The sequence below is a fragment of the Nilaparvata lugens genome, chromosome 4 (genome assembly GCF_014356525.2).
Source record: "Nilaparvata lugens isolate BPH chromosome 4, ASM1435652v1, whole genome shotgun sequence".
NCBI classification, from domain to species: Eukaryota; Metazoa; Arthropoda; class Insecta; order Hemiptera; family Delphacidae; genus Nilaparvata; species Nilaparvata lugens.
Window position 1 is genome coordinate 37499214 of NC_052507.1, and position 72089 is coordinate 37571302.

General features: G+C 34.6%; 1 protein-coding gene across 1 annotated transcript; it reads left to right on the plus strand.

The window, feature by feature from the left end:
* Nucleotides 1-1683: 1683 nt before the first annotated feature.
* Nucleotides 1684-49700, plus strand: LOC120351162. The gene is made up of 4 exons (XM_039427427.1): nt 1684-1812; nt 2363-2518; nt 29009-29167; nt 49417-49700. The coding sequence occupies exons 1-4, from the start codon at nt 1735-1737 to the stop codon at nt 49633-49635; spliced, it is 612 nt and encodes a 203-aa protein (XP_039283361.1). The 5' UTR covers nt 1684-1734; the 3' UTR covers nt 49636-49700.
* The last annotated feature ends 22389 nt before the right edge of the window (nt 49701-72089 follow it).

The window sequence follows — 72089 nt, forward strand, 5'->3', positions numbered from 1 at the left end:
AATGTTTGAATGTTTAAATGTTTGAATGTTTAAAGGTTTAAATGTTTAAATGTTTAATGTTTAAATGTTTAAATGTTTAATGTTTAATGTTTAATGTTTAATGTTTAATGTTTAATGTTTAAATGTTTAAATGTTTAAATGTTTAAATGTTTAAATGTTTAAATGTTCAAATGTTTTAAATGTTTAAATGTTTAAATGTTTAAATGTTTAAATGTTTAAATGTTTAAATGTTAAATGTTTAAATGTTTAAATGTTTAAATGTTTAAATGTTTAAATGTTTAAATGTTCAAATGTTTTAAATGTTTAAATGTTTAAATGTTAAATGTTTAAATATTTGTATTTCTCATTTTTGAATTAAGTGGTATTTTCGTTGTTCGTATTAGGTATTAATTATTGCATAATTTCGTATTATTTTTATCATTTTTTTCTCTTCTTTCATTTGTATCTGTACAATTTTCATTGTTAAGGATACATATCTAGGGAAACCCGTTGTCTCCATTGTGAATAAATAAATAAATAAAATAATGAACTATTTATTGCGGGCAATAACACGCATGCTAATTGATAATTAAAATAACATAGTATTGTGCTAATTAATGCTAATTAATAATCAAAATAACATAGTATTGTCTCTCGAACTTTCTCTGCTTTGAACTTGAGCTGTCCTGTTTCCGGTATGTCTTGAAGGAGATTTTGATGTTAGCATTTTTTATATACCAACCCCAACAGCCATTAGCCGTTTTTACACTGATATCTCGCCGACACGACATACAGACAAGATTTACTCTGATGGACGGTATAAGAGGAGGCTGCGGTTTATAATTGCGCGAGGTCTACTGTTCACAGAACTACTAGTAGATGGGATCAATTGTGGGGCTTTGATGGATTCATGGATTTATAGTTAACTACTCCATTCATTTACTGTATGGTTTCATTCATGGATTATTTCCTCATCATAATATTCGGTATTTTATCGATCCTATCTATATGGAGTTCAATTAAGCTTCTTATGGAGTATTTTAAGCTTTTTACGATTTGCCTGTCTCACTAGATTTGTAACAGACTCTGTATGCCCTTGAATATGACATTGAATTTGTATCATAATGAGGAATGAGGAATGTTTCTCAGCATGAGCTCCAGTTAATTGTGCCAGATCAGTCAAAACAGGAGCTTCAATTCATCCCTGATATCTTTATTAGCCAATTGGATTTTGCTATCAAGTGGATATCATCTTTGCTACAAAAAATCAACGGCAGTGTGTAAACCCAGTGTTAAACTGGCTAGACGGATATAGTGAGCGAAGCGAGCCTTACGGCTAGTCAATATCATAAAAGTCTATAAGATCCACTGAATGATAGAATGATATTTTCCTATAAAATCAGAATTGCATTGTGACGGATGGATTGGGAAGAGAGGGGTGAGGTGACAGTTATTTTATCATTCTATTCACGCTTCACTTCCGTTTATTATCAAGTATCAATTTGGATGTTTCCTGAATTTAATTACTTCGCCAGAATCAAACGTGAATTGTTTTTAAATCAAAATTCCACAAAATATTATCAATTACACATCAATAGGAAATGTCTATTGTGTTAGCCTACTGGACGGTTCCATGCTGAACATGATCTATCCTTGCATTTTTGAGTGATTATTATAATTTGATGAGTCGTAAGGCTAACTAGATCTGCATTGATTCCAATTTCAACACTGGAGCAATCGATTTTGATTCACAAAATGGCAAAGCCAATAAACTACACATTCTATCTGTGCCTTCTGGTCATTGGAGTCTCTGCTCTGTGGGAAGAGATAGCGGTGAGTCAACAAATCAAAATGGTTTAAATAGATAAGAAAAAATCGCCCAAATAATTATTCATTCCAGTGGATTCTCGGATAGGCTGCTTAAGTTGGGAAGTCAGTTCAATCCTATTTCGTAACATGGATCATATAAATGTATAGTTTGACATTCTTGGAATAGTATTGTACCAAAAGATTGAATTTCATCAAGAACTTAACAATTACATGTTCAGAATCGGCCAAAATAACATATACCGTACATGATACTCGATATACGAGACAACTGAAATTAGAACACACAATACAATATTCCTTGAAACACAGTACTAAAAACAACAAAGCAGATACATTATTACAATACAATGTGATTAGATTGATTATCATAATAAAGCACATAATAACTATGTATCCAGCCTTCTGTATCTCCTCAATAATAATGATTTACTACTATTACTAATGGCCAATAATGCTATCTATTTGAACTTTACTCTGATATTCGTTATTCTCTATTCTAATGAGATGTCAGCAGTTTTGAACATTGTTTTTCTAACAATTTTCTCACTTTCAGGGGCCTTATGATGTCTCCTTGAGCCATATGACTCATTGTGATAAGAGAGGACCAGTTAGTTTTCTGGAGCCCTTGAAAGCAAGGAAATTAAATAGAACACATTTAGTTTGCAGTGGTATTTTTACAGTAGCAGTGGATCTAGATAAGAATGTTAAAGTGAGTGAGGAAACCTTTTTAATTTCTTTATCGTGTCAAAAAGCAAGAAAAGTTTATTACAATATTTTTTTCAACAATATTTTTGGCGTTGCTAGAATAGGAGAAGACTCGCGCTTTAGTCACAAGTTCTGTGAATTTGCATAAGAGAAAAATATTGCAAATTTGTACAAAGGATACAAACTTAATTGAAAAAAAAAACAATTTGAGGAAAGAATTTTAACAAACAATTTGAATACAGATATATTACAAAACCATACGAGTTGTGACTAGAAAAAACCGAACTGATGCTATAAAAAAATGTATTTTGCAATATTTACAATAAATTATAATGTAAATAATGATCTCCTTCAATGTACTTTCCTCTTTGGTATATACACCGCTCCATACGAATTTTCCACTGTTCATAACAATGCTGCAGATTATTTTCGGTAAGTCCAAACATTATTTTCCGTCGCTTTTTTTTCTACTGCTCCATACGAATTTTCCACTGTTCATAACAATGCTGCAGATTATTTTCGGTAAGTCCAAACATTATTTTCTGTCGCTTTTTCTTCTACTGCTCCAAAACTCTCAAATCTAGTTCCTTTCAAAGCTGACTTGACTTTAGGGAAAAAAATCACAGGGGGCCAAATCAGGTGAGTAGGGTGAATGGTATACGATGAGAATATTGTGATTGGCTAGAAACGTCTTCACTGACAACGCATTGTGAGCTGGGGCATTCATTGTCTTGGTGTAGGATCCTGGATCCATGCCGAACCATATTTTCACACACTTTGTTCATGCTGAAACTTTCATGGAGAATCTGCCTAAAACTTTCCTTGTCAATTCCTGTCAACTCAGACATTGCTCTGATTGTCAAACGGCGATATACTCGAACAAGCTTACCGATTCTTCCAATGTTCGCATTAGTTTTTGCTGACAATGGTCTGCCAGTGCGAGCGTCATCATTTGTGTCTTCGCGGCCATCTTTTAATCGTTTAAGCCACTCAAACACTTGTGTTCGCGATGAAAAATCATCGCAGTACACTTGTTGCAACATTACAAACGATCCACTTGCAGATTTTCCATGTTTGAAAAGAAATTTTATGTTGACAAGCTGTTTTTTCTGTACACTCAATCTTTTTCTAACGCACAGACAAAACGTCAACTACTTAGAACAGACGCCACGGGCAGACTGAGAGCAGGAGGCGAATGAAACTCGAGCAGTAGGTTGAGAAAGAGTCATTTAAAAGGCCAGGCCACTTTCAGCCTAATTGCATTCATTTTATTTTTCCACCTGTGCTAGTTCGGTTTTTTCTAGCCTCACCTCATATATTCAGACATATTTAGATATTTATAGACAGTTCTGAATGATCACATTTTATTCAGAATTTTATATAATCTGAAAAAAGGCGAGAGCAGCTTTTTCTGTCCAATTACTTGATTTGGCGGAAATATAGGTGAAAACTGCAAAATGAACGAAAGTACGAGGTTTTTGGGCCATTCTGTATCTAGCACAAGGAAATTTGGCATGAAGAAATTGGTTCTGGACTTATCTCGTGGTAATAATGTTAGAATGATATTCTTATCTATTGAATTGTGGAGTAGTAATTTTTTATTTATATTTTTACTTGTCTGTAAGTGTCTAGATGTTGTAGGATGATTCGGTAGACTATTAAGAATGCATGGTACAGCTTTTCCTATTTCAGTGAAGTATTCTGGTGTTCTATATTGTGTGTTTCTGGTGTTGTATCTGTTTTCATTGGTACGTAGATAAGCATTTTCAAAATAGTATTTCAGTAGTATTATTGACCGAGCGAAGTGAGGTCTAAGACTAAAGTCGACAGTTTGGCATTTCTTTTGATGTTTAAATGTTTGAATGTTTAAATATTCATATGTTGCGCATTTACGGCGAAAAATAGATTTTCATGAAATTTGACAGGTATGTTCCTTTTCAAATTGCCCGTCGATGTAGCCTATATACAAGGTTTTTGAAAATTTTGCATTTCAAGGATAATATAAAAGGAAAAAGGAGACTCCTTCATACACCAATATTAGAGTGAAAATCAGAATATAGAATTTATTATCCATCATAAATCAGCTGTCTAGTGGACTATAATACTACCCGTTCAAAAACATTGAACATCTTGAAAATGTATCTTCCCATCAACGTTAGGTGGACAGTTGACTATTATAATACAACCCGTTCAAAAACATAGAACATCTTGAAAATGTATCTTTCCATCAACGTTAGATAGATTTAAATGAATTCAGATTAGGTTTTTTAAAAAATGATTTTTATTGAATAACATGATGTTATAACACCACGAGAGCTGAGCACCGACTGACAGTTCGGGCGCTCCAAGTGGATCATGACAATAAAGACAATGCAAATTTAAAAGTGATTACTAATGACTAATTACACTATTGATCTACATAACTCCTCCCTCCTACTAGTAGTTCTGTGAACAGTAGACCTCACGCAGTATTCTCATCCACAAGTACCTGATTGAAACTATAGACCTTATGGAAATACAACAATAGACTGACTTCTCCACACATCTGTGTAATTACTTGTCAGCTGATTTATGATGAATAATTCTATACTCTGATTTTTACTCTAATATTGGCGTATGAAGGAGGCTCCTTTTTCCTTCTATATTATCCTTGAAATGCAAAATTTCTAAAAACCTTGTATATACGTCGACGCGCAATTAAAAAAAGAACATATCTGTCGAATATCATGAAAATCTATTACCGCGTTTCGCCGTAAATGCGCAACAAATAAACATATAGGCATTTCAACATTCAAACATTTAAACAATAAGAGAAAAGCCAAACCGTCGACTTGAATCTTAGACATCACTTCGCTCGGTCAAAAATTCAAGTTCGCCCACGTACTTCCAAAAATGACTAAAAGCTATGAATATATTACCAAAAATCTCAATTAATTAAGATAGAGCTGGAGGAGCGTATACTACAGTTGAAGGCATATGAATAATCTTTGAATTATCAACATTACTACAAAAACAATTTATTCTTCAATTTAGGATAGAGAACAATAACAATAACAATAATCATCAATAGACCAGATAAACTGATAACATGTGGGTGGATGACCCAAGGATAATACAAGTCCTCTTCTTCTCTATCAACATTTGATAAATGAATGCTTTCTATTTTTTCTAAATTTCTCATGTCAAACTTTCGTTCATGTGTAATGTCAGGAATGAATGACAATTTTTGACCAAAAGTAGTGATTGAAGAGAAAGGTAATCTTATACCTGAATCACAGAACATAGCGCTAATGAACATTTCAAGGAGCTTATAATGTTACATGAAATAAATAGAGCTCAAATCGAGAACGAAAAACATACTAGAACAGAAAAGCTGAACAAAAATCGTGAAAAAGTACCGGAATATGAAGAAAATGGAAGGTTCGTTAGAAATATCCAAAATAAAAAGCATTTGCCAAAATATTTCCTAGCTACTCGAATTGGACCAAATAAATATCAAAGTAAGAGAGGAGTTCTGAAACTTCACCCTAATAGACTTAAGAGACCAAGAATAGTTAAAACCAAAAATTTTGTTTCAGATGCGGATAAAAATAATGATAGGACTAGTCCTTTGCCTTCCGGCTCTGGTGTTGACGTACCACTTGACAGACTTGACTGACTCAGCGGGACTAATTATTCCGATTAAGACTGGACAATCGACGATAATCATCCACTTATAAAATCATCCACTATTCTAATATAACTAATTTACAGACTGAACTTATTTCTCTTCTCTATTCGATAGGAAGACTTGGAAATTCTTCTATCTCATATGACATTGTATCCTCTTTGCAAAAATTAGCCAAAAAAATTGTATTTAAAATTAGAATCAATCTCTCATAAAGACATGTCACACAGTGAACGGATTAATAGAGGCTTATTCAATGGATTGGGAAACGCAATCTCTTGGATAACCGATCTGATGACTGCTGATGATAAAGCTCATTTTAATGATATTATCAAGAAAATTGAAAATAATGAATTGCACCTAGTGAAAAATGAAGAAGCAAACATTGCCTTGAACGAAAATATAATAAAAAAGTACAATTATAATATCAAGAGAATTAATTCTATTAACAAGATTTTGAAAAAATTACAAACGAAACTTTGGATTCAATTGAAAAACTTCAAATTGTAAATTTTATTTCTGTAACTTTAGAGCTTTTGGATGATGAAATTAACGACATAATTGATTCAATTTTGTATTGTGAAAATGGAAAGATTCACCCTTCCATATTATCACAAAAAGATTTGTACTTAATTGTAAATAATAAGAATCATTCTTCAGCCAGTAATGATATGAAAGTTTTGTTGGGGATAAGCAAAGCTACATGCATATTGTCGAAAAATCTATTAACTTATATAATTCATATTCCTAAGCTTGTTTATTTCTGGCATCATATCCAATCTCTCGTAAATTTGGTTCAGTATAGTCTTGAATTCAGTGTTTTCCATTGATGATGCGGAGTCGTTTCGTGATTTGGGTTTTCCACGGCAATCAGTGCAACGCCAATCAGTTTTTTCTGACCGGACATCCCTCTATAAGTTGTTTCTCGAAGTCCGGAGCATTAAAAATGCATTCGTTGTTCGCATCCGTTGCATTTGACCGATTCTCCATCATTGGGGAGTTCATCATCGCATTTAGTACAATTTCTCATTTCCCAGTTTGGTAGTTAATAACTGTATTTCAATAATGCCTATGACTCTCATGATTCTTTGGATTTAATATTTGATATTACCTGTCTCATCAACAACACACACTAGCCCACGTAATAGTTTAATTGTTCATGTTCATGTTTCTCTTGGAATGGGTGATCGAAGTTTCAATCTTTGCCATTTCTTCAACATTGGGATCGGTGAGCTGAAATTTTTACATTTCAACTTTTGTTTTGTTCATTAGCTGTTCTGAAACAAAAAATATTTCTCATTGTTTATTCAGTAAATGTAGGTTCGTCTGCAGGTTGTTGATTGCTTAATATATTTTGTGCCAGTTCAGATCCAATATTTTTGAAGAATTCGTTGCAAACTTTCGCATTATCTTCATTATTCTCTCCCAATTCAATTCTCTCACTTGTATATCCAGTTGTTCGATTTGTGTTCTTGCTCTCTGAACTTCAGTTATTTCACATATCACCTTCCATGTCTGTTTTGCTTCTCTTAAGTTTCCAAACATGTGAGAAAAATGTTGTTTTTTTTTCTTCTTGTATAACTCAAGTTGATAGGTTTCTGAATTTTCTGTAATATTGGTGTAGTTGCATATTTGATGCATTATTTCTACATTGTTTGTAAAGTTTATCTCTTGGAATGGGTGATCGAAGTTTCAATCTTTGCCATTTCTTCAACATTGGGATCGGTGAGCTGAAATTTTTACATTTCAACTTTTGTTTTGCTCGTTAGCTGTTCTGAAACAAAAAATATTTTTCATTGTTTATTCAGAGAGAGAGAGAGGAGAGAGAGAGAGAGAGAGAGAGAGAGAGAGAGTGCGAGAGATTGATTATTTATGTAGATTACAATATATACTGGCTTATACACTCATACAATAGCTTATAAAACAGCAAATTTTTAGATGAATTTACATAGCATAAACTAAGAAAATAATCATTGAACTGTACAATGATATAAGAAAGAAAATCAATTTGGAATAACTATACAAGATAATATTGTAATGCATCTATATAAATTGGCGGAGCTTTGGACATGTTAATGTCCATTCTTTGGAAAGAATATTAAAAACGTCCTTCCCAGTAACTCTCTACCAAGAACGGTATATTTGATATTACCTGTCTCATCAACAGCACACACTAGCCCACGTAATAGTTTAATTGTTCATGTTCATGATCTATGTGAATAATACGGTAATCCTTTTCTATTCGTATTTGATAAATAGTGATATTTGTTCGTAAAGTTCAAATTTTCAATATATTCATACTCCTACCTTATTCTCTTACAGTCAGTGCCAATTAACTAACTTTGAGTTTATAATTGTAGAACTTTACACTTCGGGTTGAATTTTGTAATATATCCACAACTGGTTAATTTCTAACTATTTTGCACTTTTTCCATCCCATCATATTTCTATCAAAACACTTTTCATGTACTTTAGTTGATTATTGAACTTATTTCGAAACTTCTTTAACAGACTATTGCAAGTTTTGATTGAAACGCATCCAGCCCCACCCTAATAATAATAATAATACTGATAGATTCTATTTCCATCAATATACAAATAAGCAATCTGATCAATAAAATGTACACAATATTCAAAATTACAATATATGAAATTTACTAAAAATATAAATAAATTGCTTTTTTCAAAAATTAACCTACTCAACTAAGGGAAACCCATGTTCCAGAGCAGGTGTGGTAGTAATACAGTAGTAGTAATTTATAGTGGGGGGCAAATACATTGGGTAAGTGAGCTCTCATATTGTTCGAAATTATGTTTTCTATATTATGTCTCCCAGTTGTTTTGATCCAGTTTTTAACCGCGCATTTATATTCCCTTGAGTTTTCTATTATCTTGATGTGTACAGGAAGTTAACTGTGGAGTTTTGATACTAGATGGTTGTAGTATCGTTGGTATGTTGCCTTCCTAGCCACATTCGTGATAAGAAGGCTTCTATTTCTTGTGTTATGACAGTGGTTTCTCTTTTGAAAGCTTTCTTGGTTTTTTGTGTAGTTTGTGAATAATTTCTAGGGAATAGAGTTGTCTTGCGTCCATAACACCAAACTCATTGTAGAGCTGGTCTGACGGATAACGAGGTGGCTCCTGCTTAATGATTTGAATTATTAGTTTTTGTACTTTCATAAGGGGTCTAGGTGAATGTAGTCTGGTCCTCCCCATCATACAATTCCATAGGCAAGCAAAGACTGAACTAAGAAATAATAGATCATCCTCATGCAGTTCTCGTCTATGAATATGTTCTCAGCATGTTGAACTTGAATATTATTTTTCTTAGCTTCTTGCAGAGGTGATCTATAATGATGGACCCAGCGTGGAAAAGAATGTGGTATAATACCGCAGTATTCTATTGTTGGTTTTCTGTGGATAGTGAATGCCGTGGTGTTGGAAAAGTTGACTGTTGGAAGGTTTTCTGTGGGCTGTCCATGTTGTGTAGGTGGGAAAGTCAGAAAGTGGGTCTTGTTAAAGTTAACAGTGAGCAGATTCTGATCTAGCCAATGTGAGATTTTCTGTAATCCAGTTTCATCTTTACTCCATGCTATTGGTCACGTTGGTCCTGAAAACAAAAGAGCTGTGTCATCTGCAAAGGTGGTGATATTGCCTTTAATTTCCATACTGCACAGAGGATTTCTATAGATCAAGAAAAGTGTTGGACCAAGGACTGAACCTTGCGGTACTCCATATTCAACTTTGAGCTTGCTGCTTCTTTGTCCATTGATTCTGACACTCTGGGTTCGATTTGACAAGTAAATTTTGAATAGATCCCATTCTATAGTTTGATTTAAAGCCATATCGATTTGGTGATAAAATATTATTTTTTTTCAAGGAAGTTAATAAGTCTTGATTTGATACATTTCTCAAAAATTTTTACCAAGCTAATATATTAAAAGTGATATTGGTCTATAACGGCTCGAATCTTTCTTGTCCTTTGCTTAAAAAATTGGGCATATAACAGCTCCCTCCAAACACTGAGGAAAAGTACCTTCTCCTAGGATTTTGTTGGCAATGAGTGTTGATGGTCTAGCAAGAGCTATACTGTTCTGTTTGAAGAGCTCTGGTTTGAAATTAACTGGGCCTGACGCGCTGTCTGATTTGAGACTGCTGATTATTCTCATTATTTCTTCTTAATCTACTGATGTGGGAAATATTGTCTCACATACTCTAGTATTTGTAAATGTAGGTTCGTCTGCAGGTTGTTGATTGCTTAATATATTATTTTGTGCCAGTTCAGATCCAATATTTTTGAAGAATTCGTTGCAAACTTTCGCATTATCTCCATTATTCTCTCCCAATTCAATTCTCTCACTTGTATATCCAGTTGTTCGATTTGTGTTCTTGCTCTCTGAACTTCAGTTATTTCACATATCACCTTCCATGTCTGTTTTGCTTCTCTTAAGTTTCCAAACATGTGAGAAAAATGTTGTTTTTTTTTCTTCTTGTATAACTCAAGTTGATAGGTTTCTGAATTTTCTGTAATATTGGTGTAGTTGCATATTTGATGCATTATTTCTACATTGTTTGTGGAGTTTATCTCTTGGAATGGGTGATCGAAGTTTCAATCTTTGCCATTTCTTCAACATTGGGATCGGTGAGCTGAAATTTTTACATTTCAACTTTTGTTTTGCTCGTTAGCTGTTCTGAAACAAAAAATATTTTTCATTGTTTATTCAGAGAGAGAGAGAGAGAGAGAGAAGAGAGAGAGAGAGAGAGTGAGCGAGAGATTGATTGAGTACTTTATTTATGTAGATCACAATATATACTGGCTTATACACTCATACAATAGCTTACAGTACAGCATAGTTTTAAATGAATTCACATAGCATAAACTAAGAGAATAATTATTGAACTGTACAATGATTTAAAAAAAAAATCAATTTGGAATAACTATAAAGATAATATTGTAATGCATCTACATAAATTGGCGGAGCTTTGGACATATTAATGTCCATTCTTTGGAAAGAATATCAAAAATATCCTACCCAGTAACTCTCTACCAAGAACGTTAATTCATGTATAATACTGAAGATTTGTTCACAAATAAAAATTTTGTAGAAGTTCTAATGTATATGAAAATTTAAGAACAAATCATTTGATAGATAAAGTGATGTAGTTATGTAATCAAATATAAAATATTATTTTCTTCATTTGATCCAAAGTAACTAGATTATAGTGTGATTCACATCAACGTGTCAGCATTCTTTGAAAAGGGAGCATTGATGCTATTAATGAGGAATACTGACAGTCAACGAATTGTTATACATATTCTCCAATATTTTTATCGAAAGGCACCTTATATTTTCTTTGGTAAAACAATCAATGTTTGGGAATAATTGATTCATGGGGAAAGCGCCTTACATGATACCTTACTATGCAAGATATTTTCACATTAGGAAAAGCAACAACAGCTATTTGGCCGTTTCAATAAATAACCCCTTTCTCTTGCCCAAGTTAAATTTTGGCCGAATTTCCTCATTCTTTACAAACAGATTCCACAACGGACACTTCTGAAGTTTTTAAAATACTCCTTTAAGCAGTTTTCGCGATCTGTCGGATATACAAACAAAATTAGTCTTGATAGAATAGGATCAATTGATAGAAGCAACTCCCGTCATAAAATTTTGTTTTATGAAAAATAAAAATTATCCATACTCCCAGGAATAGCTCTGGTTGAAGCAGCAGTGCCCTATCAATTTGCTCTCGATAAATGCATTTTAATTAACTCTTCAACTTGGTGCCAACCTAATGAAATTATTAATTGGTCACCAGTTATCAACTGTTTCGAATAGGTACTCTCTCTAGATTATAGCTCTATAGTAACATATGATATGGACATTTCAATTATAATTAAGAGATTGGGAGGAGGAGAATATATACATGCTATTAGACGAACTTTAAACCCTTAAAACCCACCCTTAGAGTTGAAATATCGCCAAAAGATTTCTTAGTGAGCACCTAGGACGTATAAGGAAGCTATATTCTAAGTTTTGTTGCAATCCATCCAGTAGTTTTCCAGTAATTGTGATCAGTGAGATAAGAATTCTATAAGTATAGATAATTAACTATTGGGAGTTGCAATAACGATAAAAGTAGTAAATTGAGTACTGAAATATTTTAGTAATGAATGTCTGAGATAACGTTAAATGAAACACAGCCCATATATAAGCATATGAACAGACTACCTACCCTTCTGTTCTATTAATAATCCTTTACACATGGCTTCCGTTGTTCGAGCTGTTCCAATAGTAGATAATTTTTGAGAAAATCGTGAAAAACATGGTTTTTTAGTCATTATCCGCCATTATTCTCAATAATATTACGGAGCTCCTGGGATTTTTTCAGGAATGAGACTCATATCAGTTGATAGGGCTTATGAATAGCTATCCATGGTATAAATTAAACCTAATATAGAAGAGATTACAACCTATAACGTATCACCTATAACGTATGTTAATTATCCAATTTATTTGCAATTCAGCATTTCGAAAATTATTAATTATCAAGAGAGTGAGAGAGAGAGAAAGAGAGAGAGAGAGAGAGAGAGAGAGAGAGTGTGAGAGGGGAATGGGAGGATGAGACGAAGAGGAAGATTGATTGATTGATTTATCACATGCCAGGTATTGAAAAACCTATTGAATTTATAAACATTACAATTACAGAATTGCGAAATTACAAAATAAAATGAATTCAACATATTAATAATTCTAAATATACAAAAGAAGTGATAATGAGCAAACTGAGAGAGAATGGAATGGAATAGCTGCCTATATTTTTACCTAGGAGGGCGGAGTAAGGGTGCAGCCGGCCCTGTCTTACACTCAACCCTCCAATACAAAGCTGAATAATTCAAGATTTAACAAATCAAATTGAGAAAAAAGTATAAACAATATTACAAACAAGGTTAATGAATATTATTGGAATACAGAATAAGAATCAATGTGGAAAAATCTGGTGTGGTACACGCACACAACTTTCCTTGCTCATTGAACTGTAAGCCTCATTCTTTGATGAGAATAATTAATTTAGGGGAATAATATAATGACGATTGGCGGCAAAATATTTGCAACTACGATCAGACTACTTTATATGTGTATATATAATTGTTTTCAGAGTACTTTTTCCTTTGTGTAAATTGTGAAATTCGATTATTTTTTCAAAAGTCGTCAAAACAGCTGTTCTACAGATGAAATATCTCGACTATGACTGTGTTCTTTTATAAACTGCTCTACCTACCTACCTCATGCACGAGAAGGAGGTTACAAAGTCCATTTCTCAAGGATGGGGTGGACCCCCCATAAGTTTCCCAGGAAAAAGACTAATGCCAGTTGATAGAGCTGATTAAATTACTATACAGGGTATGAATTTGAAAAAAATCGGTCAAGTAATTTTTGAGAAAATCGTGAAAAACATGGTTTTTTAGTCATTATCCGCCATTTTTCTCAATAATATTACGGGAGCTCCTGGAATTTTCTCAGGAATGAGACTCATATCAGTTGATAGGGCTTATGAATAGCTATCCATGGTATAAATTTGGATAAAACCGTTAGAGTCGTTTTCGAGAAAACCGTGAAAAACATGGTTTTTCAGTCATTATCCGCCATTTTTCTCAACAATATTACGGAGCTCCTGGAATTTTCCCAGAAATAAGATTCATGTCAGTTGATAGGGCTTATAAATAGCTATCCATGGTATAAATTTGAAGAAAATCGTTAGAGCCGTTTTCGAGAAAAACGTGAAAAACATGGTTTTTTAGTAATTATACGCCATTTTTTCCGCCATCTTGAATTGAATTTTATTGAATTTCTTATTGTCGGATCCTTATGGTATAAGGACCTTAAGTTTAAAATTTCAAGTCGATTGGTTAATTAGGAATGGAGTTATCGTGTTCACAGACATACACACATACACACACACACATACACACACACACATGCACACACACAGACCAACACCCAAAAATCATGTTTTTGGACTCAGGGGACCTTAAAACGTATAGAAAACTTGAAATTAGGGTACCTTAATTTTTTTTGGAAAGCAATACTTTCCTTACCTATGGTAATAGGGCAAGGAAAGTAAAAAAACATATTCATATAGGCAAGGCCTGCATTTACACTAATCATGTGGACCCGGTTGCAAGGGTAATTGTTTTTAGTAACGAACTGTTTATGAGAAAATAGCTAGTTGAGTTTTAAGTTGGATTTTGATGAGAGATGTTCAAATATGTTTTATTTTATCTTGATATTGCTTAATATGTGAACTTTTAATAAAGTGACAATTAAAAAGCTCATCTACAACATTGGTGTCGGAAGTGAGATTGAATCCTTAGAAAAAGAATATAGTGCTAGAAATTTGTTACCAAGAGAAAGAAAAGTTTTCGAAAAATCGAAAATGGAGGTAGAAGCATTCAACGAGATGGTAAATTCACTTAAGGAAGGTATGCTAGAATCTATATCTGATATGGGACAAAACTTGAAACAGGGATTTGAAAAAGCATAGATTTAGTAAGGAAAGATATGAATGCTGTGAACAATAAAATAGAAGACTTGAGTAATAATTCAATTCAACAAGGGCAGCAAATCTAAAATGAATTAGAAGTTGTAGGGGGAGATATGAATCTTTTAAATAATACAATTGAGGTCTTGTCTAATAATACAAATAAACACATTTTAACAATCAATGCTTAATTAGGTAGGTTGGTGACTGAGATTAATGTTGATTCAAATGATGGCATCAACAATGAGGAAAATTAGGCTACATTATAAATGATGAGAGTAACCTTCCAACGTTAGCTGCTAACAATACAATAGAGAAAAATAATGAAAAAAAGTAAAACCACCAAACTACGATGGTCATTATTCTTGGAAAATTATCAAAATACAATTCGAAGCAGCGGGTACATTTAATAATTTGACCAATAAAGAGAGAACTGTACATTTGACGTTAGCCTTGACAGGGCAAGCTGCTAACCTGTTGAAAACTTTATCAAGTGAAAAATTAGATTTTGATAAATTAATGTTAGCACTAGAACAACGCTATGGGGATGGCCACTTACAGAACGTATACAGGTGTCAACTGAGAAGTCGTTCTCAAAGAAATGGTGAGACTTTGCAAGAACTTGGATCTGATGTAGAGTAGTTGGCTCGAATCGCTTATATCTCTGCACCAGTCGATATTCACCAACATTCAGCCACGCAAACATTCATAGATGGGATTCGTGATAACGAAGTAAAGAGGTCATTGTTGATTGGGAACTATCTTAATATGCGGTCTGCACTCACTCAAGCTCTGACATTGGATGCTGCTAAGAGAGCAGTTCATGCTGTACTACCAACTCGCAAGAGTAGAATACTAAAAATACGGATAAGGTGACACAAACTAACAACAATTTATAGTGTTGGCTGTGTGGAGAGAATGGACATATACAATTATGGTGTCCGCAACAAAAACGTGAAAATCGATGTTGGAACTGTGGAAAAGTAGGACATTCGAAGAGATACTGTAAATTTGTACCTACGAAAAATAAGTCAGTAGCAAAATTACTAATTAACACTAAACAGAAGGAAAACTAAATTCAGCTGACATTGGGAGGCGTAGATCTTATGCTCAATAGGCCTAGATCTTATGAGAGAGTATAAATTTGTAATTGTTATCTCCAGGAATGTTATTAAATTTGATAATGAATATCTGCATTTAAATCATCACCAGGAAAAGAAAACAATAGAATAGGGAGTTTGTAACAAAATAAGACTGTTTACAATTGAAGAGGAACTCATACCACCTTTTTCAGAAGTACTGGTCATGACAAAACCTGAAAGAATGTTGGAAAATGAGACAAACCTAATTATTGAGCCTAACCAGAGCATGTATAATAGAGGGTTGTTGACTGGACACTCAATTATTGGAAAAACTTAAACAATTCCCGTTCTCATTGTTCGACAATGTTTAATATTTTTTTTAATTCCTTGACCAGCATTCTTAATTGTTACTTGGTTTCAAAACAGTGTAATACTAGAAATAGAGTAGTTAAAACAAAAGGAAAGTGGTACACCCCAAACCTTGCTAAGACTAAAGATAAAATTCTGTCTCTCGACTTTCTTTATAAGAGCACCGGTAGTGATGTAGTTAAAGCCCAGCTGATAGCACTGAAGAAAGAGTATACAAGAGAATGTCTAATGCCAAAGCTTCCTATAAAGTACATTAATAAATAGTGGCAAAAATAAATGTGAGGCTGCTTGGGATCTAATTAAAAGTAGTTGTAACCTGTCGGTGGAATAAGCCTATGGTATCCCAATTCTTTTAATAGTACTGTGTCGAATCTGTAGACAAAGTAAAAAGTGACATTGTAAAGCCAAATAAGTCAGCAAAGAACTGTCTTCATAAAGCAAATAATAGGTCAAATGAATCTTTCAAGTGGAAAACTATTGTTGAAGAAGATGTCTTGAGAGCTGCAAAGCATTTAAGTAATTCATATAGTGAATTACTTTCTAAAAATCGAGTGAAATATTTTAATGGGGTAGACTACTGCTACTTCTTAAATTCATGAACTCCAAATTTAATTCTATATCAATCTTTTGTAATTCTGTACTTTGTGACAATAATGGTTTCTTCTCGATTTTCATATTTGTTTTGAGGAATATATTGTTATTTTTCTTGACTCTCTCAAATTTCGAATTTTCTTAACCTGATTTCTTTCATGATGTTGAGCTGCTGACATGATCCGCCGACTCTGGTGTTCATTGCATTCTTTCTCTTGTTTACAAGTAGTTCATTATTAAACTGCTTGTAACAAGTAAAGAGCTGGCTTATACACGTACGGGATAGGAAAATTATGTTTGAAGCATCATCACGTCTAAGCTACTGGACTGAAACAAAATTACAATTTTGCATGTAGATTCTTAATTAACCAAGGATGGTTATGTTATGGGCCTATTTTAATTTTTCAAAATTTTATTAAGTTTTCAGTTTGTCAAGTTTTAAAATAGATCCTTGCAGAGCACCGGTTTCTGCTATTACACTTCTATAAAATAGCTTACAATACAGCAAAGTTATAGATGAATTTACATAATATAGACTAAGAAAATAATTATTGACTGTATATGATAGGAAAAAGCAATTTGTAATAACTACAGATAAATAATTTTTCATGCATAGGACATAAATTGGCGGAGCTTGTACATATCAATAGTCTCATTCTTCAGAAAGAATATCAAAATATATGCATCATTCTTAATTGAGACGCCGAGTAGTAAACATCGTTGTTTAGAGCTGCGGAACATAATAACAATTGTGTTGTGATTATTGCAAAAGTGAGTTATAGCTGATAGACTAGTGAATCCATCCGTTACGTTACGTATGAGATCACCGGTCAGGGCGCCATATGGATTAATTCCGGAATTCGAGGAAGTGGGAGAAGAGCAGGAGCAATCATCATCTTCAGGACAGGTCCAGGAGTCCCCTACAATGGAGAAACCAGCAGAGCAATCTACATCAAAGGTAATCAGCAATGAATTTTCAAAGGATTATGAACTTTTAAAGCAGATAAAGCACGAACTTAATCTATGGGCGGAAGCGGAATTTGAAAAAAGAAAAGTTCTGAGGGCTGATTTCGACAGATTTATTTCAATAACTAATGAATTGTCGGAAACAATCGTCAAACTAGAAACAAGGTCAGTGACAATTTCACAGCTAGCGGCAGGGCTCGGAAACACTAATAAGGGTATTCAGGAGTCCCTTAAAATATAAATAAGGCGTAGACACTATGAAACAAGTGAAAGTAGGCCTATGTTAAGCTATGCTGATATGGTGCAGTTGCCAGGAAAATTGAAGGACAATAAAGTTGCAGGGAACAATGTTAGGAAACTACAACCACAGGAGCATATAGTTATGTTGCAGCCAGTCAAACCAGTCCTGAACGAAGTGGAAAACAGTAGAATTATTAAAAATGTATTGCGGGAGAATATCAAAAACAAAGACGATATTAGAGTTAAAAAGACCGTGAATGTTAGAGGAGGTGGCCTCATGATTTTTCTGAATTCGGAAGAGGACAAGAAGAAAATCATTGAAAATGAGGCGTTGAAGACTGGAAATATGAAAAATTTGAAAATAGTTGAACCACAGAATAGGAAGCCACGTTTAATAATTTACGATGTCCCTAGTGATTTAAGCAAAGAGGAACTAGCCGAGAGTATTTTCAACAAAAACTTTGCTATCTCTGAACTAGGAAAAGAATCATCATTTTAAACGGATGTAAGCCTCTCTACAAGGTTGGACCAAAGAACAAGGAAGTAGTTCATTGGATCATTGAATGTGAGCCCGAGATAAGAAGAATTCTAATAAATAGGAAACGAGTCTTTGTCGACATGACTTCTTGCAGGTTAAATGACTTTATTTCGGTTCAACGGTGCTTCAAGTGCCAGTGCTTTGGTCACGTTTCAAAGTATTGCAAAAAAGAAAGTGAAGTCTGCGGTCACTGTGCTGAAGATCATAGTACTAAAGATTGTCCAAATACCGCCAAGGAAGCAATATGTAGCAATTGTAAGAAGAACAAAAAGCCATCAAATCATAAAGTTCACGATCCACAATGTCCTAGCCACCAGAAATCATTGCAGCAATTGATTGAAAAGACTAATTATGGGATTGTTTAAAATATATATTGTTCTCAAAAAATAATAAATCAGACTGGAAATATTGTGATGGATATTAATGAAATTTTAGGTAATTTGAATTATACATATAGAGTTCAACAAAGATCAAAAAGTAGGACATCACTCGTATTTAATTTTGGAGGTTACACTGACCTGAATATTTCCTTCGCCAGCGTAAAAAACGGAAAAGTAAATATTTCCAAGGGCATTGCTACCGTAGTAAATAGGAAATGTATGAGCATTGATTACTTCAATAGTCTAACTACTATATTTTCACAAACAAAGCAATTGATGCGTCGGTGAAATTCGACGAGACATTGAAAATACTCAATTTGTTTTTATTGACAGATAATAGTAACTTGCTTTCCAATCTAAAATATTACTATCTATGATCGATAGATAAACAAGCTCTGACAGTTGGAATTGATTTTTTTGGAACCATGGCTGATGTATCTTGTATTGATCTCGTAAGTACTGTCTTGGCAACAAAACACATTAAATATGTGTTTTACTACAAGGGTATAAATAATCTTACATTTTTAAATATTCCAGAAGAGAAAAACAATGAGAACCATGTCCAACGGGATACTTACCTGAAAAACCACCCAAACATGAATTTATAAATAGTATGCTGGAGCTCAGAAATCTTCTGAGTCAACATGATCAGATAAATTCTATTATTTACTATGAAATTCTGACTAACATTACAAAAAAAAACTTATTGAGCTCTTATTCGTACCTAATAGAGATAAAGCGTAAAGAGATGAATATTTATGATAATAATCTAAGAACATTTCTATGGCCAACTAGGAAAAGTTATAGAATGGGCTTCTGCTTGGATAACGAAGGAACCTACGTGGAATTCAACGAGAGTAATAAAAGATTCTTAACAAAAGAAAAATACATTCTTGTTAGTAGAGATACACAACTCATGTTAAACGGTGAGCTGTATCAGAAAATATCATCAATTGACATTTCTGCTTCAAGTCTTCCTAATATTACGTGGATAGATGGTGTGCCAGGGTGTGGAAAGACGTTTGAAATACTGAACCAGCATAAACAGGAATAGATTTAGTTCTCAGTCAAACAAGAGCAGGAATCAAAGACATCAGAGAGGCTGTCATTCATAAGTACGGTAAGGATTACTGTAGAAAGATAATAAGATCAGATTACAGAACCGTTTCATCTTTCATTATAAATGGAGTGGGCAAGAAATATCATCGTGTCTTTATAGATGAGGCTGTACTGATGCATGCTGGCTACATTGGTTTCATTGCGAAATTATCAGGATGCTCCGAAGTTTTCCTACTTGGTGATTCTAAACAGATTCCTTACATCGAAAGGAGTGGACTGAAAGTTAGATGGTCTCCCTTCAGTTTTTTGTGAGTCCACACGGAAAGTGACTTTACTAGAAGATGTCCGATCGATGTATGCTGCGCACTATCCAATTCTATGGTAAAATTGAAACAACTAGTGGAACTCTTCGCTCAATTAGGAAGACCATCTTTAACGGCGGTCTTCCACAGCTTGATCCAGAAACACTTGTATTAACATACACGCAGAATGAGAAAAAATTATTCAAGAGTTACTAGGTGACAGGATTGATAAAACAATAAAAATTCACACGATACACGAAGCACAAGGTCTTACTTATAGAAATGTTATTCTAGTGAGGACAAATTCAAAGGATCTAGAGATCTATAACAGTGAAAGTCATGTGATTGTAGCACTCAGTAGGCACACTCATAGTTTCAACTATCTAACAACAGCGGAGAATGATCTCATATCATTGCTTATAAAAAACACATTAAGCTTTGATGATAAATATATAATGAGATGGCAGAGGAAAATAGAGGAGAACAAGCATGGAGGGGTGCGTATGAATAAGCATGATGATGAGTAATAATAACGTGCTGGATGTGGCAAATGAACTTGATTCCGTGGATGAGATAGAGGACAGTGTGATTGAGGATAAACAACAACTCCACGTTGCTCTTCAACACTCTAATATAACTGTATTTTCTCTCAATATCAGAAGTATTAGGAAGAACTTCGATGACCTGATGATTCAACTACAGGATATGTCCCATGATTTCGATATAATAATACTAACAGAATGCTGGATCAAAAGAGATTATACACAGAAGCAACTGAAGGACTACAATATTTTTCACTCTTTGAATAATCGTACTCAAAATGATGGAGTAATTATATGCAAAGGAAAATCTCAATGTACAATCGGTAGAACTAAATATCAGACAGGCCAACGTTCTTCATCTACGACTTCAAACATCAAAGGAGAGATATAATATATTAGCAGTGTACAGATCACCTTCCTACGCCAGCATAACAGAGTTTTTAGAGGACTTTGAAACAGTGCTTGGTAGACTGAGAGGTCAACTTATTATTTGCGCAGGAGACTTCAACATTAATACGCTACAGCCACATCAGCATTATCAACTTGATGATTATTACGACTTATTGAGTGAACACGGTTTGAAGAACTGCATTAAAAAGGCTACCAGAGTAACAGCGGGAACGTCTTCTTGTTTGGATCATATGTTGACCAACTGTAAAAGTAAAATCCATCCAATCGTGTATCACTCGAGTATCACAGACCACTTCATTACAATTCTGGACTGGAAGAACATCAGTTAGACAGAACAAATGGGGATGAACAGAGCTCAACTAACTGTCAACTCTCAACTAACTGTAAATCTGTCAACTTGAACGGCTTGAGGAGAGGACTGCGAGTGGAACAATGGACGGAGGTTTTTGAGTCAAATACACAGACTCAGCTTACGAAAAGTTCCTAGAAATTCTACAAAAACATATGGAGAGCAATACACATCATTACAGACAAAAGAAGAATCAAGAGCATAAAACCATGGATAACACGAGGACTTATCTCAGCTATAAGAACAAGGGATTCTCTAAATAGAAGAAGGAAGCTGGACCCAGAGAACGGAGAACTCGCTAACTACTACCGAAGATACAGAAATACACTGACGTCACTCATCCAAACTACAAAAGAAAATTATTTCAAGATGCAACTAAATGAAGCAAACAATGATGTAAGGAAGACATGGAAAATAATCAAGGATGCTACAGATTCAGATCAGAAAAAGGATATACAACTGAATGCTTTGAAAATAATGGTGACATAGTCACACTGAAAGATAATCCTAGAGAACTATTGAGTCATGTAAATAATTTCTTTGTTAATATTGGAGAGAGTATGGCTAACAAAATATCTGAGAGTCTGAATAAAAATATTAACGAAATTATAGCAGATAATGTACCAGAATTGCATGTACAGAGTAATATGTTTCTTTTCCCCATAGATGAAAAGGAAATAATAAACACAATTGATTCTTTACACATCAATAGTGCACCAGGCCTAGATGGATTAGATAACAGGACCTTGAAAGGAATAAAAGATTTAATTTCTAAGCCTTTAACTCATATTTTTAATCTGAGCTTGTTATATGGTACTTTTCCAAGAGCAATGAAGCAAATCTGTGTCAGACCTATACATAAAGCAGGCGATAAACTAATTATTAGTAATTATAGACCTATTTCACTGATTAGCAATGTATCAAAAATTTTAGAAAAACTAGTTAAATCAAGATTAATAAGCTTTTTAGAAATTAATAATATTCTTTCTCCTAACCAATTTGGCTTCCGCAAAGGTATAAGTACAGAATTAGCTGTACTAGAATTATCAAAATTTGTAACTAGCAATTTAGAGGAAAAGAATAAATGTCTAGCAGTATTTTTAGATTTAGCAAAGGCCTTCGACTCTGTTTCCCATGACTTATTAATAAAAAAGCTTGAGGCAATAGGTATAAGAGGAGTGCCACTTGAATGGTTCAGATCCTACCTCAGCACTCAGCAAAAAACAAAGGTTGAGAACCATATGAGTGCAGAGGGTTCCATGAAGTTTGGAATACCTCAAGGAACAGTTTTAGGACCAATTTTGTATTCGATCTTTGCAAATGAGTTGTGCTCCATTCAAATTCAAGGTAGAGTTATAGCCTTTGCTGACGATACAGCACTCCTTTTTCAAGGAAAAAACTGGGAAGAAGTGTTCCAAACAGCAGAGATAGAACTCACAAAAATCACTAGTTGGTTAAGAAATAACTTATCATTGAATTCAGAAAAAACAAAATTTTTAGCTTTTTCTTTAACAAATAGCACAAAACCACACATGACAACAATGAAGCTCCATAATTGTGATAGAAATTGTAACAATAATTGTAATTGCCCACTAATAGAACGCTCTGACAATATAAAGTATTTAGGAATAATAGTAGATGATTCATTGAAATGGAACAAACACATAACATATACAACTGCCAAAATAAGGAAGCTTATATACAAATTCTATCAATTAAGGCGTATCATAGACAAAGAAATGTTAAAAACTGTATACTTAACATTAGTTGAATCTCTTTTAAGGTACGGTCTGTTAGTTTGGGGTGCAGCTAACTTCAGTTTTATAGATCCATTATTTAAAACTCAAAAACGCATTTTGAAAATAATGGGAAACAGGGAAATCCAGTTTTCAACTGTAGAATTATTTATAGAAAATAGAGTACTCAGCGTTAGGCAATTGTATATTGTTGTTATTAGGGTATATGAAAAAACATCAAAATAGGAACCATATCATAAATCATAGCCATAATACTAGAATAAGAGAACGTTACAATCAAGAAGTACCAAGAATGAATACAGCGTTTGGGCAAAGATCACTAGGATATTTAGGGCCTACAATATCTAATAGAATACCATTAGAAATCAAAGGAGAGGAAAATTTCAATAGGTTCAAAAGAAAAATTAGACATTGGTTATTCAGTATTGGGATACAAAGTAGTGAGGAACTAATAGTAAGTAGGATTTAGATTTAAGCAGTATTCTTTTTAAATAAGGTAATTTATATGTATTATTCATAAATGGAAATATTGTAAAAGTTTTTATTGATATGAATATTCAAGAATAGAGAAAGGAAAAAAAAATTAATAAAGTAGAATAATTATGTAGGTAGACAAGATCAAATCATTGATTAATAAAATGGAGTAGTCTGAAAGTAGATCAGTGTAATCAAGTTTTAGTAATATACAGCAGTATGCAGTGAATAATTGAAATAACATGAGTTTATATAACATATATAAGCTAAATAATGCGTTCCGCAAAATTTCTTTTTAAAAAGAGATCTTTATTTTTACAAAACACAAAATTTGCAATAAAACAATTTAAGCAAGTGAATTTTGATAAAGTGAGTACCTCTCGCTTCGATGTTGTAAGCAGGACTGACGCTCAATGCGTGAGAAAGCTGGCTCCAACAGTTCCAGGAGAGTTCCAAGAAGTTGTATAGAAACTGCTGACTGCTGTAGATTCTCACGACATAACTTATATATACAATTTATTCTATAACAGGTTTATAGGTTTGTATTGGTGGGATTGGTGAGGGATGGTTTTCATTTGATCGTTCTAGGGCTGGACAGTTTCAGTCATTTGTTCCAAAAGATTTTTTGATCCAAAGTCAGGATGAAGCTCGCTCGGCTCTTGATGGACCTGATAGAAACAGGAAGTGCATTCCATGCACGACAGGCACTGACTGAAAAGGATTTTTTGAAAATAGTAGTTCGATGGTTGGGTATCCTTAAAGTACTTTCTCCGGTTCTAGTATGTGAAGCATCTATCCTCCTACCTTCATAAACAAATTTGAAATCATCTTTGAAATAGTTCGGATTTCAGTATTTCAAGATATCGCTAACAAGCTTGACTATTCTAAAACGTCTTCGATCGGGAAGCTTCAATGTTGAACTAGCAATGTGGGCAGGGGTGATTTTATGTTTATGACATTGAAGAGAGTAGAGAAAAAGTAGACAATAATTCTGGCAACGCTGTAGTTTATCATTTAGAGTGACTTGCATATCATTGAGAACAAAATTACAATACGTTGAATGTGGGAAGATAAGAGATTGAACCAATTACAATTTAATGTTTCTAGGGAGGATGTCATGCATTTTCTTCAATGAATGTATCGCTGAAAATACCTTTTTACATGTTTTGTTCACATGTTCTGACCACTCAAGAGTATTATCTATATAATAAGAGAGAGTAGGGTTGTGTTTGTTCGTGTGTTCGTTTGTTCGTTTGTTCACATCAAAACATGTCAACTTGTGGATTGCAAACCCGAAAAACGGGAATGACTTAGATCTTCAAATTTCACACATATATTCTAAAATATCAATCTCGTGCACCTGGAAGCCCAAATTTCAATTTTCCTTCTAGATTTTTCAGAATTAATGTTCAAACTTCATTAATGATACATATGATTTCATAAAAAAATCACTAAATCTTATGGTCAAGATTAAAAATAAACATCTGTTTCTATTATTGCTTTCTACCTGATACCACTTAATCTCAATAATATTGTTTTGATAATTGATAAATATTTTCAATAATAATGATGATATTTTTATTTTAAATATACTGTAATAATAATAGTATTGTTCTGATAATTAATGAATATTTCCATTTTCACAAACTCTGAATAATAATATGGTGTATGTGAAACAGCTGCATCAAATTTATCTGAAAAACATCTGTTTAGAAAAAAACTTTCGCCCAGTTGAACGTACAACGCGATATAATGCTGTACTTTAATTGAAATTAACGCTAACTGATGAATTTCGGTTGCTCAGAAAATAAATTACAAGCGATAACGCCGAATTGACGTAAAAAACTTTTTAACAGGCCATTCACGGGGAATTAAATCTAACTAACAACGATTAGGATAGCTGTCTTCCAAAAAATTGGTTTTTGGTAAAAAAAAACTGCAGAATTCAAAGAATGAGCTAAATATATGAATGAGTTTCATCCGTTAATAAAATAAAAAAGAGCATTTAGCTGATATTAGCATTCCAAATTAGATTCTAATTTTTGAGGTTTGTTTTCGATCTTCTTTGTTCGCAGATAGCACGACACTGGCGACAGACAGAACATTTTTATGGTGCATGCGTAATGAAAACCGATAATGTCACCGCTTCAATAACATAACCTCACTTTTTTGCCATTTGTTTTGAATAATAATTCTAAAAACATCACTCTCGGATAAATTACAGTGTTGCTGGATTATGAAACCGTTAAAATCTTGGTTGGTTGACCGGTAAACTTAATCGGAATTAAAAACTAACCGATCTTTGTGGAACAGAAATGAATCTGTAAAACTAATGCTGATTTGTAAATCGGCGTTAACGTCCATATTTAACAGACATACGTGCAACTGGCCCATAGTTTTGAAACTTCGTTTTCCTGATGTTTAGGCCTACACGTGGCATGCATTATTAACTCTCCAGCTAGAACAGCTTTTTGAGACAAAGTGCTAAATAAACGTCTACAGTTTCATCAATGCTGTATCGGCAATATGAAAACGCATGCAGTTAATAAAGGTGTTGATATTATTTAACGTACATAAAGAAATTATTCTCTTCCATTTTTATTTCATGAAAATTTCAAAATTATTCGAGCCCTGATAGAATGAATGACTCACTGTACAGTCAGTCGAAAATTTTAATATCAGAATGAGGGGTATTTTGGCAAGCTGAGCAGCTATGAATACGTTGAATTGCTTTGAAAGTGTCTTCTTCTGCGATTGGGTGGGAATGAAATTTATCAATAAGTGGTATATCTAAGCTTGTAGCCTGCTCTTCAACATCATTGATATGATTACCAATGACAACTTCGTTGCGTTGGTTGGAGTGTGAAACGAAATGGTCATTTATATTGTCCAATGGTAAATCAATTTGGGGATTTGATTTCTGTTTGCCAAGCCCGAATTCTTCAAAGTTCCCTGCCAAAGTGATTGAGAGTCTTGTCTATTGTTTGTCATGAACGAATTCAAGTGCCTAATGTTTGAGTTCCGTAATTCCTGTTTGACTCTATTTCTAAGGCTCCTGAACTCTATCAAACTGTCCAAGTCGAATGTCTTTTTAAATTTTCTATGTGCTTTGTCTCTACGTCCCATCATCTTAAGTATGTCTTCAGTCATCAACGGTACTCGTCGTTTTCTATTGATCCTCCTTGTCACATAAGGTGCATGTTTGTCATACAAAGTCAAAGTCCAATTCTCGAAAGTCTTGACCATGTCATCAACTGAGGGTAACGCTTCAATTTGATGCCTGGCTTAGGTATCTTATGGGAAAGTACACAGTAGATCAAATCATGTCCAGAAATAGCTGGAACTGGGATTTGACCTGTTTGAACAACCTCGTTGGGATCACTAACATTGAGAAGGTCAATGAGTGTGTCTGATTCATTAGTATGATGAGTTGGATCGAGAGGTAAAATAGTCATGTTTAGGCATTGGAAAATTGTAGTCAGTTGAAAGTAGTCAAAGTTACGATTTGTCATGTTCAAGTCGGTGTTCATATCCCCCATAACTAGTATACGGTTATAACAAGGCATAAGAGAAAGCAAGGCATTTTCGAAATCTGTAAAATGACCTATTTTTGGTGGGCGATAACAGATACCAACGAGTAATTCATCAGAACTAGATAAGGATAATTCAAGTAGCATGAGCTCTGGTCTTGAACAATACTCCTGTTTAGATGGGATTGAAACTTTTTTTGATACCATCTTTCACATAAAGAGAGAGAGGGAGAGTGCGATAGGAAAGAGAGAGAGAAGAGGGAAAAAGTTAAAATATTTGAATTAACCTAGTCACAATAATCATAGAATTGAACAATCATTTTCCAATTTCAAAATTATAGTTTTGCTTTACCCATTATTTTATGACTATAAGTAGGCTATTATTTTTTATTGCAAAAAACAAGGAAGACTTCAGGCCTTACGCCCAGAACAGTAATCACTACTATTTACAATCACATTAAGAAAGTTACTAAGAGAAAGTTAGAAATACAGTACATGCAATTCATAGATAGCCTCAATAATACGCCTTCTAACCTCACTAATAGGACCATGCACATTAACATCATCACAAGCATAATTGAATAGTCTCAGAACTCTATTTAAGTGGAGAGTAGAAGTTATGTATGGTCCTTGACCTTTATACATGAAAGGTCCTTATTCTTCTCAGTCTTCTGAAATTGAACGTAGGTTTCTGGAAACCAATCCTTGAGAGGAGAGCGTGTAAATTAATATCATTTTCCAAACGTGACTCAACTAACAAACAATTATGAAAACCTGTCATGTCTAGTCCTCAAAGAGTTCATATTAAAAAAGGACCTTTGCCAGACTTTAAGATTGAGATTATCTTTGAGATCTTCCATCTACTTGAAAAGACTACATTTCTCAATGACAGGTCAAATAAATACTCCAACGGTCTTATTAAAAGTTCACTAAGCCGCTCTCCTGATGACAAATAATTTTGTCGGAGAAGGCTTAATTGTTGAAAGTTTTGCTAGGACATGAGGTCCGCCGATCTAATTGTGGTTAATAATGAAATCCAAATAATTATTATGACTATTTTTAGTATAATTATACTAATTATTTTTATAGTGGTTTGAGAGTCTTGAAATAAAAACATTGTTATAAGGTTGACTGACTGCTCTTAAAATGATAATGGAATGACTTCCCAAGTGAATGAATTATGAAAGGTCTCAAAGACAATCCCAATCTCCAAGTCTGGCAGGAGAGATGACATCATGAACTATGGACCAATAAGTATATTGTCTGTATTTGGTAGTAGAGTTTTTAAGAGGGCTCTTTATGATGAGATTCTGTTGTATTCACGTCCTATACTTTCTGGAAATCAGCATGGTTTTCTTCTTGAAAGATCAGCAATAAAAAATTTATTGGAATTCACAGTATCTGCCACCAATGTACTTGATGTCGGTGGAGAAATGCACGTAATCTATATTGATTTCAGTGGAGCGTTTGACCGTGATAATATAAGGGCGTTAGTTGAAAGTAAACTCTTTCAAATCCGTTAACTATCATAGGACTCTTATCTTATCAGCCTATTTACCTTTGGAAAAAATTACCATGCTACTAATCTGACTTTGATACCGCTAGATGAAACAAAACACTGTCAAAAAAAAGGTATCAGTACTAGATGTTGTTCATCCTTAAAATATCCATGACTAATATATATTTTTTCCAGTTCAAAATAGTAGCAGCAAACAAAGGCACAAACGGTCGTTACAATAATGTAGTTGATATTGAATTGGAAGCCTGTGATTTTATATATAATTTCGGCAGAAACATAGTGAAGAGCATAGATAAACACTGCAACATAACATACGAGTGCCCACACAAGAAGGTGAGTATTCACATGCCATTGAAAGAAATAAAATTTATCAGCATTGATTCTATTTGAAAAACGATGAAGAACGCTGAATGTCTAATTGCGAACCATCTGATTTCAATTTGCATTGCGATTCTGTGACATATTTTCCAGTGATAGAAGTTCTCCTTTGTACTATTATCAGACTATCTCAAAACAGTGTAACAGTTGTGATGAAACTTTTGAATAAATCTCATGAAAGGAGAGAATCAACCAGAAAAATTGTAATTACCCTTATAGAATGAAAGATCTGCTAAACGAATAGTTAGCGACCGAGCGATAAAACTTCCTTATCAACAGCTGAGTATCAGATAAGAGTACCGTTCTGTACTACACATTTTTTCAGAGAATTATTTAATAGAATTATAATTATTTCGCAAATTGAGTACGAATCGTTTATGAATTGCTCATTGAATTTTTTGGAGGTTACACTTTTGTTTACTATTGATCAGATGTTTTGTAGCAGCTCAAACACAGCTGACTGATTAAATATATTATATAATGTCATGCCAGGTTTTCATGCAAGCTATAATATTATTTCTAAAATTAAGAACTATTGATAAAGGACCAAGAATTTCGAATAGAAAAATAAAATGTATGTATTATTGTTGAAATTATTTATTATTACGAAATCGCATTATAATGTCAAGGATCATTGTAACTAACTAGGTCACAGCATGAATATTGTATTATTGATAAGAGCAGCAAAAATTAATTATAACAGTTCCGAACATAACAAGAATTGTATAGAAATATTAAATTATTAATTATTGATTCAACTGAACCACATGGTGAATGAATCTCTTTCGCAAGTCTAAGCCAATCATATGTCATAGAAATAGCACCAAAAGGGTGATCGTTTGAAAACATCATATGTTAATCTGTTATCAGACAACGAACCTGCCTTATCATATATGCTAGTGCATGTACACTGTATAGAGGGACTATGTCTAGAGAATTAAGCAATTTAAAAAAATATACAAATTAAGTTATTATTGTAATTAAAGGAATTATATTTTACTGCTTGCCACTGACGTCATGCCTACGTCATAATCATTCTACCAATGGCAAATTTTCATGCAAATTAATTACACAGAGATTCTCAGAGAAAAGGTTCTAGCCAGAAGGCTTAGAAGAAGACAGTGCACTGCTTCCCTTTTGAAATCCTCACCAGTAAGACCTTGTTAAAAGTTACCAAAGACCTATTTGTGAAATTTTGTTCGATTTTATATGTTTTATCTGTGAGCCAATATTTTAGGCTTATTTATTTGTTATTTGTAAAATTATTTCATCAATCGATGATTCGAGAATTTCAAGTTTAATTATTCCCTGTTTTAATTGGTGAAGGAGATATTTAATTAAAATCTCCACACGTGCTGAAACCGAAGCCTGGACCCGCCGCCGATCAAACGAATTTGATCTAAAGGAAAAACCACGACCGCCAAGGAGTTTCACGTGAGTTTTAAAATTTGGGGCCCCAATCTACGCTTCGAAATAAAATACAGTGCAGAAAATATAAAATTTTCTTTGTTAAATTAATGGCCACGCCGACAAGCGCTTATAACCATTAAGATCCTAGATTTTATTTGATATAGAATATTTATAAGAACTTGTAGTTGATTAGCTATCCTCCGCTGCCAGAACCACGACCCCGAGCATTTTTAAAATCTTTTATAATTTATTTTTTTCACTATTTTTTTTCAAAAAGCTGTTGAATTTATCAATCATATAATTCTGTTGAATCATGCATGGTATCATGCAAGCACGAGCAAACTTCTGATCATTTTATTAATGTTAAACTATTTTCAATCTGTAATTCATGCTTTATATCTGCACTGTCAAACTTTATATTTTATTATATTGTATTTCAATTTTGTCAATTCGTCTTCTGAGTTCGATTATTTCTTAAGCCTGTCAATTATTGTGTCTGACACGTTCTATATTATCAAGAACCGATCGAATACAATCATTGAAATAATTGAATTAAGCTGGATATTGGAGCAGATCTAAGTGGATGTAGTGTGTGGGGTCAGATCGAGATTACCTATTCTCTGTCCTTACCCGCTCATATATCAGCTTTTATCTGTTACCAACCTCGACTTAGGAGCGAATTCGTCAAATGTACAGCAGATGCAGCTGGAGATCATATAATTTCCTACAATAGAGCATAAAGCCCGACAAGACTCTGTTCTCGAAGTATATTCCGAACGATATCTGGTCCCAGTACCCTATCTTAATCCTTCGGAACTTATTAGAGACACAGTCCCGTAAATTATCTACATCGGGATTTTTGCTCGACCTGTATGACTTTATATGTTGTTTCATCACAGGTAATAGTTTTGAAATATACGTATTCGGTGTTTAGCAACCGCTACACTGCTGTTAAAAATTTTATCATTACACAATCTGTCATAAGAAGAATCAAGGGTGAGCGAGTGTTTATGCCTCCCGCGATTCAGACGATTGTATCGAATCTTGTAGTGAGTCAATCAGTCTGGTATTCAGTTAGCGTCCACGCATTTTCAAAATTTATAACCTCAATACTGGTGACTCAGTACAAGATTTATTATACGTGTATCGACCTATCCTTAGAGGCGAGAGTAACTCCCCCAGGAAAAGCTTTACACAGTGTAATAGACTATACAATACAAACTAATAGCTGTTGTACAGTTATGTGCTTGCTACTATCAAGCCCTTAATAGTAGGCTTTATAAACTTACCAGCCGTCAGGCTCGCAAGTAAACATATTTAGTACACAGTCCGTTTGATATTCTTTGGGATCTGAGTAAGTTTTGCTAAAGCCGGCTCCAGACATGTGTCATCCGGCAAGCAGCGAATGTTCGGCGTTCGGCGAACTATTCGTCTAGATATTTGACAATTTAGCCCAGTCAAATAGTCATTATAATGCGGCCCGACCATACAAAAATTAAGGTAATTGAATTTATTGTTTTAATCGGTCCATTTGGGTATTAGTAAGAGTAATCTATGGTTACTCTATGGTCACCAAAATTTCTTAAGGCATAATTTTGGCAGCATGAAAATAAAGAGATTTTGGTACTTTTTTCAGTTTTTTCACAATATCTCCAAAACCAATTGTTCAATCGATATTTTTGTTCCATTTTTTTTGAAGAGCATTCAATTCTCATACAATTTTCATTCCATAAATGTCTTTCTATCTCCAATAGGAAGCGAGTTATAGCTTGTTGAAAATTGTTAATTTTTTCCAAGTTTGCAAAAAATCGCTAAATTCATGTTTTTTTTCCATTTCACTTCTTATAAAGTGATATGTGGTATTTTTTGATCGTGATAAGAGTATTACTGAGTTGTCAATACAATCACTAATGATAGAGTTGGAACAGAAAAGGTATATTTTAGGGTGGTGATTTAATTTATGAGACTCATGATTTGGCGCTAACTTCTTTTGGGTGAATTCAGACCAACTGCTAATTGCTAAAAACGGTCATTGTTGGGAATAAAATGTGCACGTTATACAGTGTTATAGTGTGAAAATGATAAAGTATCCACTAGAGTAGATTTCATAAAAATAGTCCAGTTGAGGATGAAACAGCAGAGTGCCTCTTCAACACCCCTCCACCACCACCAAAAACACCAAACGACGTTAACAATTCATCAGGTTAAAATATCAAATATGAATGTACTTTTATTTATAATCAGCTGATTTGGCAACGTTGCATCAATTCTCACTGGACTATAAACTCACTTTTAGGTATATCTTAATAATACTTTCGATTCCAATACAATTTGGAAGCTACAGAAGATTTTAAAAATGGCGATTCAAGTTTTTACATTTTTTTCGTGATTTCACTGTTGATCAAGAGTTTCTAAAACGAGTCTGGTTCATCATAGAAACTCACGATTGATTCCAAATTGTAGATGAATTCATCATCTACGAGCTCAGTTGCCTAAAATCCATCTTGAATCACTTTCTCCTATCATAGAACTGCCAAAACCGTTGATATGAGAAAAATATATACAATTTCCGTATTTTTTCAACAATTAAAACTCACTTTAGCAACATTTTTTTTTTTCATGAATCTTTTACAGTAGATGAAAGGGAAAATTCTATTGTACATTTCAAGATCAAGTCATGATTTTTATAATAAGGGGTGTGCCGTGCTATGAATTTAGAAAGTTGATTCAGAATTTAGAATTTAGAAGCACACAATAAAACTTAATAAAAGGGATGCTTCATAAACATACTCAGTGCTAGAGAACGGGAATCCAGAAATGACAAAAGAGACAACGAAATAGAGAGAAGATATCAAATATATTGTCGCCTCTTACAGTTAAATTCAATAGTTAATAAAAAAAAATCAAGTTGCATCATGAAAACCGAAAATAGAATTACCAAATTTAGAAAGTTATCTCTCATATAGCTAATTCGATAATAGCCTAGCCTGTCTGTTTCACATTGAAAACGTCTTAGATTGAATCATGAGAAACTTAAAGGACTCTTATTTCAGAAAGAAGAATTGAAAGTTATCATAGATATTTCTCAGAAGTTAATCATAAATAACAATAAATATTTCAAAAGAAAGATCAACATAAAATTCAGAAAACTCTTAGAACATTCAGAACACACTTGAAAACTTTTGAAACACTGTCAAAATATTATCAAATATCAATAATCCCCAATAATATATTTTCTGTATCTTTATATTATGAAAGCTGCAGAGACAAATATTCCTAAAGTATCACATCACGGAATTCTACATGGGAAGACTATTCAAAAAATATGTGACATCAAAATAAATTAAGAAAAGACTGGGGTCCTTGAAGCTTCAATCGATTCTTCACATCTTCAATAATTTAAAAATATCAGAAATGAACCTCTAAACATCTTATATGCTTGTTCTTATAAAGTAATTCAGTATATTACAAAAAATATAAATTCAATAAAAACTGGAATTCCCAGCTGGATCCTTACAGAGAAAATATGGCCACATATTTCGAAGTAAAGATACAACCGAAAGTCTATTACTCAAACCAAACTAATAAAATTTGTAATCTATCAATCCCCAAGTCCCACATCTCAAAGTTATGATTTAACGAAAAAAGAGTCTAATTCAGCACGTTTTAATTGATCAAATGGTTCACGCTTTCCCCCTTTCTGAAAGTCCATAGTCACTGAAACCCATTCTGCCACATCTGGGATTCCTGGGACGTTTGTTTAATTTTGGAAAGAGTTGTTACCTCAAAGCTGTTTCGTCAATTTGAATATAAGCTCGGTGATTGAGCTCTACACGTTCAGATGGGACAGGGAGACTGCAAACCCCGAGAAGGCTTGGCTTCTAGGACCGCCATCAGTTCAAAGGCATCTCAGCGGTTCCAAGACACGTTCACGAGACATTCATGGACCCGTACATTGATGGACCCATACATTGATGGACCCGTACATTGACCGCTGTTAGAATAAAAAATAAACTAGGATAATACAAATTAACTTAACTTCAGTTATATTATAAAAATCAACATTATCTAGGTTCTTCCTAAATATCTTTCGAGTATTGTTGTTAGTTTGTTCAGTCTCTTTAAATTATATGATAGGTGTCTTCTTCCTAATCAAAATTACCAAAATACAATACTGAAATAATTACTGATATGATCCATAACAAAGTACTACAAACATCAGGAAATACAGCCATTTGAATTTAGGTTAATAGCTTCCTCATCGGGAATAATATCAAACAAAATATCTTGATCCCTACTTATAGGTACTCTACATTTCTACAAGAGCATGTACCCTTCATTTTCTTCCATCACTCATCAGTTAGAATTACCATTACCATCTTCCAATAAATATACTAAATAAATCTATGACGATACATTTACACTTAATGTATCTATCACAATAAATTTAATACTTTGATGGAAGCTTTCATCCATACTAATTTCCTTAATTATATTATAAATCTATGACGTACCTTTGTAGTGGTAATTGGAGGAAAATCTCCATCATGAAGTGACAAATTTGATATCCTCTCTTCTTGATCAAAGCATTTACTGAGGCGGAAAAAACTAAAACATGCTATTGGAACAGATGGTTCCAGAGCCAAATACTAACAAGCCTAAAGTTGGCATAAGAGCCATGATTAACACAAAATACTGAGACTACATTATTCAGTTCTGCTAGCAGCAATGGACAGACGCTGAATGAAGCCCACGGTACACTTGTCTTGTCGATCGGCCTCACTAGATAGGAACCTAACCAACGTTAACTGTGATTGGCAGTTACTATTTTCTTGAAAATATTCATCAGAATTTCCACCAATAGAATGAGATGGTACAACTATAATTCAAGATAAATTCTCCCACCAAGTGACAGCTATTTTCCAAATTCCTAACCAAAAAAGGCATGATTGATAATCAATCGGACACAAATTCCTTGCCTTATAAGGTCATGAACCAGGCTGATGCTCCAGGAAAATCGTTGATTTTCCCAGTACCATATTTCTACGCACACACCAACAACTTCGACACTACACAACACAGAAAATCAAAGCAGCAAAATACATTTTTATAACAGGCTGACTTCTCATGATAATTTGCATAATCCTCATCATTCTTCATTGGAACAATGAACATTGTTACAGGGGTTACCGAGATTCATACCTTTGAATATAGAAATGGACCATTTTTTGGGTATTGGAATATGGACTGAACTACACTCAACAAAACATTTTCCATTTTTCGACAATCAGAGATTGGAATAAACAAAATGGGGAATCTTACTTTGCAGAACATTTGATAACAAATAATCAAAAGTTCACAGTTAAGGAGAATGTTGAATTTCTGCGTGTTAATAACAAAGGCAGATCTTTGAATATTCTAGAGGCTTTAGAAATAACAAGAGTAATTAAGGAAAATTCCCAGTATAGTTTAAATGACCAGATTCATTTCAACCAATACAACACTACGAATTCAGTTTTATCATGAAATTGTAAGCATACATTAGCCAATAGTTTTTCCATTTACATATTTGTTTTATTATCTTTCACACTTGTTTTCTTGGTTCTTATTTTGTACCGAAAGTAAATTTTATTATCATGGCGATTCTGTCGCTTAAGCCGCCATTTTGTCACACCGTTGAGTGGGAGGAGACTGTCTAGCTAGGCCAATGACAGGCGTTCATGCCCTCGACCAATAGCAGTACTCGCCTACTAGTATAAATTCTGCTGCTCTTGTATTTAGTTTTAGTTTATCAGAGATTGACAATGGTGTAATAACTGAAACCGGTCTCTCTAATTATCAATAAATCAGTGGTTTTTTGACAATTTCTTAGTCTTTTTCATTCAATATGGATAATAACCACAATATCAACTTCTCAACTAACTTTTATCAACCACAATATCAACCAACTTTTACTATGGTGAATATAACTTCATACTCTTGAAATTCGATTTTTCGGGGGACAACATTCTATTTTTCACCCTGTGAATGTATATAGAGTGATCAGAAACCAAATATTATTGGCACAATGTTGTAGAATATTATAAAATCTTCAAAATGACATCCAGTTGAAGGCTAAAAGTCCACCTTCTATGGCTGGAGCGTCATTGGAAAAAGAGAAAAAAGTACTAGTCCAGTCATACTATATACATTGGTGCATGCAATTTATATTGTAGTTCTGATTTTCTAATATATTATTTGGGTTCATAAGAGAAGTCCAGAACCAATTTCTTCATGCAAAATTTCCTTGTGCTAGATACAGAGTGGCCCAAAAACCTCGTATTTTCGGCTCATTTTCCAGTTTTCAGCTATTTCTGCCAAATCTCGTAATCGGACAGAAAAATATGCTGTTGCCTTTCTTCTAGATTATAAAATATGGAATAAAATGAGATCATTCGGAACTCTCCATCTCCAATAAGTACTGAGTTATTATTTTTCAGAAATGAGTGGAATTTTTTTTTTATTCAACGATAGATTGCTATCTAGTCTAGGGACTAATGAGCAACTTTTTGTATTTTATCCCCAGCTCTTCTCTCTTCTTAACATGGACCTTCCAGCGAAGCTTTGCATCTAAAGTCATACCTAGGTACCTGACATCATTGGCAAATGGTACTTTTTGATTGTTTATGGTTATTGGTATGGGTTGAGCCCTCTTGTTGGTGAAATTGATATGAACTGATTTTGCTTCATTGAGTTAAATTTTCCATTTTGTTGTCCAGTCGCCAATTTTTCCGAGAGATCTTTGAAGTTTTGCTGTGGCACTTTCAATCTTGTCATCTATAGCTAATATTGCTGTCGTCGACAAATGTTGCTATTGTATTATTCTCGAGACATGGTAGATCACTTGTAAACAGAAGATAGAGAATCGGCCCCAAAACACTCCCTTTTGGCACTCCTGCTTTTATTCCTCCCAGTCCAGAATAAGCATATTCATTGTTCACTCTGAAGTATCGTCCAGTTAAATATGAATGTAAGATGTCTGTGAATTGCTTTGGAAGTAACTTTTTCAACTTATTGATTAGTCCTTCATGCCAGACTCTATCAAAAGCTTGACTCACATCCAGAAATGCTGCAGAACAAACTTTTCTCTCTTCCAACGACCTTTCTATTATATTTACAATTCTGTGTACCTGATCAATTAATTGTTGAATGTTTTTATTTCTTAACTTTTTTATTTCTTTCTCTACTTCATCCAGTGTTACATGTCTAAACTCTTCGCTCTCCTGAATAAAATCCTTTTCAATTTCTAGCTCATCATGATTGTGTGGTTGAAATGTGTTTACCAGATGATCAGCAAATGCTTGAACTTTTTCTGTATTGCTTCTAGCCCATGAGCCATCCTGTTTCCTAATTGGTGGTGCATGCTGAATGGGTCTTTTCAATTTCCTGGCTGCCTTCCAGAGAGAGTAGTCGGTGCTTTCATCTCCTGTTAGATTTCTGAGATAATGATTGATTGATTCATTCTTGATTTGTTGGATTTCTCTTCTGAGCTGTTGAGTTAAATTATTAAGTTGCCTTTTATCTTGTGAAGTTCTTGTTTGCTGCCATTTTTTCCTAGCTCTCCTTTTTTCAGCTATCATTTCCCTCACTTCTGTTGGGTAGCTATTTCCTACAGTTCCTTCTTCTTCTTAGTTGTGAGGTATTCCACCAGACTGCCTGTTGCACGTCAATGACAAATTTTTCCAGTTCTCCATCAAGCTGTTCCATGCTTCTCAATGGTACACTTGGATTATTTTTTCTTCCAGCATCTGTTGAAATCCTTCCCAGTCTGTATGGGTATTAACAATCCCTGGCCATTCATTTTGTTTTTGTCTTATAGTTTCACTCAGCTGTAGAAGAATTGGAGAATGGTCAGGATCAAGGTCGAAACTTTCCTCAATACTCAAGTAGTTGAAACTCACATTTTTAATTAAGAAGAAATCTATCATGTCTGGAATTCTTTGCATATCTGAGGGCCAGTAGGTTGGTTTTCCGGAAGAAATGGCCTCACAACTGTACTCCATAATAGCCTTATAGAGCTCTCTGACATTCGTGGTTGTTAAACGTGACCCCCAAAAAACGTGTTTTGTATTAAAATCACCTCCAAGAATGAATTTTGTACCAAATATCTCAAATAAAGCTATGTATTCTCCTTTTCGTATGGAATGTCTGGGTGGGCAGTAGATAGCAGCCACAACTAACTTATAAGTTCTTGTTTGAACAGCTACACTAGTTAATTGCACTCTTTTTGACTCATATTTAATTTCTTCATGATGTTGAATACTATCCTTGATGATAACAGCACTTCCACCTCACGCCAAATTACTGGGATGTATAGCATGATAAGTCTTATATCCTCTGATTCTAATGTAAGATTGTTTAGTGAAATGAGTTTCTGAAACTAATTAAATATCTATCTTTTCTAAATTTAAAACTGCTTCTAATTCTTGTTGCCGAGTAAGGAGTCCATTAGCATTCCATTCAACTATTCTAAGTATATTCAGCATTACAATTCAGAAGAACAATTTTTATCCAACTTCTCAAAACGGCTTTGAAGATAGAAGATACTTTTTTCTTGCTTGTCCAACTTATGTAAAATGAGCTTCAGCACCTGATTAATATCTCCCTCCATATTATCGAACTGACAGCTATTCGAATTAGAGCCTTTGTTTCCTACCACAGTCTGTGCAAATGTTCTTCTACTCAGAGTAGGCACACGAATTTCTACCTGCTTAGTATATTTATCTCCAAGTTCTGTAGTTGGATTTTGACTGATTGAGCTCTTGGGAGTGTTTGTCTTCCTTTTTTGAGCCGCATTTCTGATTTTCTGCAATAGCTACAGTACACCCTCTGTAACTTGCAGGGTGAGCTTCTCCGCAATGGACACATTTTGGTGGGACATCATTGGATTTTTGGCAGTCCCTACTTAGATGCCTTGATCCACATTTCACGCATCTTGGTTCCATGTTACATTAACGTTGGGTGTGACCGTAAGCCTGGCAACGCTTGCATTGGGTTATCAGCTTTGTCTTCCTTATATTTTCAATTTCCACCTTACATCCTAGAACCGTTTTCAATTCAAATATTTTTTTGATATCTTCCTCGCAGCTAAAGGATACCAGGAACATGTCCAATGGTTCCTTAGTATTCCATTTGAGTTTATTCACCACTTCCAGGACTTTATAGCCTTGATTCTTCAAATCATCAAGTATGGTATCTGGACTACATGGATGATGTAGTTTCTTTACCATCACACTGATGGGTCGAGAATGTTTATTTTTGTATGAATGCCACTTATAGCCAGTATCAACCAATTTTTTCGTCACGTTTCTATAAGTAAGCTCAAAAGCCTCGTATTTCCGACTCATTTTCCAGTTTTCAGCTATTTCTGCCAAATCTCGTAATCGGACAGAGACATTTTTTCTTGCCTTTGAAATTCTGAATAAAATGAGATCATTCGGAACCCTCTATCTCTGATGAGTACTGAGTTATGATTTTTCAAAAATTAGTGAAATTTGAAGAAAAAAAAGATTTTGATGAATTCAAGGTTTTGATCAACAATATCTTCCGATTGCTACCATTCAGATGTATGATTCAAAATCCCTCTGAGAGAATTTTTGTGCTCTACAATCCGAGATCAGGTATAGCGCTTATCTCATATAGATTTCCATGTACACCTGACAACAATGCTCCTTGTATCGTGAAAAACACCTAATTTTCAGCTTCAACCTCCATCACCAACTACATTGTCCTCACATTGATATTTCGCACATAGACATAAGCTTATGAGATCACGTTCTATGAGAATCACCCGTTAGATTCCATTCCAGTATTTCCTAGTGGAAAGGCGTTAAGGACACCTCAAGGATCAAAATTTTAAACACTTTTAACTTTTGACACAATGCTCAGATTTAATCGTACTACACTTCACTATTCTCGGCTCGTCAAGGCGGTTCAAAATCATGCATCATAAGTCACATTCGGTCGAAAAATTGGAAATTTATTGTTGAGTGTACTTAAGCCCATATTCCAATACACAAAAAATGAACAATTTTTTTATCAAAGCTATGTATCTCGGTAACCCCTTATTATAAAAACCATTACTTGATCTTAAAATGTAGAATAGAATTTTAAGAAGCAGGAGAACTCATTCTTTGACGTACAGCGCATGAAGATATATCGTTCCGTAGTTGAAAAAACGCTCTAAATTCTATAGATTTCAAATTTCTCTGTATATCTTGCACAAAAAAACTTATAATGGAATGAAGTTTGAACAAATTTGGGAAAAACATTTTTTGGGCTTTTTAAGGTTATAACTGAAAAAAGATGCGTTTAAGAGGAAAATTTTATAGAACAAAAATTGTAGAGGAAGATTTTAAAAATATTTTCGTCTAAAAAAACGGTGGAATATCTTGAACGGTTATTGAAATACAAGCGATATAGCTGGAAATTTTGGCGGCCATCTTGTTTCTGAGGTGTTTGCCTGTGATTTCGACTTCTCATCATCACGATCCTTATCATGGTAGACCTAAAGAAGAAATTGAGACATCTTCCACGGTTGTTACTCAAAAATGACCACGGAATGACATTTGCGCCCGGACTAGTATCTTGTTTGCCGCCATCTTGTTTTTTTCATGATGACAAACATTTTTGAGATTGCCATCATGGATAATCTCTTCCTACACATCATTATAAAGAGATTGATAACATTCCCAAGTCTTTACCTTCAAGGAGTCATGATATACACGGTTTTCTAAATGTTGGGATTGGCATTTCGTGGGAAAAAACGTGTTTTCCGCTGCAATCAGTACTTTTTACTCTTTTTCCGATGACGCTGTAAAATAAGGACTTACAGCCTCTAACCAGATGTCATTTTGAAGCTTTGGAAATATTCTACAACACTGTTTCATTAGTACTAGTATTTGTCTACTGCCAATACATATACAGAGTGAAAAGTGAAATATTGTCCCCTGAAAAATGCATGTTTCATGTTTTTGAAGTTGAATAAATAATGTAAAGAGTGGACGAAATGAGATGATTCTCTCGAACATAATGGTTTTGTTAATTCCTAATACTTTGGTGGTAAAAGCAATCCGATACCTCTCACAATAACTGAATAACAAGCTATATAAAAATTTCTTTCATTCATGACCGCCATCTTGTATTTTTTAATGATGTCGAATACTTTCGTTGTTTCCATCATCAATATTCTTATTCGTCTTGTTGTAACGAAGAGATTGAGATCTTTTGCAAGTCTCTATCTTGAAGTAGTCATAAAAAAATTGATTTTATAGTTCTAGCTTGTTACCTCATGCGTATGGAAAAACGCACCAGAAGTCATGCAGGGGTTTCTTTGGAGGGCGCTGGAGAACTCATTCTCCGACGTACAGCGCATGAAGATATATCGTTCCAAAGTTGAAAAATCGCTTTAAATTTTATTGATTTCAAATTTCTCTGTATCTCTTGCACGAAAAAACTTATAATGGAATGAAGTTTGAACAAATTTGGGAAAAAAAATTTTGGGCTTTTTAACGTTATAACTGAAAAAATATGCGTTTAAGAGGAAAATTTTATGGAACAAAAATTGTAGAGGAAGATTTTAAATATATTTTCGTCTCAAAAACGGTGGAATATCTTGAACGGTTATTGAAATACAAGCTATATAGCAAAACCCTGGAAATTTTGGCGGCCATCTTGTTTCTGAGGTGTTTGCCTGTGATTTCGACGTCTCATCATCACGATCCTTATTATGGTAGACCTAAAGAAGGAATTGAGACATCTTCCACGGCTGTTACTCAAAAATGACCACGGAATGACATTTGCGCCCGGACTAGTAGAGGAAAATGAGAAAATTCGAATAAAACATGGGAATGCATAGATGATTTATTAACAGATAGAAATTACTGAGAAATTGAATTTTATTCAAATGCTAATGAATTAATGAATATTAATAATTAGCAGAAGTCTTCGGGGTGATCTACAGCATTCAATTTGGATTTTTGTTTAACAATAATCATTGATTTATTGAATACTAAACGTAAAACAGGTATGCTTAATATAGATTCGGGAAGTTTAAAGCATCATTTTGCCCACATGGGGCAATTGTATGCAAATGAATTAATAAAATTAGCCCTGAGAGACAACATATCCATTTTGACTCTTTTTTACAATTACATCAAATAACTCTTTCTATCTACACAATACAGACGAAGATGAAATATTCCAAAACCTAAATTCCTTAGAAATTAGTTCTGCCCCCGATATGAACACCCTTAGTACTTCTTGTCTCAAAACCATTTCCTCTTTTAGGTGAAACCTATCTCAATTGGGGCATGGGACGGTCAAGCGAGAACAATACAACACTGTGAGACCCTTGGGCAGGTAGATTTAGCACATTTTCGACCCTTGTGCAGTGAAGCATATGCCCCAATCCTGTTATGTTTAGTAACGTTATTTGACACTTTTAGACAGCATTTAGAATTTAGAATTTTGCAATCTCCAATTTTTCTTAGAATTTAGGAAAAAAATCTCGATTTTCTTAGAATTTAGAAATCCATCTACTAATTTGCGATAATGATAGCTTAAATATGTTCCTGTCCAAAAATGAAAAAAAGATAATGTTAACAATAGATCCTTATCTAAGGTGGAAAAGTCATATTGACAACATGTGTAAAAAAGTAAAAAACTGAGATTTCTTATTTACAAATTTCATCAAATCAAACAACCAAATAATCTAAGAATAACAAAGCTAATCTACTACTCATATGGTCAATCTGTATTGCAGTATGGCATTCCGGCTTGTGGGGATATACATTAAAAAAAATATATTATCCAAAAACACCTTATTTAAACTATTTTAGGTGAACCTCATCTTCATCCAACTAATTATTACTTTCCTTGCCCTATTACCATAGGTAAGGAAAGTATTGCTTTCCGAAAAAAATTAAAGTACCCCAATTTCTAAATTTCTATACGTTTCAAGGTCCCCTGAGTCCAAAAAAGAGGTTTTTGGGTATTGGTCTGTATGTGTGTGTGTGTGTGTGTGTGTGTGTGTGTGTGTGTGTGTGTGTGTGGTGTGTGTGTGTGTGTGTGTGTGTTAAGCTGCGTACACATATTCGCGCTTCCAACCCGCACCGAGCACACTCCTCCCTCGTACCGCCCTCGTACCGCCCTCGTACCACCATCGAACTACATTCGCTCCGCCCACGCACCCATCATGAACGTTACGGAAGATGTTAGATCTTCTCGCGTTCCCCGGTCGAACCACTGTTGCTCGCCGGTCGATCATCAATCGCTCTGCTGGAGTAACATTCGGTTGCGGAGCAGAGCGAAAGTCTGTACGCACCTTATGAGTGTATGTGCGTCTGTGTACACGATATCTCATTTCCCAATTAACGGAATGACTTAAAATTTGGAACGTAAGGCCCTTATAATAAAAGCGAAAATGCTGTCAAAAACAGGGTTTTCGCGATTTTCTTGAAAACGGCTCCAACGATTTTGATTAAAGTTATACCTGGAATAGTCATCGATAAGCTCTATCAACTGCCACAAGTCCCATATCTGTAAAAATTTCAGCATGAGAATCTCTACAACTAATGTTCAGTAACATTTTCACCTAAAATTAAAAATAAGCTCGTAATTCGAGAAAATGTGATTATCCAATTGTGAACTGTTGGCAACTTTTGATTCTATTAAATGATCCACTATGAAGAGATAGCACACCTCGTGTGTCTTCAGCGTTTTTGCCCTGTCACCAGCTGGATTAAATTTTTGAATAGTAGACTTGAGATGCACTGGAGCACTAGCGTCAGGTGATCAATTTCCATAACGGCAAGGAATGTTGTGTGAGTGCGCCACACCAGATTTTTTATTCAACGAGTTTGAAGTGTTAACAGTCCGTCAATTATATACTTTATTGAAAACCTCTTAATTTTCATTAGAAATAATAAAGATACCATTCTATTCCATGAATCAAACCTCAATTTATGGCCTTCCAGAAATAGGTTTGAAAAAAATAAGAATGGATCCTAATGTTTGCCGGAGACAATACTTTTACCTAGCTAATAAATTACTAATTAGAATTCCAGATTACCTTACGGAGCATATTAATTGGAATTTGTTTTCATCCTATACTATTAAACGAGCAATTTCTGTTCATATGTCTTTATGTATATATATATATATATATATTATATATATATATATATATATATATGTATGTGTGTATGTGACCGGATCTTGGAAACGGCTTTAATGATTCTCACGAAATTTGGAACAAAGGAAGTTTATGATATGAAAATTCGATTGCACTAGGTCTCAACCCTGGGATAACTCGCTGAAGGACATTAAAAGGATAGATACGTCCTTGGATAACAGCTGGAAATTTTGTCGTCTGTCGATACCATAATGGAATTGAGTGAACAAGTGCATGTGTGGGATCATTCAGCTGATCTCACGAGAAGAAAAATTCAGCAAAAACTTATTTTCGTTCATTTCTTTTTTTAGAGAACATGTTTACTTCATAAAGTCCAAAATACTAACAAAATGCTGTTAGTGTAGAATAGTACATATTAAAATGAGAAATATTTTAGCAAACATAGTATATCATTCTAAATCGAATTCATAGTATATCTATTTGTAATTTATGATGTGTTTGTTTTTTGAAGTGTGAATAATTTTTTTATTTCGATGAGTGATAGTAGCTTAACTTGGATTCTGATTTGGACTGTAGTATGAATTCGGAAAGGGACAGTTTTCGGCAAAAGCCTGTTGTGCCTCCTCATATAACTGTGAACATAATTGTACGACTGAGAAAATAAATGAATAAATATAAACTATAAATTCAATCTTTCATTATACATTTTCTATGCTTTTAAACTCTAGAGCGAAGCTCGGTCCCCCAATATTTGCTTAAAAGAAGAACTATTGAATTGACAATTACCAGTAAAATCTAAGACATACTTTTTGAGTGACTCTTATCCTTGTTTCAATATTATGTTTGCCATCTCTCTTTTTCCTCTCTTTCTTCTTTCATTTTTTCTCTCCTCTTTCCTTCAACCTTATTCCACTTATTCATCATCTTCCATTATGATTAGATTATATAAATTTCTTATTCAATCTCTTGTAATTTATCAATGACTCATATTGAATTGTTTTAGCAACTCTCACCTGCACAAAGGATTTTCTTTGCAGGTGATTGGTTTCTCATATTTTTACTGGAAGTTTTGTTTTTTTTTCATTGTTATTGTATTGAAGAACCAATGAAATAATTTTGATTTAGAAAAATAATATTATAGCCCAATATTATTGACTGACCATTTCCAATTCCTCTCCACCAGCAAACTTCTTCAAATACCTCCAAATGGTTTATCAATACAACTCCCACTATCTGGTCTTTCTCCCCAATTCCACCCACCTTTGTTCCAATTCCAACATCAGATTTCACTCCAGTTTCTTGAAATTTTTCATGAACAGTACACTCTATCTGACAACTCCCATCTCGGTCAACTTATGTCTTTTGGCAAACTGATTAATCTTCACAATGATCCTTCCCTATCCAATGTTTGTGATGGAATCCTCAAAAATCAGATTGTGCTCTAGAGAAAAACAGAAACTCTCACCTTGAAAAACTTTCTTCCCTGTACAAATCCCACTTCCAAAATAGCCTGCTTCTTCAAATGCATCATTCCAACATTGCCAACCCACCCTCATCAGTGACAAACCCAGCCTTTCCTCACTCTTGAACCTACCTCCACCCTGCCATATTCCGCCCTCCTCACCCAAACGTTTGCCCCAACAATCTACATCTGCTTCAATCCATCAAGGAAACGTTGAAAATCCCACTGTCCTCCACCTATCCTCAAGAAGCCTTTCACCTACATATCAATCAGTCCTCAACAAGGGTCTCTCTTTTGCCCTAACTCCAAAACTTAATGCCATAAGCCTTCTCTCTGATACTGTTTACGTCACTAGATATCTCAGGTGGCAAGTATACTTCAGTGGCAACAGCAATTCTGATCCTTCTTGCCCTCCCCCCTCGACTACTTCTGACCAAATCATCAAAAAGTTTGCCCCAAAATTCAATCGTGAACCCAAGTCTCTCCCAGTCAACCACCCTGTTGAAATTTTCTGCAATTTACTCCTAAACAAAGTTAGTTCTAAAAAATTCATTGAATCCCTCACTCCAACCATCAACCTCACACCCCAAAAGTTCAAATCCATCAAAGACCTTCGCTCTGACTCCAGTATTTTCATCACCAAATCTGACAAAAGCTCAACTGTAGTCTTAATGAACACCACAGATTACATCAATGAAGCCAACCGGCAACTCACCAATCCTGAACAGTATCAACCCTTGCCTTCTGACCCTGCTCCACAAATCCAAAATAAAGTCTTCAAATTTCTGATGCAATACGGTCCATCTGAAGGCCTCTCGGACTCAGACATCAACATCATTCCGCCAGACTCTCCCAACACACCACACTTCTATCTTCTTCCAAAAATTCATAAAGAAGGCAATTCTGGTTGTCCCATTGCTTCAAGCATAAATAGCCCAACTGAACGATTCTCTGCCCTTGTTGATTTCCACCTCTAACCCATTGTTGCCTCCTTACCCACTCATATCAGAGACTCCTTCCACTTCATAGATATCCTGAGAAACACAACCCTTCCAACTGACCAACAACTCCTTCTTGTTACTATTGATGTAGCTTACCTCTACTCTTCCATCCCCCATTCTGAAGGCTTTAAATCCCGTGAGCATTTCCTTTCCTCACGACTCACACCCACCACCCTTTAACCTCCTTTCTAGTGAACCTTGCCAAACTGGTGCTCACAAGCAATGCCTTCAGGTTTGAAGATGAACATTATCTTCAAACCCAGGGTACAGCGATGGGCACCAGGATGGCACCATCCTATGCAAACCTATCCATGGGCCTCCTTGAACAAGATTTCCTTTCCAAACAAACCCTATCACCCCTGATATGGCTCCGTTTCATTGACGACATATTCCTCATATGGCCTCATGGACATGATACCCTCTCCAACTTCCTCAATCAACTCAACTCCAACTACTCTGTCTCCTCCACCTGGAATATTTCTGATTCCTCCATCAACTTCCCGGATGTCAATGTAATCCTTTCCAACTCCAATACTTTACTCCAATACTCCTTATCCACTAATACTTTCATCAAATCCACCCACACACAACAGTTCCTACACTTTGAGAGTTGCCATCCCTACCACATCAAAACATCCCTCGCACGTTCCCTCTCAATCCGAGGCCAAAAAATTTGCAGTGATCCCCACCATCTTGACCAGTACCTTGAAAAGCTCCACCAATCTCTCCTGAAATGTAACTATCCTGAAAGGTTGTTACAGGAACAAATCTACTCCAAAACTGGCACTAATTCAACCACAAAAAATCCCAAATCCCACAAACTCCAAAGCTCTGTACCACCTACTTCCCTGGAATTGAAAACCTCAAACCTGTCCTTAAAGATCTGTTCCATGTCGTCTCCTCCAATCCCTCTACCAAACAACTTTTCCAGCAACCACCCACCCTCATTTATAAGCAACCTCCCAACCTCAAGAAAATTCTCAGTAAGAACAAATCACTCACCTCTGATGAAATCCCAACTCCACCTCGTACCCTACCTTGCAAACGCCCTCGAACTAAAACCTGTCCTATCACTGATTCTTCCATCTCCTTTACCAGTCCTATCACCAACTACACCCACCAAATCCATCAATCCAGTAATTGCATCTCTAAAAATTGCATGTACCTCCTTTCCTGCAACTTCTGTCCTGCCTTCTACATAGGTGAAACCACCACTGCCCTAGACCTCCGGATCAACAATCACAGGGATTCCTTTAAAAATAATACTTCACTACCCATCCCTACCATGGCTCTGAGCACAACACGAACTTTGACCAATGCTTCAAAGTCAAAGTCCTTGCCACCCTCCCTCCCACAGCCCCCTCCATAGATGTCAAGACGAAAGAATTGGCTTTTATTTGGGTGCTTGGAGCTGCTTCCAGTCCTGGTCTCAACAGACAGCAATAGTATCATAGCTACCAACTGTTTAATTAAATTGGAATAAATTTCATCATATCATAATAAATTTCACAGCTATCAAATAATATATTAAATGTTCAATAATATGAAAAATAAATTTCATTCTCTAATTTTGAATCCCCTCTCTCCTATCAATTCATAAGCTACACCTTTCCTTATTCATAACTCACTCAAATATTAAATATCCCGTTTGTAACCGCCCCCTAAATACCCCATAATGTCCCCTGAATCTGTACCTTTTTTCTCTCCATCCGTCTGCACCGCTTAATCTGTGGTCTCTGCTGCTACAATTGAGTCTCCGTGCGTACTCTGTGGTCGACCGTTGGATTCAAAACTGCAGTCTGCTCGGTTGAGGAAGGAAACTCAGTCTCTGAAAATTTCCCCCATTTCTAATGTAAGTTTTAAGTGTTTTCAATCAATTTATATCTTGTGTCTCCTGTTTTAATTCATATTACAAACTTTAAAGTGTCTTTTGTTATGTGCTATATAAGCACATATATAAAATATATAAGCACATTCATTTAAAATATGAATTGAAACAGGATACACACAACACGGATATGTAAAAACACTTAAAAACTTACGTTTAATGAAAAGTTTCGGGAGCTGGGCCCCCTTTGTCAATCAAACAGATATATATATATATATATATATTTCTGTCTTAATCTTGTCATAACTAAACTGATCTATTTGTCAACAGTTTACTTGTGAGATGAAAAATTGGGTTGTCAACTACGATTTCGTCAACGTACCTGCTCTTCCATATGGCGAGTATAGACTTGATGGTTCACTTCTCAAGCTTGATCAATATAACAGAAGAGAGCTGATATCTTGTGCCCGATTTTATGGGTTTGTCACTCCAAAAAAACCTCAATTTCAAAAGAAGACGTCAAGCAGAAACAATACGAAGACATATTGATATTGTTGTCTAGATTCAGAAATTAAATTGAGTGTATGCATTATTTTCACTTAGCCTTATCCACATTCAAGTATCAAGATGAGGAATTAAATTGGGATTGAATTGAATTGAATAATTCCTTTTCCTCTAATTTCTTTTCCTTTTCTATTACCTTTATTAGAATTGAATTACCTTTATCAAGGGCTAATTCGAGACTCTAGGTCCTCTCTGCCTTGAGAAAGAGAGAAACTCTACGGAGAGAGACTAGAAACAATTAAAGAGTGAGTGAGTGGAAGTGAGTGGGAGTGAATAGAATAGAATAGAATGACTGCCTGGGAGGGCGAAGTTAGGGCGCAGTCAGCTCTCTCTTACACTTAATCCTCCAATACAATACAAAATTATAATTTAACAAGCAATACTCAGTGGAATAAAATAATAGAACAAAACTGTATTTTTAATGAAAAAAGGTGAAGAGTAATTATAATGATAATAAGAAGTGGAATAGTTGAATAAACTTAAATGTAGAGCATTCTTAAAATGTAAAATAACAAAGAACTGTTGGGAAATAAATACAACATTTATGACGGAATGATAGGATCAGAGAAGCAAAAAAGAGCAATATGGCTACAAACCTTATAAGCAAGATGAGAGAATAAGGAAATATTAGTAAATACTTCTACCATGAAATTAATTTTTAGAGAGAAAGAGAGAGTATTTTTTTATACCTGTCTTTAGAGTTTACTTTTAAAGTTGAACTTGATTCTATCAGAATCACTCTGAAGAAATTAATTTTGAGACTGAATAGATGAATGTATCAAAACTATGAAAAGTATGAAAGCATGAAAAGAAAGCTCACACACACACACACCACACACACCAACACATGCGCCTGACCAATGATGCACCCCCCGCTAATCCCAGCCGCCCCCACCACCACTGATCCACCGGAAGACAGCTGCGCCGAACCGATGATGACCCTCAATGCGCTTCAATTCAGCCGGCAATGAAGTTCACAATCCTTGTGGACTTGTAAAGGACTTATTGAACATGACTGTCCTGTGGGTTGGGACAGCCAGCAGATGGGAACCATGCCGTGTACTACCCCGACCGATATCACTCAAATGTTTAAAATCCTCTGCAATATACTTAGGTGTTCCAGTTTTTGATGTATTATGCAGAAAAATAACAGCATGAAGTGAGTGAGAGTGAGAGAATGTGGGTGTGTGAGTGATCAGCGCTATGCGTCTCACTGTGACGGGCATGTAGAGGCTCAATCAGCCTACAGAATCAATCAGGGGCTCAACGGATGCTCGCCTCGGCTCGCCTGTCAAGCAGTAGGCGCTTGAGGTTGAGTGATGACCACTGAGAATCTGTTGAGCTGAGCTCACTGTTGTTTGAATGCAGCGATTGATTTTTCTCTTCAGCAGATAGAAGCGAAGTGCTTGCTAGATTCATTTCAAACTGGCAGCATTTGTTATGAAGATCACTAACACTCACCATTCAAACAATGCTGAGTATGAATTGAATTTCATCACCAGAAAAGCCGCTTGTCATTCAGACTAGTGAATTTGAAAATCGTTTGGCATTGTTTGATAAGAACGGTGGTGGTTTTTGGAAGAATTGGTTAGCCCTGGATCCAAAATCTAACAATAGGCTTTCAAATTCAACTATCAATCAAATCAATCCAAGTTCTTACAATGTTTTATATTTTCATGTTCTCAGAGAAGCTGATTACTCACCCACATTGAATGAATATACTGGAGATTGCTATGGAAGATACTTAAAATTAGTGTCGTAATCAGACACTAATCTTGATAAATATTAATATTTCAAGGTTCTGATTATATGGAGTAGTTTCATTTATTAAACACACCAAATAACCACAGATAACTCATAAATGATTCTCCTTCACATCCAACTTTTATCACTTCTAGCTGAAAACCTCAAACTCTCCAAACCTCACCTATAGGAGATTCTTTAAAAAACACTCCTTCACACACTTAGTTGTGTTGAAGACATAATATTCCTGAGACACGATATGAGATGAAACTTGTATCTGTTGAGTCATGTAGGCCTACTCCAATAATTCATAGGTTATTCTTATCAGAGATACACTTTTCAATCGATCCTCTATAGCATTGTTTCAATCGTAATAGAGATGATCTATCGGTAATGGGATGCTATTGGGCAGCACACAGTTCTTATTTTTTCAATTGGACGATGTTAGATTCCAGTTTTATTCTCTACTAGCTTTTTGCGGAATGATGGATTCATATGTATGAAGTGATTTATTAATTAATTTGATTAGAAACTCTTATAATCTCTCATAATCGAAAATAACTATAAGTGGAACTTGCGATTCGCAGGTAGTTGTGAATGAATATCATGGTCTTCTTCACTTTTGTGCAATACACAGATTCATTAATGAACGAAAATCTACCAACAATTTGAGAGACTAATTTACAATGGAAGAAGTATGTCATGTACGTTGGACGGGGATGGAGAGATGTACTCGGCAGAGTTAGTTTTTCAATTAAAAAGAAGAGAGAAAAAAGAGAAAAAAAGAGGAAGATGAAGGAAGCCAGGGAAAGAGGAAAAAAGAGAATAACTAGGACGTGAACGGAATCAACTGATGAGCTCCGAGTTTGGACCAGCTAGAATGAACGAAAGCTGGATAAATGAACGGTTCTTTTAATTGGAGTAACAAATCACCCCCTAACACAAGTGGAGCATGTCCCTTCTGGTCAATATTAAAAAGGTCCTAGATCCAATATGCGTTGGGTAAGCTGTTCCAATGTACACTAGTTGGCATTTAAATTCAAAAGGTTTGCTGGCAAATTATTCGTCCATTCAAGGTTGTTTATTATGATCCAGTGTCATCAACATCATTCAACTTGTTTTGTCATGACCTTCAATATTATTACTGAAATAGGATGATTGGATGATATTGAGGTCATCAAGAAATGAGATGATTTGAATTTTAATGTATTATTTTATTTTAATTACTCTGTAATTTGTGAGTGAAGTTCAATTCTATTTAAAATTATCATTATTGAGCTAAGTATGGATCGAGAATAGGAATGGAACATGACTGTAATTTTAATATTTGATTCAATTTTGAGAAAGCATGGTCACTATTGTCTTGGTAACATATTCAACCTGTATGTATAAGGTTGAACAATTCTAATTGTAAGCTTCACTTCAACTCTAAGAATTCCTCTCAATTCTTGATTAGTTATTCAGAAATTATATTTGTATTACAAAAATCTGGAATTTCAAACTGCGTTCTCGTGACTAAAGTTTCTTTCATTGTGAAATAAGATCAATTGACATGAATGTCGATTATTTGTACAGCCTGATATCAGAGAATTCATTACACGGGATAGGAAATACATGGTTGATGCATTGCTAATGAACTGTATAACTTGCACTTTTACATCAAGATTCTGAATTTACCGATGATCAATTGATTCTAGTTTAATGACTTTATTCGATTTGTGATGCAAAATTCAAGCAACAATAGAAACCCAACTGAACAGAACGTTCTCCAAGTGAATCCGTAGCGTGATTGGTAGCACGCGCCATTCATGAATCGAGTTGCGTGTTCCAGACCAACCATATTAATTTTTTTGCTGAGAATTTTCAACTATGATAATCATTATCCACGTGATTATGACCAAATAGTAATAATTATTCTATTTTTTTTTTCATGTACCCTGGACATAATTAAGGAGATTGCATTTTACATTACAAAATTTTCCCCGGTGCAAGGCACATGATATAATTATGTAGGCTATTCAAATAATTGAAACAATCAATTCGAGTGGAGTAATTGATTAAGAATTATTAATATTTGTTACTATTAGAAGTATCGTCTAAGCATACACACTAAATAAGAGACAGATTAAATATAACTTCTAAGCATATTTTGAAAATTCCAAAGGTGATTTTCCGTACATAAATAAACATTTTATGAGGACGAGAACAAAATATCCGTATTATGATTTGAACGCTTAGAAGCATTTGCCAACTAAGTACCGACGGACTTCAAAGGCGCAACCGCTGCGCTCCGGAAGACACGCATCGCATCGGCTAAGTCCTCCAGACTTGAAAGGCTTACCGACGTCCGCCATTTTCTGCTTTGGAATTCAAGAATATATTCTAGCAACCCTGCTGGTATGCATGGATAATTCATATTCTGCTCATAGAAGAGGAAGAGCACTTTTGCAATCCGTGAAAGGTCGACTTGTGAATTCATAATATTTTGGAAGGTATGTGTAAAACTTATTTATCCGAAGTCTCTTTTGAGTATGATTTTTGGTATTTGAAGACTACCCTCAATGTTCGTATCTGTAATATGAAGACAGGAAAGCTAATACGGAGATCGGGAAATGGATGATTAGCGCATGCATATTTAGAAAATACTTAATTTAAACGAGAAGTTAAGTAAAGGAAGAAAGGAGTTGTGACCGAGCTTCATCTCCCATGAACTTTGAGTTTTTCACAGGAATCAAGGAATAGTAAAAAGAAATATCAATAGAAAGATACCAATTTATGAGAAAGTTTCTCTCTTTTACTAGTTATTATTGATATATATATATATATCACAGTGGGTGCTGAGTGATTCTTATGAATTCTATTACAGTAATTGCAATGTATTTCATTTGGATTGTAGATGGAACAAAATGAACTATCAGCTACGCCAATAGGTGGATCCATATTATACTCATGATGAATGGATCTGATTGCTCAGAATCTTAAATAATCGAATCATAATGAATCAAGGCCTCTACATCCTTTCGGGGAGTTCCACAATTTTCAATTAAAATCATATGTAGAAGATAAAAGTGAAAATGACCTTTGTCAAAGTATTGCAGATGATGAGAGATTATTTTATGATTTGCCAATCCTTTAATGAAACCTCCCTGAGTTACTGTGAGTCATTCATTCCCGTCCTGAGCAATAAATAGCACCTTACAGTAATCGTCAATTATTCATCTGGGATGACTGTTTTTATCCTTATAAAATCAAAATTAATCAAAAGTGATACTGAAACACAATAAAAATATAATAATGATATGAAATATTCGAGAACTAAATCACAACTGTGTGGGCTGCTTCCAGCAGTCGATCAAGCTGCTTCAACGTCAAAACTGCGAGAAATCACGAATGATAAACATGGAAGAGGAGGGAGACAAAATAATAAGAGAGCAAGAAAGTATGAGTGATACACTGACGCTCCTTTACCGACACGAGCAAGGTTGTTCAACAAAATTGCAAGCATGATACGAAAACAGAATGAGCTCGTTCAACTTTTCGTAGTTCTAATCTCGTCTTGGAAATTGGCGGCCTTAAGGAGACCTTAAGGATGCCTTGAGGACGAGGGCATATGCGTTGTTCAGAAACAAATTAGAAAGCCTACAAGGTAGTGAAGCTTTCGCTGCTTAATAGGGTTTCTTCATCGACTATCTGCTTCTCCTTCTCCTCCGATACTTCTTGTTATTCCTTTTCCTCTTCTTCTCCGAAAACACACTCGATCCTCAACGAGAATATTAGATGATGGAGTCGAATCTCAGGATGAGCTCTTTCACCTTTCATCTTTCTTTCCTTATGACTCATTCGCTGATAAGAGCTTTCTCATTAAAACAAATTCCAAATTATAAAGGAATATGTAACGTATTTATTCAATTTAGATTTGTTCCATAGTTGTGATTCATTACTGTAATAAATTTACTGAGTCATACCCAGTTGTCAGACTGAAAGAATTTGTGATAGCCTATTCTAAGCCAATAATCCAATAATCGATTCTATCATGACAAACAGCAGTTCCTCACTCTCTTTATAGAAGAACAAAAATGAGAGTGAACAAATATATTCCATTCAAACAAACATGGGGAGCTAGATCATGAATTAGAGCTGACTTTTATCTTTTATATTGGTTCATGACGCACATATAGATCACGGAATAATGAGGTGAGTGCACTGCTACTGCTCTCTAGATAAGGTTTACACTGCAAATAGAACATAGAAGCTAGCTTATCGCGATAAAGCATACTTTGCTTTGATTTCTCAAAAAACGTTATTATCACCTCTCCAACTTTGAGTAACTCGTAGATCATAGTCGATCTTCTTGAATAGAGCTAACAAACGCTCTATTATTTTAACTCATAAACGGTAATCGATGAATGTAGGTCATATTTTGTTCATGATATTTTTTGTGAATGTAGATCACACTTTTTATGTGTAATTGGAGCGAATTCCATTCGAAAAAATAATTCAAGAGACCCAGCCAACCTAATTTTCTTCTGGAAATAGAGGAGCTAATAATTACAAAAAGAGCATCAGAACACAGCCAATGATCGACATAATCAATTAACCTGGCGCGACCTTTTTTCATACACGCTTGCACTTTTCAATTTCACGCTTGATTGGCGCCAATAATGTGTCAGCCAATGGGAGCGCGGTAGCGAGTGGCGGGAACACACGCCATTGGCTAATTGACACGGGATAACTTACTAATGCCAGCTGCGGGGCCAAAGCTGGAAGATTGGCAATTTCGGATTGCAGGCAGTGCTGTCTAGCGTGAAAATGTGGAACTAGACGCCGGTAGGCATCAGGCGTCACTCGCTTGTGAGGGATTGAATTAACGCCGTCGTCGTCTGAAATTGGCATCATCACTCAAACAGCAAATAATCCCTAATCGCAGATTGTGCTCAACGGCTTCATCAGCATAGCGCATGCTGCGTGTGTGAATGTGTCTGTCTCTTGCAATTGCATTCGATTACTTATAGAGTTGATCAAGTTATAACATATATTTCAGTTTTATGGAGTTTGGTCTGAATGATCACTCGGTTTTGATCATCACTCTTATTGGTCTCGACTACTTATCTTAATAGGAGTGTTAGTTGAATCCATCTTTAACCAATTTTCTGTTGAGCTGCGTTTACACCAAAGTTATTGAAAAAATGTTAGTAACTTAATCCTTATAGATTCTATTAGATTGAACGGAACTTGACAAACACATATATGTTCATCATGTGTATGATAAGTTATATTCAATCTACTAGAATTTATAAGGATCGAAAAATTATTATTTTGTTAATAACTTTGGTGTAAACGCAGCTTAGTCCAGTCAACGAAAGATTATAGAGGGAAAAGTTTGGAAAACAATTTTTGACCCCGCAGCTCTTTTGAAGATAGTGAGGGGGTAAACACATGAGACAAAAGTCCTCACTCCTAACCTAACCCCTGTGCTAAGTGAGTTGGGTGGTTTTAAAGTACCATATTTTGTTTTTTTGCGTATATCTCGAACAATATGCGTTTATCGGGAATGTTTTGTCCAATACAAAACTAAAGCTCACAGAATACCCTACAAGTTTCATACGTAACATTTCTCCATATCTCTCATAGTTTTCTAGGTATGAGCTCTCGATGAGGTCACATTTTGAAGGAAAACACTTCCGCCTCCAATTTTTTCATCTTTTTGACCTTATAACTTTTCAACAATAGATTTAGAAAATCCATGCTAATCAAGAACTCATAAATAAGCATCATTATTCTCTTCAATTTCATGTATTTTAATACTATTTTACGCATCTTCCTACGATTGTTGCAGCTGTTATAGCCCAGTGTTGAGTGTGGAATCTTCAGTTAAAACAACAATAACTGAATTGACAGGGAAATTTGGAGGGAACGTTTGGAACACAATATTTTACTTCGCAGCTTTGTTTGGACTATTTGGAAGGTGAACATTTCAAAATTCCTCATCCTATTGCTTGTGCTCTATGGATGAGGGTGATTTAAAAGTTGCGTTTTTTCATTCCTGGCTTACATGCATAAGCATGTATCTTGAAAACAATACATCTCAGCGACATGACTAACTGAATAAAAGTGAAATACCGTGGTTCACGACCGATACTGGATGCAATATTTTTGTTTCACTTTCAATTGCGAACCAACTGGTGACTCACTACTTCTACACTACACTACGATTCTAATCTAATCCACTATACGTCCTTCCTCAACGAGTTCTAACGCAATTTTTTTTAAGTTCGATCGAAAAATACAATTGATATTTGAACAGCAGATATAAAGAAAACCTAATTTTTGGAAATGAACCCACTCATCTAGGGGAAACCATGTACTGGAGCCGTCAATTTACTATACTAATCTCTGGATCTGCAATTCGATCATCCAAGAAATTCGATTCTATGAGAATGTTTTGCCAACAAAACACTCACGTCAATTCGCCCCCGCAATCTGCACAGCCTGAAAAATCTTCGCCGTGATTATTGAGACATGCCATATTGGCAAACATGCGGCTCTGGCTCTGCCTTACGTATTCATGGGCCCTGTCATCACACACGCACACACACGCTCACCACACATCATGTTTCGACGAAAAATGAACGTCAAATTTGTGCGGTCTAGAACGAGCCGACGCCGCATATCGCACATCGAACAAACGCAAATATTTACGTTGAAAGCGAAGCACCCTTTCAGCAGCAGACTCCATCCATAGCATCTCGTCATAAGAGCGAGTGAAAGGTCCAACAACTCTTCCTTGCTCATCATTTTTCTTTCCTTCTCTTTTTCACTACGTCTCCGTTTCCTTCACGTTTGCCACACCTTGTGACAATGTTCTAATTTTTCCTCTCTGTCAACTTCTTCTTTTCCTTCTTCTTCTTTTTCTTCTTCTTCTTCTTCTTCTCCTCCTCCTCCTCCAACTACTCTTCCTCCTCCTCCTCCTCCTTCTGTTTTACCTTCTCTTCATCCTCTTCTTCTACCTTTCTTCGATCACCTATTCCTCTTCCCTCTCCTCGTCATCATCATTCTCTTCATTCCTTCTTCATATTTTTCTAAAATTCTTCCAATTCTTTGTCCTTTGCCTTCTTCTTTTCATTATTTTCTAATATATTTCCGTGCATTGTCCTCCTTCCTATTTCTTCTCTTGTTATTCTTTGTCTTCTTCTTCTTCTTTTTCTCTATCGATCCTTCTTATTCTAGTTCATCTCCTCCATCTCTTCCTTGTCTTCCTTGACCTCCTTCTCCTTTTTCATTTCTCCTTTTTCTTCTCGTTTTCCTCCTTCTCCACCACCTTCTTCTCATTCTTCTTCTTCTTCTTCTTCTTCTTCTTCTTCTTCTTCTTCTTCTTCTTCTCTTCTTCTTCTTCTTCTTCTTCTCTTCTTCTTCTTCTTCTTTTCTTCTTCTTCATCTTCTACTTCTTCTTTTTTTTCTTCTTCTTCATCTTCTTCTTCTTCTTCTTCTTCTTATCCGCCCCAATTCGACTTATTCTCAACCTGCGTCTTCTTTTTCTCTGCTTCCTTCATCTTCATCTACATTTTATTGTTGTTATTCTTTGTTTTGCTGCTGCTCCCTCCTCTTACTTCACAGTGACTCCCACTGCTTCCTTCTGCCTTTCAACAACCATTTTTTCGTCTTCCGCTTGTGTTGATTTTGTGCAGCTTCTTTCACTCGTGGCGCTATCCAAACGCGATGAAATATTCAGCAGCAAGAAATGTGTCCCGAGATTGAAGAGGTCGTTCCTCCTGTGTATGCTGTAATACAGCGACATAATGGCATGCAACCTGTCCAACAGCCCACACTTCACTACAATGTTCTACTCGGCAAGTGAACGATATTTGCAGCCAGTGAATAGGCTCGCTAAAAACGTTGATATCGATCTGTACATAGGACAAACATAATGAAAAACGTGGTTGGAGAATAGAAGATGTAGTACATTGAGAATATAGAAGGACTAGCAGGGAACCCGTGCTTCGCTACGGGAATTAAAAGATGAAATAATTTTTGTAAAACATTTATAATCTAAATCCTACAAAAATTGTTATAATCGTTTTTGAGATTAGGCCACAACTTGGCATGAGAATTATTGAGTCAAATCATTCAAATAATTAATTGATGTGTTGGAAGTGCTCTGTAGAGGAGTAGTCTAATTGCAGCGAATTTTGTAGGATATGGGGCGGGGCTTAAGAGTCGCCCTCGACTTTATTCATTGGCAATTAATATTTCCCGTTGACAGTTATGAAATTAGCAGTGATCATGTTAATTTTGCTTTGGCAATTGGAGATTAAATTCCAAATTTGGTTGATTCAGAATTTGATGACTCTGGTATCCTTGACTCTTGCTTTTTCTGGATTTTTTGGCATAGCCTGTCGCTTACTTTCTGTTTCACTCATCCAAAAGTGTAAAAGCAGCCAATCCACTGATTCTTTCTTCCATGGGAGTCCATTCATACATAAGAGTCCATTCAAAATAGTATAACATTTATTGTGGCTGATGTCACATGTCCTAAACTCTAAAATCATAAATATATAAGTGGGATCATTTTAATGTGAATTTGCATAAATATGAATAGAGTTTATTCAATCGCTTTGATTATTGACTACCATTACATGATTTCTTTCTTTGATCTTAGCTTAAAACCAAAAGCTTGGGGATGAAAAATTGGATGTAAACTAACATGCAACTTAATTCAATTTCTATCTAAATTGACAACTTTAGAATGTACTTATGATCTATCAATATCAATAGGTTTTTGTCTTGTGTTGTAATAACATCATGAAAGGAAATAGGAGCAGCTGATGGAATATTATGTTTTTTCGATTTATTTTTCAGCTGATTTTGAAACATGAAAATATCAGGCCCAGTTTAATTTCCCAAAGCATGCCCAAAAGCATGTTTAGTTTCAATCAGGATTAAATTTCATGAGAATTAATCAAAGCAGGGTTTTTTCAATAGAAGTCTTCTCTGATTGATTCTTGTGGTATTCAGTCCAGATTATGAATTAACAGACAGTGCAACTGTCTCTCTCAAGGCCATGGCGGCGTACAAACATAGAGCAACAGAGGAACCAATACAACAGAAGCTGGAGAAATTTGTTGCATTTCTATCACCTCACAATGAACATCACATTCAACTACCATATGTTTGGAGAGATCGATTTTAAATTTCTTTTGCTATCATCCGGTCACTTTCCAGATGTTCCATGAATACTGCAATGTTTCAAAATAAGGTCGCCAAATTTGGTAACTCAACTACAGCTATAAAAATGTTATTTGCTCAAACTTTCTTACGTTTTCAACAGACTATGGAAAACTTTTTTCTGATCAGCTGCTACTTGAGGGACCAATAATCCTTTCTCTTGGTAGTTCAACGAATTATCCCAGAGTTGAGACCTGTTCCAAAATAATGTTTTTTGTTGCAAGCACAATATATTATTACGTTCGCTCCTGGGTTGCACATATATGTGCCACAAGACTAATTAACTCATACCAATCAAAAATTAGGTTTACTTCATATATACCAGTCAATTAATACAGGATACTCCACACATTCCAAATCATATAACTTGTTGAAATGAATATTTCCTCAACAGTAATTTTAATTACTATGGAAGAGTGTTGAATCCCTCAAGTTTTCCAACTTTTAGGGGTTTTTCACTAGTGACACATATATGTGCCACTCGGTCTGTATATAGAATGGTGAGTGTGGACCACCTGAACAATCCCAATTTTTTTAAATTATGAGGAAATAGCAGTATCATCAAAGATCTATAACATACATTATAAATAAGTACACAAACTTTAGCATTCATAAATAATAATAATTATTATTATTATTGATCATATTTCCAAAATTTAAAAATAAAAATCGAAGTAAAATATAAAATTTGACTCACAGATGGAAAATTGAATCATCCAATTTGTTTTGAAATGAAAATTGTCCATTCAATGAAATTAATTGCGAATAAAACAATCATGTCAAAGAGGCTGTCTTATTGGTGCCACGATCTGAAACACTTAGGTATACATAAACCGAAATGTTTGTCATTGTTATCTGTATAAACACTACGAACATAGAAGGTGGTTTGTCGTTTTTATGCGATATACGGCATATTTGGCACCACACCCGCTTCTCTAGCTTCAATGGTAGATGATGCTTGTTTTTTGAGGTTGTCTGCTAACATTGGAAGGAAGAGAAGGATGCGCGTTTATAAAATGTTGAATAATAGTGTATCTGAACTTGATTCACTTTCTGATTCAGAAGGAAGATATTCATCTGAACTGAAGAATGCACTCACATCAGATTCAGAATCTGATAGCTGAAGATCTATCTCAATATCACTCAAAAAATCATTGTTTTGCGGTAATGAATTACGCTTCCGTTTTGGTTTTGGCTTCATTATGAAGTCCAAAATCAATCACATTTAGAAAACAAAACGCAAAACCACTGCTGTATTTAAATTATCAAAACTTGTTATTCCAAGTCAGCTGTACAGTGGTATACAGTGTTACCAACTTACATTATTAATATTCATGATAAAAAAAACTTTTATTCAGAAACCAAGCGACATATATAATATGATGTGTCATTATGTTATCCAGCTGCCTGTAAACGTTCAGGCCTCTGACATAGACCGTAACTTAGAAAAACATGATTGAATTGCATGATGTCAGTGGCACGAATGTGTGCCACTGGGCTATTTTCATACATGCTGAAAGACGAACTTTAAACCCTTAAAAACCACCCTTAGAGTTGAAATATCGCCAAAAGATTTCTTTTTTCTCCAATTGTATTTTCTGCTGAATCAGTGATAACTATAAAAAATAGTTAATCAGTAGATATTAACCAGTACAAAATAGGAGTAACTTTATTGTAACGGTAAAGTTGCGGATACCACTATGAAGATGGATATGTTACAAAAAATACTTGGTCATGTATTGACTGAATTTTGCCGAATTATGGAAAATGTTTTTCAGGAGAGACAGACAGAGCCAATGTGTAATGCATGAGTTGTTGAGATACCTCAAAAGCTACTTTCCGTACAGCCATTTTGAATTACGTTCAGTTCTCATAGTGAACATTGACGATGAAGAGTTTCCAAATACTATGTGGGAGATCTTTGATGGTTCTCAAAGCAACTTCCCAATCAACTCGTCAAAGTAAATTAAATTTCTTCAAGCTGCAACTCGCACCTAATATGAACCAGAGATGACAGATAAATGATATAGTTTCCTTTACTCTATGTATAAACGTAGTTATCGGTGGTATCAAATGTTTAAAGATGACATTCACAATCTGGTCTACGAGGTATGGAATACATAAAACAAAGTTCACGTTTTCCTTGATTGCTATTGGTTAAAATAAGATGTTCTGCTAGATGGATAGGCCTGAAGTTTGTCGCCAGTTAATAGCTAGCGCCTGGTGCCAAGCCTCGGTGGGCGGAAAAGCGGAAAATTGCCTCCATAACAGGACGATGCGCGCACTAAGACCTTCACGAAAGAAATAATGAACAGTTAACAACTCTAGGGAGGGTGTCCCACCCAGAGACCGGAGTGAGAGGGTTCCCTACAGGGTGAGGGGACGGGGAATAGGTGTGTGATCCCCTTTGTGCAAGGACTGGCACGCTCCATGATCCCCTAGGCAGCAATGAGGTCGAAGAAGCCTCTGCATATTAACAACTGCGTTTTAATTCTTGCCTCCCATCCTTTATGAGGCTGTTTTGCTTCTATTCGTTACAGTGGACTTGTCCAGCACTTAGACCAGATGTTTTGTGTGATATTAACTTAGATTTCATAAGAGTGAATGGATAGAGAGTGGAACGAGTGTGGTAGTAAACATGGGTATAGAGTATAGAGCTATAGAGACTATAAGATGAGGTGAGGTGTGATGTACAAGGAATATTCAGATGGGAAAGAAATAAAGAGGTGAGTTTCAGCGTCATGCTAACTTATTACATTATTCGACAAAGTTGCTTACACCTAGCAACTCATAACAAGTTTTGCCATGATTTTAAAAATAATATGAAACATTATAAATCTAAATCATGTAGAGTACGGAGGATGAAGGACAAGAAGAGGATTCAATTTCCGGTAATAGTTATTGTAAAATGAAGATTGGATATTCTCACTCCTCCGTATACTTGTAGTTCTCACTCAAAATCGTTCCAATTTATTGCATATTCACAGTTCTTACTCCTTCTTGAAGTAACATCCTCCAATATTTCTCCATGTTGCAAGGCTCCTGGTTCATTCATGTTCACACAAGTTCCATACAGAAATCTAGTTGAATTGGTGGATATTTTTTAAAGTCTAGTGAATCCAGAAATATGATTTTTGAACAGCACGTTTTCAACAAAATCTTTTTTAAAAGTTGTACTACATTTTTTTTGAAAAAAAAACTTTTTAGTTTTTTTGGAAATAAACATTTATTTATTTACTAGCTGGCCCGGCGAACTTTGTACCGCCAAATAGTTGATGCATCTCATGACAAACTTTAGCTGGATGCACACCTTAGGAGGCGTGATGCGGCATTTTGCATCCATGAGCTTCTTGCTCATATTGGGGTCCGTATCACAGAGACAAGTTCTCACAGAGACAAGTAGTGTTTTTGAACGATATTAGTTTCACAGAGACAAGTTTCATAGGAACAAGTATTTTTATAAATGGCAGTCTCACAGGAACAAGTTCCCACAGAGACAAGGTGAGTCTCACAGAGACAAGGTGAGTCTCACAGAGACAAGGTCAGTCTCACAGAGACAAGGTCTGTCTCACTGGAACAAGTAGTGTCACTGGAACAAGAAGAGGGGTTGAGTCCCATTCGAACAAGTGGAGTGTCACAGAGACAAGGTCAGTCTCACAGGAACAAGGTTGGTGTGGTGTGTTGCCTACACATGAAGATGAAGGCATTCCATTTGCTCTAATAAATTGGATGTCATCTGTTTTTTTGTTTTTTAATATATATACATATATATTATGGTGACATGAATAGAATAGAATGACTGCCTTTATTTTTCTTAGAGAGCGAAGTTAGGGCGCAGTCGACCCTCTCTTACACACAACTCTCTATCAAGTATTATAACAATACAAAAAAATAATACAAATAATATGATTAAAAACAAACAATAGTTAAGTTATCTACTTATTTAAAATAATAACAAATTTTGAATTATTGAAAAGAAAGAGAAAAAAATGACACTGAAAATAATACATAACAATGCTGAATAATAGTATTTTCTGATACTTCATCACTTTAGTAAAAAATAAGACACTACAGAGTACAATACAGTAGGCCTACATAGCTACTGAAGTGTTTGCCATATATTCCATTTCCTACTTATTATCACTATGTAAATCTCGAAGTGGATAAGTAAATTACATTATGATTTATTTAAATAGTAAAATGGAATCTTCCTTCAATCAACAAACAACGTGACAAACAACGCTCCTTCAATCCACGTGACATACATATATAAATATATAATTTACATATGTAAATAATGTGGTGACATCATTTGATGCCAGCTTTAAACGTTTCTCCTGTGGAGAAAAAATGATGAATTTAGTGGACTGTTTAGTGTATCCTAGACATTTAGATTCAAATCTACATAGCAATTGATTCCCCTTTTCATCCAGGATATTTGTGGTTTCTTAAAATTTAAATTTGTTGACCGAGCGAAGTGAGTTCTAAGATTCAAGTCGACGGTTTTGCATTTCTCTTCATGTTTATATGTTCCGCAATTACGGCGAACGCAGCAATAGATTACCATGAAATTTGACAGGTATATTTCTTTTTAAATTGTGCCTCGACGTATATACAAGGTTTTTTGGAAATTTTGCATTTTAAGGTTAATACAATGGGTAAAGTCTCCTTCGAACGCCAATATTACAGTAAAAATCAGAATAGAATCATCCATAATAATTCAGCTGTTGAGTGGATTTTTAATTGCATGCAATAACGCATGCAATTAATATATCAATGTAACTTGGTAAAAAATCAGCTGTCGTGTTGACTATTCATTGCATGCAATGACGCATGCAATTAATAACGGAAAGAAAACATAGTATTTTCTCTCGACCTTTATCTGCTTTCAACTCGGGCTGACCTGTTGCCAGTGTGTTGAAGGAGATTAGCTTTTGATGTTAGCATATTTTTGATACACTAACCCCAACAGCCATTAGCCGTTTTCACACCGACATCTTGCCGACACAACATACAAACAGGATTTACTCTTATGAACAGTATGAGACGAGGCTGTGTTTTATAACTGCGCGAGGTCTACTGTTCATAGAACTACTAGTCCAGGATTAAAATGTCGTTTTACAAAAATCATCAAATATTCAATAATTCAATACAATGATACATGTACAAATGTAAAGCTGACTAGCACCGAGGTAGAATCAATTTATTCTTAAATGATTTGAAATATATTTCAAGTTGTTAGGCTTCATTTATTCATTGAACACCTATTTTATCATTATGGGTTATCAGAACCTATTAGAATTATGTAGATTGCCTTTAATGAATAAATTGATTTCCATGTAAATGTATTTCTACCAAACACCAAAATAGCTATTTAAATGTGACTTTCAATTGTTCAGGTTAAGGCCAAATTTTGATACTGCAGTAACTTATACATAAGTGATATCAATGTAAGGAAGAAAAGATTATATACTTCTAGATGGATGGAACAATATTGGAAAGATGTTATCCAACGGTATTTGAATACACACCCCTGACTGCTACTGTATGGGAGTACCACCAGTAATTTATAAATTTTCAATTCAAGAAAAGAGTGGTTATAGATAAAATAGTGTACTCAACGGTTATAATCTTCTCCTATCTATATTTTTTCTTCTTATTATTTCTCATCTTCTTCCTCTTCTTCCTTCTTCTTCTTCTTCTTCTTCTTCTTCTTCTTCTTCTTCTTCTTCTTCTTCTTCTTCTTCTTCTTCTTCTTCTTCTTCTTCTTCTTCTTCTTTCTCTAGCTTTGTCCTGCAACGACTGTTTTGTTTTTGTATTATGGAGTCCCTTTTGTATAAGGTACCAAGAACAATAACAGGGATATTTCCAGGGCTCTAGAGAATAATAATACTAATTCCCTATGTCGTTTTGCTAAGTTGAAACGTGTAGCAACGTGAGTTGAAATGTATAAGTTGACCTAAATTTTTGAAGGCTGATCTTCGAATTGATAAAATGACGACTTTATAGAAACATTATCACAAGCAAATCCCTAAGAACATAATGGAGACTATTCCTTTTAACAGAATAGTGTTCCATCATCATTATCATTATCCTCAAATGATACGAGTCGATCCATTCGGCGTATTCACGCCGATCCATTTCATCTAGGAATACCATCATCTAAATATTATGGTAACAATGAAGTGTTCGCAGAAAATCTCACTGGCACTGACTGTACAACTATGAGATTAAGTCAAGACTAGACAAGGTCTAAGATTCAAGTCGGCGGTTTTGCATTTCTCTTTATGTTTAAATATTTTTATGTTCCGCATATACGGCGAAACGCGGCAATAGATTTCAATGAAATTCAACAGGTATGTTACTCTTTAAATTGTGCGTCAACGTATCTATTCTAAGTCAATGACTCTAGGACTCTCTGTTGTGAGGCCGGGTGACATATTCTCGAGTGATGTTTTCATGTGAGAATTTAGATTTTTCTCCCCTCACAGGTTTTCACCTTGGGCTTTATTGGTTTAAAGAAATTGTGTATCATTTTGTTTTTATATGAATGTAAATAATGTGTGTGTATGTTGTAACGTTTAAAATTCGGATGGATAAATAAAAATTCCTATTTGAAGAAATTTATAGGTCTAAGTGGAATAATAGGCTAATATCGCCAAAGATGATAATGCTTAAAGATTAGATAATATCAGGCATCATGGCTAAATTTACAACAGCCGAATAGAAATGAAAATAATTTTTGCTACCTATATAATATTATATAAAATATTGAAAATTTGAGGTTAGGCGTAAAACATCTACTGATCGGCGACCTAATGATCGACCGAGTCGCATAACGTAGAATCTGACCAAACACCTTGGCAGAAACTTATTGCAACGAAATAGTATTCAACTTGAGGAACCAAAGGTTCCACGTGGCTAAATATTGTAATATGAGAAACAACCTATAATCTGTAAAAAATTACTTTGCATGTAAAAAACGTATCAAAAAACCCAAACAAAAATAATTAAATGTATTAAGGAAGTAGGAGGTTCCTAGGCGCATGAATACTATAATAATTTGCATGCACCAATCAAATGGTAGCGATTGATAGGCGGTAATAGTGAGCCGATTCAAATATTTTTGTATATATTTCTACAAATGATAAGAATTTATGAGTTACTGTTGTACAGTTTATGTTTTGGATACGGCCCGAAGGCAAATAAATTATTAAAGATGTAACATAAGTAATAATCTAATAGTTTGGTACGGTCTATTTGAGCCATGAATGGCGGAGGAACAGATTATTAAAATTTTATGTAAATTTGGAAATCGGAAATGAAAATTGTAAATTAGAAAAGAGAACTTCCACACTTGCCTGCCAACTACCACCATGAGATGTCACCATAAATTATAGAGCGCAATATCTTACAGTACCTTTTATAACTTAAAGTTAAATTGAATTTCTCAATTTTCTCATAAGACTTTGTGATGCTAATGTAAAGCAAGAGTCATTTAAATAATTTTTAATGCTCTGATTCAAGAAATTTATATTCGAAATAGAATTGTCCAAGTCAACAAGTATCAGCAAGTTGACATCGAAGCTACATGCAAATAAATGCATATGATCATGAAATGATAGCACATGGTAGCGTTTCGTGCTATAGAACTTCAAGAATAATATTAACCTTTGATATTTTATTGATTTCGATTATTGTTTGTCTTATATATTTCTGTCGCTCTATATATTTTTTGTTTTGACTTATTTTTTGAGATATTTGTTAATATATGTATCAAATTTTTCATGGTGTACGATTCATTTTATTCCTCAATACTATAGGATATAAGTTTTATATATATATATTTTTTAATAAATTATCAGTATTATTGTGAAAGCTCATGTCTGGGCCTATAAAGATTTTTATGAGATTATATCCTAGTAAAACCACGATCAGATTTTATAATTATTGAAATAATTCTCATGCTCTACCGATTGATGCCAAGCAGGAGGCTAATCGTTATTAAATTATAAAAAATAACGTGACAATGTTGAACAATAAAACATTTGAATAATCAAGATTGATATCCAGTTCTTCAAACTGAAAATAGATGCAGACGTGGATAACAAAAAATTAGACATACAGTACTCCTCATAAGCCACAGTTTCACAATATCTGTAGACAAGGTTAGAATAAATCAATAGAACAGTTAATTTCAAACTGCCATGTACTATGAAAAAAAAATCAAAATGTTCCTGAGTAGAACAAGTAGAATAGCATAGGACTTTAAAAAGAACTCAGATATCCAAAGTTTCATTGACCGAGCGAAGTGAGGTCTAAAATTCAAGTCAACGGTTTTGCATTTCACTTTATGTTTAAATATTTTTATGTTCCGCATTTACAGCGAAACGCGGTGATAGATTTCAATGGAATTTAACAGAATAAATTTAACAAAAGGCCTTTATAAAACGAGCTCGTTTGATCTAACACTCACATTAATGATGTTCTTGACGGTCTCGTAGAATGAATTAATTATTTGCAATAATTAATTATGCAGGTCTTTTTCGTCTCGGCTGGGCTCGCACGTAGTCCAGATTTCTTATAGATTTCTTTCCGAATTAAATATATATTTATGGGAATTGATTACAATTACGAACTCTTCAACAACACCGAGATCACAGATAAATAAACATTAATTACAAATAGTTCACATTTAAAAAAGGGATTGGCTTGATAATTTTGAAATTTAACAAGAAGGAAGAACCCTAATTTCCATGAGCATCCTTTCAGAACGAGATCACAAGCCAGAAGAAGGTGGTTTCCAGAAAAATTTTATCTCTTCCTTGAACGATTTGTAAGCTTCTTTCTGATTGGCTTTTAATTTAACAAACTCCATACAATTGGTTGCTTCAGATTCAGGGTTTCTTCAACTTTATGATAGAAAAAAAATAAAAGTATTTATATAAAAGTATTTAGTATAAAAGTATTTATATAGGAGCTAGAGATTTGAAGTTTATTTTTTATTATCGAGGTTATTGTGAAATTAATTTTCTTAATATACCTAAGCTATCTGATAGTCCGGGAGTTGAGTACCCTGTAGGATTCTTTGAAGGTAATAATAAACGTGAAGCATTCATAAACTCTATGATTGAATTACGGTCCCTACTTCAAAACACTGATAACGAAAATGCTAAAATATATAAAAATATTCTTCTTAGAGTCACGCATAGGAACATGTCAATATCAGGTGATGAACTAATAAGCGTCCTGAATAACAATATGAACATCTATGATAATAATTTGAAAAGATTCCTATTCAAAACAAACTCTAAATACCAAATGGGATATTGCTTTGAGCAGGGTGGAAGTTACGTAGAATTTCAAGAGGATACTTTAAAATTCTCTACTAAAGAACGATATGTTTTAGTCACACGTAATACTACACTTATGCTGAATAGCGAATTAATAAAAACTATAAATAGAATAACTCTTCATGAGTGTAAACTTCCTAAAATAAAGTGGTATGACGGTGTTCCCGGCTGTGGTAAATCTTACTTTATAGTCTCGCATCATGAGCCTGGCAAGGATTAGCTTGATTACAGGACAGTTGGCTCATATATAATAAATCATAATCAGAATAAAACATACGATAGAGTTTTTATTGATGAAGCTCTACTTATGCATTCGGGTTACATCGGGTTTATTGCTAACTTGAGTAAGGCCTCAGAAATGATTGTTGTTGGTGACGCAAACCAAATACCCTATATTGAGAGAAGTAATTATGCCACAAGATGGCATAAAATTTCAGAATTCTGCGAACCTTTTACAAAGCAAACGGTATCTCGTAGATGTCCTATCGATGTTTGTTTTGTCCTTTCCACTGTCTATGAAAATATTACGACGATTAATGAAAGAGCTATCTCAATTCTGCCTACTTACAGAAATGGGGAATACCATCTGATACAACCCGACACTTTGATATTGACATTCACCCAAGAGGAAAAACTTATGGTGGGTGATACTATAAAGTGGAGAGAGGATGTTGCACTTCACACAATCCATGAAGCACAAGGGCTAACTCATAAAAATGTTATTCTAATCAGAATTAAGTACAAGGCGAATGAAATCTATAACAGCATGCCCCATGCGATTGTCGCTTTGTCTAGACACACTGAAACTTTCAGGTATTTAACAACCAGTTTAGTAGATGATGCTGTGGACAAACTAATTAAGAGACTTAAATTCATAGATAGTGAGGGGCTTGTTAAATGGAACAAGGAAAAGAGAAGTAGACCTGATGATATAAGCTATGAGTGACACTGAAGAAGTTCTGAATATTTTAGAAACAGAAAATGAAACAGATGTAATCGACGATTATTTGAACTATCATTTTCTCGAGGACAGAAATAAAGATGCTGAGTGTTTCAATATTATGTCTATGAATATACGTAGTTTGAATGCTAATTTCGATCAGTTCGTTTGCTGCCTCAATGAATTGAAAACTGATATTCACATTATAATATTAACGGAGACCTGGTTGACTGCAGATATGCCGTTCATTTTCAACATTCCTGGATATACGGCAATAAATAAGTTCACTAAACAGAATAAATGTGATGGATTATGCATGTACATAAAAGATTGTATAAAATTCAATGAAGTTTCACTCGATATTACTGATGCTAATGTAGTTAGTGCTGACCTAAGAATTGATGATTTTATTGTGAAGGTGATTGGGGTTTATAGATCACCAAGTAATCAAAATATTGATAATTTTCTTAATAGTCTGAGTAATGAAATCAGTAATATTCCTAATGGAATAAATGTATGTGTGGCGGGAGACATGAATATAAATACACATTCAACTAGTGTTCCTGTTCAAGATTATCTGCATATTTTCAATAGTAATGGCTATAAGTCTTACATAACTGGTGATACCAGAGTAACAACCACAACAAATTCTTGCATTGACCACATTTTTTATAAAAATTCAGGCAGCCATTCTATGTCCATTAAAGGAGCTATATTTAGGACAACCATAACTGACCACTACGCGGTTGTACTGAACTTGGTGAAGGTTCCTATCAATAAGAATAATAGAAAAGTATTGATAAACACTTTAACTAGAACCAACTATCATGCACTATTGGAACGCATAAGGAATGAAGATTGGGAAGAAATCTATACCGTGAATGGAAGCATTGACACTATTATGGATAAATTTGTCGATCGTTTGGCCAGTCTCATCAATCAATGCAAGAAGGTAAAAGTGATACCTAACAGACTTCGTCCCCTGAAGCCCTGGATATCTGAAGGCATCATAAGATCAATAATCACGCGGGACAAAATGCATTCTAGACTCAGAAGAGATCCTAATAACAATATATTAAAGAATGAATATAAAGTTTATCGTAATGGTTTGAATAAGATCATAAATCATGCAAAGGAAGTCTACTATAAAGGGAAAATTGAAAATTGTAAGTGCATAAACG

Excerpts from the sequence above, each read along its gene's own strand:
- LOC120351162 (XM_039427427.1), top strand. The coding sequence starts at position 1,735 with ATGGCAAAGCCAATAAACTACACATTCTATCTGTGCCTTCTGGTCATT. Across the intron at positions 2,519-29,008 it reads ATCTAGATAAGAATGTTAAA|TTCAAAATAGTAGCAGCAAA; the intron begins GTGAGTGAGGAA and ends TATTTTTTCCAG. Across the intron at positions 29,168-49,416 it reads ACGAGTGCCCACACAAGAAG|TTTACTTGTGAGATGAAAAA; the intron begins GTGAGTATTCAC and ends ATTTGTCAACAG.